The sequence below is a fragment of the Primulina tabacum genome, unplaced genomic scaffold (genome assembly GCF_025594145.1).
Source record: "Primulina tabacum isolate GXHZ01 unplaced genomic scaffold, ASM2559414v2 Contig762, whole genome shotgun sequence".
NCBI classification, from domain to species: Eukaryota; Viridiplantae; Streptophyta; class Magnoliopsida; order Lamiales; family Gesneriaceae; genus Primulina; species Primulina tabacum.
The window spans coordinates 1-57,497 of NW_027459894.1; the positions used below are offsets into that span (position 1 = coordinate 1).

At 36.5% G+C, this 57,497-nt stretch overlaps 1 protein-coding gene and 1 long non-coding RNA gene across 3 annotated transcripts; one reads left to right on the plus strand and one right to left on the minus strand.

The window, feature by feature from the left end:
- The first annotated feature begins 6,205 nt into the window (after positions 1-6,205).
- Positions 6,206-7,179, plus strand: LOC142534967 (uncharacterized). Of its 2 annotated transcripts, XR_012817299.1 has the most exons (4): positions 6,206-6,314; positions 6,629-6,739; positions 6,801-6,898; positions 6,930-7,179. It is a non-coding gene; the product is annotated as an uncharacterized LOC142534967 (long non-coding RNA). The 2 variants fall into 2 exon arrangements; XR_012817298.1 differs by lacking the exon at positions 6,206-6,314 and having other exon boundaries at positions 6,350-6,739.
- Positions 7,180-45,555: 38,376 nt separating this feature from the next.
- On the minus strand, positions 45,556-50,432 carry LOC142534968 (uncharacterized). Its single transcript, XM_075641619.1, has 7 exons — positions 50,186-50,432; positions 49,350-49,439; positions 49,176-49,251; positions 48,608-48,657; positions 48,251-48,535; positions 46,755-46,793; positions 45,556-46,639 (listed from the first exon to the last, which is right to left on the minus strand). Exons 2-7 carry the CDS (start codon positions 49,386-49,388, stop codon positions 46,463-46,465), a joined length of 666 nt encoding a protein of 221 aa, XP_075497734.1. The 5' UTR covers positions 49,389-49,439; positions 50,186-50,432; the 3' UTR covers positions 45,556-46,462.
- Positions 50,433-57,497: the final 7,065 nt, after the last annotated feature.

The following is a 57,497-nucleotide window of genomic DNA, read 5'->3' on the forward strand; positions in this document are numbered from 1 at the left end:
AAAAGCTCTGTTTGATCTTCAATATGTTGTATTTATAGGCTCAACACTGATATACGTTAGACACAAGAATATGACCGTTTGGAAAGTTTATGTACTGTTTCTGGAATTGCAACGGTCAAATTCGTCTTGTAGGACATTTTCCCGACTGGTCAACTCTGGTCAACTCAACTGGTCATTCAGTTCAACTGGTCAGCAGCTGGTTCAGTTCAGTTCAGTTGGTCAGCTGCTGATTCGGTTCAGTTCAGTTTGTCAGCTGGTTCAGTTCAACTGTGGTTCGGTTCAGTTTCAGCTGGTCTGGTTCAGTTCAACTGGTCTGGTTCAACTGGTCTTCAGTTGGTCAGCAGCTGGTTCAGTTCAGTTGGTTGGTCAGCTTCAGCAGTTGGTTCAGTTTCAGCTGGTGTGCTGAAATCAGCCTAGCTGATTTCAGTTTGTGCAGAACCAGTAACTTCATCGTCATTTATCAGCATCTTAAGCTTCGATTCAGACTTTGACTTCTAAAGATGATTTGTAGATCATCATCTTATCTTTTCAACGCATACTGAATCGCTTTATTTCAATAATCTAGCTGAGAGATATGACCAAAATACCGCAGCTGCTCAAACCCAACTGATTGCTGTTTTCGTGTGATCAGTTCGGTAATTGAGCGATCAGTTAGACCATGATAACATCCGATTTTGCCAAACTCACGTGAAATACGACTTGTTCCCAATTGAGTTTTCTAATCAGTCCCTTTAGCGGATTGTCATTTGGAACATCCAGTTGAGAGATATCATCAAAACACCGAAGCTCTCCAGAAATTCAGTTTGTGCAGAATTCAGTTTCGGTTTGCTTCTTGTGTTTGCAACTTCACATTTGAGTAAATATGTTAGAAAGACAATAAAAAGTTTTATTAACATCAAAATCAAGATTGCGAACATGAAATGTTCAACACTTTGTCTCCCTTTACTTTATCTTCCTCGAATATAACATCCCTACTGATGACAAGCTTGTGAACAGTAGGATCCCACAAGCGAAATCCCTTTACTCCATCAGCATAACCCAAGAAGATACATTCTGGATTTCGAATCCAACTTCGATCTTTCTTGCTCATTGTATAGAACGTACACTGGACTTCCAAATGTATGCAAATGAGATAATTTGTCGGCCTCCCGGTCCACATCTCCATCGGAGTCTTCAGATCAGTCGCCACTGAAGGAGAACGATTGATAATATAACAAGCGGTTTTGACTGCCTCCGCCCAAAATGACTTGTCTAGACCCGCAGCCCTCAACATAGCTCTTGTTCTGTCCAACAAGGTTCTATTCATCCGCTCCGCCACTCTTTGTTGAGGTGTGTAAGCCGTCGTGAATTGTCTCTTGATGCCCTCATGTTGACAAAATGCATCAAATTCATCACTGGTATATTCTCCTCCATTGTCAGTCCTCAAACACTTGATTTTCTTTTCAGAATCAAGTTCAACCCGCGCTTTGAAATCTTTGAAGATCTGGAAAACATTTGATTCTTCTGATTGGATGCACCCAACATCTCTTAGAGAAATCATCAATGAACGAGACAAAATATATCGCTCCTCCTAGGGATACAACCGGTGCTTGCCAAACATCCGAATGAATCAGCTCCAATATGCTTTTGCTCCTAGCAGTAGAAGTGTCAAACTTAATCTGTGTTGTTTACTAGTAACACAGTGTTCACAAAGGTAGTGACACTTTTGTAAGTCCCGGCAGCAGCTTCCGTTCTGAGAGAATTTCAACCCTCGTTCTGACATATGCCCGAGCTTTCTATGCCATAACACTGTTAATTTCTCCTGAACCAATTGATGCAACATCTAGTTCTGCCTCTTTGTGGTTCCCCCAATAGTACATACAGATTTGCAGCAACTTTTTCCGCTTTCATAACCACAAGCGCGTCTTTTACAATTTTCATGATCCCGTTCTCGATACGAGTTTTGGACCCGATGTCATCCAATTGCCCCAAGGACAAAAGATTTTTCGTCAGTCCTTTCACATGTCGTACCTCCTGAATGGTGCGAATGGTGCCATCAAACATTTTAATTTTGATAGTACCGACCCCAACGATTTTCAAGGCATGATCATTTCCCATGAATACAGATCCTCCTGAGACTATTTCATAATGATCAAACCATTCTCTCCGAGACGTCATGTGCCACGTCGCTCCTGAATCCATAATCCATGTGTCACAAAATTTGCGCATGGCTTCTGCAACTGTTGCTGCTTCGCTGAATAATATTCACCACTGCCTGAAGTACTGGCCACATTTCCTTGAGAACTTTTCTCGATACTCGTACACTTTCTCTTGAAGTGCCCTTTACCGCCACATTTAAAGCAGTAAATATTTTTCTTCTTACTTCTCGACTTTGATCTACCTCGCCTTTGGCTCCACTGTAGTCACGGTCCATGAATCTTCCTCTTATCATCGGTAAAGCCTCTGCTTGCTTCGAGGTTACCAACATATCTTCCTTATTCTTGCGCCGGCTTTCTTCTCCGAGTACCGCAGTTAAGACATCGTCGAATCTTAAAAGTCCATAAGATATTGTTGGTAATGTTGATGATAAGTTGATCGTACGAATCTGGTAGACTTTGAAGTAGAAGCCCGCACGTTCATTTTCCCCTATTTTATGCCCCATGGAAGTGAGTTGGGCAAATAGAGTATTTAGTGTATTGATATGGTCGGTCATCGATGAGGATTCCGCCATCCGAAGAGTATAAAGCCTTCTCTTTAGGAAAATCAATTGTGTAGGGACTTGACCTCGTACATCTTTGTCAGAGTATCCTAGATAACTTTTGCTGTTTTTATCTCGGAGATACTTGACAAAACTTCGTTAGCTATAGCCAAGTGTAAATTGGCAACATCATTATCATTCATCTCGTTCCACTTTCCATCATCTGTAATCTCCACCGGTCTATCTCCAATAGCCGCCAAGCAATTCTCATTTTTTAAAACTGCTTGTATCTTATTTTCCAAGCATAAATTACTTCCGTTGAACTTTGCTATCTCGTACCTTCCCGCCATTATGTCTATAACCAATTTTAGTAGACCGGACAAATAATCCCGTCTTAAATAAAAAATCTCAAAAATCTTTTCTGATGTGGAAGATCAGTCTAGGCTGCAACCACAGAGCATACTCAGCATTTAAGAAATTTTAAACAAGGCTCTGATACCACTTGTTGGTCCACGTGCGGAATTTGAGATAATAAAACCCGAAAATAAAGAAATAAAATGGACACCGAGATTTACGTGGAAAACCCCTAAAAATTATTAGGGTAAAAACCACGGGCAAGATGAAAAAATTTCACTATAATATTTTGTGGTGTACAACTCACTCACTGTGTTTCCAAAGAGAACACACTTTCTTAATACAGGAGAACAAAACACCTCACAAATATTATAAAACTAAGCTCTTAAATGTTATAAGATGAGAGAAAACTCGAAGGGATGATTTAGAATGAAGGGGAGAGCTCTATTTATAGAGCTCATTGACCGTGTGAAGACGCGTATAAAACGCGTCTTCCATCTTCCACGAAATTTCCTCCAAAATAGCAACCCACGTTTTTTTTTTTTCTTCAAAGAAGGGAGCAAAGCATGTGGTCCCTACAATAATTATTGCCGACAATATATATATATTTGGCATTGACATTCATGATGCCGTGTATGTAAATTGAAGCAAACTAATCATCATCATTGGAGATCGAAACTTCGTAATGATGCGAGAATACGAAATTATGCATAAACACGACGATTTCAAAATCGTTGCAAAAATCGATGCCAAATAAATTAGCAACGGTTTCGGCCGTCGCTAAGCCTATAGATTTTTTTGTCGATTAAAGAATAAACTTGAGTAGTTAAATTTGAGTAAGATTGAATTAATTTTATGTTTTGGTGATTTTATCTTATCCAAATACATTAATTTATCATCATTGTATCATATAACATTCATCATCTCATCCAAGAGTCAAACGACAAAAACTAATAATCACATCCACACATTGGTATAAGTATAAATTAATTTTTTTTGGTGTACAATAATTTTAATGTAAAAATATAGAGATTATATTAAAATTAAATTTCCAGAGTTGAATTTTTTAAAATATTTTTTCATAATTAAGTAAAATAATTATTTACGTATGATATTTTTATTCTACAATTATGGCATTTTATAAGTGTTTTTAAAATTAGGGATGATATGGTCATTTCGTTATTATACCATTATTTGATTACTTTACACTTATCACTAATAATAAGCGACCGGACATACACATTCCATGCTTAAGTAGGAATATTTTTCAAACATACATATTTCGTTTTGAAAGTTTCGATTTATTTACGATATTCAACAAATTTAGTAAGATGATTTTAAAAAAAATAGTAATAAAATTTAAGCATACAAGAGCAAGTCCGATGTAAATCATCGTGAACAAATTTAAAAATAGAAAGGAAAAAAAAAACAATTATATTATTATTATTATTATTATTATTATTATATTATTTTTTACCATTTGTGCAACTTGGTTAACATATATATATATATATATATATATAGAAAATGACGTTTAGGTTATTTTATGGTCTAAAATGATAAATAAATTTTCCATAATAATATCCATATCTCCTACAACCAACCACATGCAAATTTGCATTTGATGTCATAATTAATAAGAGTGATTTCTAATATATATAGGCATAATTTATATTTTCTTTGGTGAATTATTTTTTTTAAAAAATACTTATTTAATATAAGCGAGTATGCTTAAATTTCATTAAGTAAAAAAAAGAAACCATCTTTGTAAATCTTATATCGTAATTAATTTTGTAGAACTTTCGAAACTTTCGAAACAAAATAGACATAATAATATCCATGTATTATGTTACAAGTAAGTATCTTGTGAGACAGTCTCACAAATCTTTATCTGTGAGACGGATCAATCCTACAAATTTCATAATAAAAAATATTAGTTTTTTATAGATGACCAAAATAAAACATGTCTCAAAAAATACAACTTATGAGATCGTCTCACACAAATTTTTGGCTTACTCCGCACAAGCAACCCGCGGATAAACTTTGATGGAGCAAAAGTTGACAAGTCTCGGAAGGCAAAAGAAAACACGTACTTTGTATTTCTTACGTACGAATCCAGTAAATAATGTTTGTCACGCGCATTAAGAGACCCCACTTTGTCTCAAGAACTATTAAAATAATAAATTTTGAGACCCCGCTAAAAATTAAAAAGCGGCTACTTTTCCCTATAAAATAAACGCGGGGACACCCGAAATCTTGTTTCACTTCTCCGTTGTCTTCCATTGATTTGAGGTTTAAACCACCTAAGATTTGGAATCCGGGGGACTTTGTTTTTTGGAAATTTTGTGGGAGGATTTCGATTTTTTTTTTTTCAAGATTATTATGACGATGCAAATCAAGAAATTGGGGTCTTTGCCTTCGCGTACGGGAAGGCATTTGCAGCGGTACAGTCAGGGATTTCGCCATGTTGTCGGGTGAGTGATTTGAGGTTCTTTCTCATTTTGTTTTGGATGAATTTGTTGTTGGATTGATGTGTGAAGTTTCCTCTTTTGTCTGTTGTTCGGTTTTCGTTGATGTTTTCCTCGAGAAATTTCGCAAGTGGCTTTACAATGATTTAGATATGTGTTGAAGTTGTAATATGGGATTGTTGTTTTTAGGAGAAATGAAATGATTGATGGGATTTTAAGGTTTTGAAGATGATATTTTTGAATGATTTTATGCTCAATATTTGAGACCGACCTTCAAATTGTGCAGATGTATCCCATACAGAATAAGAAAAACCAACGACTCACCCCAAATCCATGAGACATCCATTGATGATTTGGAGGTTCTTTTGATAAGCTCTCAAAAAAGTCCAAGAATGATGTTTCCGAAGGTTTTTTCTTTCTTCCTACTTTGAGATTTGATGATATCAAACAGTTTCATATTCTTGTTGTTCTGGTTTGACATTGAATTTTGGCAATAATATAATCCGTGTGGTTGGGAACTCGACGAGGATATCGAGTGGCAGCCTCGCGGGAGACACTCGAAGAAGCCGGTTGTGATTGGATCACTCGAGGTTAGTATTTTGGTATTGTTGGGAGAAACTACGTGATGTTCTATGTGCTTGTGCTGTTTTTTCACTTCCTAAATTTGTTGGTTGTCATTTTCTTGCAGGATAAATTAGGCGAAGGATTTTCAAAGCAATAGCCAAGATACATTCAACATGGGATCAATGTTTCCTTGTTTGTAACTGAGGAATTAGATGTTTGGCCGGAAAAAGACTGTCCGCCAACGAGTTTGGGTATGTTCAAAACGAAACGAACCCCCTCATAATTTTCCATATTCTTGCCATTATGTGGACCCATTAGGTGCAGTGCATCAGGTTGCATGATGAACTTTTGTAAAACAGTGGGAATATATTGAAACGAAATGAAACAATATACATAGGTTACTAGGATCGACCAATGAGCCAAAACTCTATCGATAATTTCTATTACAAGGCGAAACTATTTGGGATTAATATATATCATAATCATTCTAATATAAATCTGATCTCAGAATATATATATTCAACCTTGGATTACTTCTGAAGAGTGCGGTTGAATTCTCTTGCAGATGATGGTCAATGAAGCTAGAGATGTGTGTGCACATTCGTGGATGAAAGATGCTCTGGAGGCATTTGTTTGTCAGTTCTCTCCTCAGCAGAGAGTTGACGAAAATCCCGGAGTATCTTGCAGATTAGAGCGATGCCTAACCAACAAACTATGATTGAGAATGAGCGCGAAAGTGGGGATGAACTTGTCGATCGTTGTTTGATTAGCTGAACTCAAAACCCAATTTTTCGAGGACTTCGCTAGGATTTCTGTTCTCGTAAAGAGTGATCGAGTAGTGTGGAGTTCATGGGATAGGATAGAAGGGGGTGGGGTGGGATGAATGGCTAGATTGCAGAGAAGATAAGATGTACAAATTGCTCACTTTCATTCTTTGATTCATTCATTATTTCGATCCAATTATGTTGTTCGAAAAGATTGAGTTGAGCTCTCGTTTGTATCTCAACAACTAGAGGAACTTTGTATACTTATAATGTTTAACTTATTCACTTTTTTTCTTTGCTATTAACATTCTTGATCTTTACGCTTCTCAATCTCAAAATGGCATAGAATTCCTCTCATTACTTTTTTTATCAAGTTCTTTTAATTAAATTGTAAAGAAAGTTTTCATTTTTCATGTATGTGTGTACACACACATTGATACATTAAATATTTTAAAATTGGTAAAATTGCAATTTTGGTGATTTTTATGACGACAAATTTCATTTTCAATCATATATCTTTCAACTTTTTGCAATTTCAGTATTTTTTCCATTTGAGTGTGTGCTGTAACACTACATACTCAGCGATATGTTGGTGTCATGTCAGCGTTATATTAGCGTCACAAGGAATTCTTAACTTGATCGTTCGTTCTAAATTTAGATAACCAAACTATTATGAATTCTTAACTGATCGTTCGTTCTAATCTCTTAAGTAAATATAGGGCCAAAACTACTAGAAATTAAAGAATAAACTCATGACATTATTTATATTTTCAATAAATTGATAAATTTACAAATATTATCATCAACAAAGAATGTCACTGAAATCTGAAAGAAGATGAGTTGAACTAGTGAATATTTGAATGAAAAGCTATTAAAAAGCTTGACTAGAACTATCAAAAGTCTGCGGTGAGTTTGCCCAATTTGTGCGAGAGATATCTGTGTTCTTTGTTCTGCCGACCTTATTATTTTCTTATGATTTTGAGCGGTTCTTCCTATTCTCCTACTACTCTATGATTTTGCCCATTATCTCTCCATTGATCTCTCATGTTTATACGTACTTTGACTTTATTCTAATCGATTCAAATTACTAAGTGAGCTCTCCATCAACCAAGAAAACTTTTCCGTAATCGCCAGCGGGTGTAATTATCGAATACTCACTATTATCCACTGGTATGAAATGAAGCTCCTTAGTCTATAACCCAAGAATCAACATGGCTTTCGATGGATAGTAATAGAGCATCGTGTACTCCTCAGTAACCTAATTTGCATTATTCTTTGTTGATTTGCAGTTCGTTTTTTAGGTGACCAGTTTCACCACAGCTCCAGCACTTCAAATTCTTCTCAAAAGTGTTTTCATCTTTTTCATTTCTTGACTTCGACCTACCGCGCCATCTGTTTGAACTCTTTTCGCCACTCCTGCCCCTTCCTCTATTCTAGAGATTTAGAGCAGATCTCGACGATGTTCCTTCACTTGAATTCATCATGCGAACTTCTTCAGCAAGAATTTGATCTCTGACATTCATTGAATTGTAGCTTTCTTTTTCCAACAGAGTTTTCTAACCACTGCCTGCATTGGTTCCCAAACATTTGGTAAAGACGCCAAAAGAACAAGTGCAACAAATCTCATTCATCAAAATTAATTTCAATCAATGTTAGTTGAGAAACAATCGTGTTGAACTCATTGATGTATTTAGCCACCGAAACACCTTCACCCATTTTCAAGTTGAATAACTTTTTCATGAGATGTACTTTGTTGTTTGCTGATGGCTTCTCGTACATGTCCGATAAATGGGCATCATCTCTTATGTGGTTTTTACCTCCACCACGTTATATGCCCACATTGTTCGTTAGATTCAGTCGTATCACACCTAACACTGTCAATCAAAGAGCTCTCAGTCATCATCCTCCATCTTTTCTGGTTTTCTTTTCTGTTAGAGGTTGATGCAGGCTTCTTACTGTACAGATAATCTATAATCTGTAAACCGCCAGAACGAAAAATCTATTCCATCGAAATTGTTGATTCTCGGTCCCCGATCCATCATCTCCGGCATCGCTTCTCTAGCCTTTAGCAAAAATCTAAAAAAATCTTTCTGATGTGTAAGATCAGACAAGCTGCAACCACAACATACTCAGAATTCTAAGACATTTTACAACAAGGCTCTGATATCAGTTGTTGGAAAATTACACCGAAGCGATAATGATCGTGATGATAAAAAATATGCAGAATAAAATAATCAGCAAGAACACAAGGATTTACGTGGTTCACCCAATATAAGCTACGTCCACGGAGTTACTGCAAATCTTTATTATAGGGATAAAATATTACAAGTGTATACAACACTCAATCTCTCACAATCTCAACCTTGAGTATAACCGAGAAAATATTTTCTCTAACTCACACAAGAATAACTGTAACGCCCCGAAAATTTTAAGGTCCACGCAAACCATGTGCATGCGATTATTAAATTCTCTTGTATTTTAATTAAATAATTTAATTGCATTAATTAATTATGTGGTGCATTTTTACATGTTTAAAATATATTTTCTACATGGTTGCATTAAAATGGTATTTTAAGGAATGTTGAAGTGACGATCGAGGAATGGGGACCGAGGGCTGTAAATGTAAAATGTTTTTGTTAAATAATTATTTTTAATTATTTAAAATAAAGTTGATGGTTTTTCATATTTTTGAAAATAGGGGGTTTAGAGGTGATTTTATACGCCGGGACGTAAATTTTATCGGTGTTGGCTTTGCAACTAAAATGCGAACTTTTTGGCAACCCGGCTATTTAATTCATAAACTTTTTACCAAAACTTTACTAATATATTTTATTTAATTCTAATTAAAAGACTAATGGGCTTAATTGTGGCTTGATAGGCCTAAAGCCTAGTTAGTAACTTAATTAGAGTTTATTTGAGATTAAAACACCTAAAACCCTAAACCTTGCACACAAAACAATCGGCCACTTTTATTTTCTGAAAAATATTCTCTCCCAACTCCACCTATCTCACGGCACACACCAAAACAAGCAAAAGGGAAGTTTTGAAATTGAAGGAAAATTCACCCAAGGTTTCTCGTCGCCGTTCTTCGCTTCGTCAACGGATATTCGTGCGTTAAAAACGCAAAGGCACGCCATATTCTCCTTTTACTCATCATTCACACCATAGTATTTTATTTAATTGAATTTGCATGAAAAACAAGTGCATCATGAAACAATTTTCGTTTTTGTGGCATATGTCAATTTTAAAGCTTGTATTTTCATCCAAAATCATGTTTAATATGATATAAAGGGGCTGCCATGATTAGGATAGGGTTGAGGGTTTATTTTACATGTTTTAGAGAGTCCCAATTTACCCCAATAGGCTGCAAACGTGAATAAGGACAAGCTGGATGCCATCGGGTAGCATGGGGTTTGAGGGTTATGGACTTGGATGCTTGGCTTGGCTTTGGTTGGGACCAGGGCTAGGCTAGGGTCTGTTATGGGTCAAGGGAAGAGTCCTAGCCATGCTAGGACTCGAGACAAGAGGCTGGGAAGGAGTCCTAGCAAGCTAGGACTCCAACCCGTAAGTGGCAAGGGAAGCAGCGCAGGTTTTGCTGCTGGTGCAGGGAAGAGGGGGGCTCGACCAGAGGGTCTGGGCTAGGCTAGGTTAGGTCCTTAGGGTCCTAGGAGGGTGCTTGAGGGGATGGTTCAGGGGTTGGCTCGAGGGTTAGAGGCATAGCATCAGAAAACGTGAGAGAGGCATGCACCTTGAGGGCAGCTTGTGTGCGCGCAGGTTGCTGTCCTTGATTTAGAAATTTCGTGTGCAGGGTCCAGGGGCTAGGTTGGTCTGGGCTTGGTCTGGGCGTGGTCCAGGGAAGGTTAGGGTCGTGAGGGGGCAAGTGGTTGAGGGCTGGGAGAAGTCCTAGGCTAGTTAGGAGTCATATGGGTCATGGGAGTCTCACACACAAATCGTGCAGAAATATGGGGCGAGTTTCAGAAGGGTTTTGGGTGGGCAAGGCTGGTTTTTCGGGCTGGGCTTACACAGTAGGGCCCCTAGGTGGGTTGGCTAGGTTTTGGCTCAAGGCGGCTCGGGCGTGGCTCGAGTAAATTAGGAGATGGCTCGGTGTGTTCGTCGAAGGGTAAAAAACGAGACTAATTAAGCCAAAATTGATTCCATGGGTCCACGGGGGTGGCTCATGACTTGGAAGGGTAGAATAAATCATAAAAGGTTATGTTTAACATTTAAGATCAAAATATTGAGTTTTGGATTTATTCGGAATTTAATCGCCGCACGAAACGCTAATTAACGGGTTAATTGAAACGCCTAGTTTTAAGCTTAATAAAATTATGAAAAATTAGGGTTTAAGCTTAAATAATTATTAGAAGCCTAAGTTTTAATTTGGAATTTTATATTAAGGTTTGGTTTAATTCGAGATTAAAATGCATTAATACGTCACATTTAAAGATTTATTTAAAAGTCCTCGTTTTAAGCTAAATAAAAATATGAGAAAATTCATGTAGGCTTAAATAATTATTTGGGACATGTTAGAACCAATGGAATTAAGAAAATGTCAAAACCGAGGAATTTTACGTCTAGGGGTAAAACGGTCATTATACACCTAGAAATTAGTAAACGTCATGGCAGTGCCCTATTTGCTGTTTTATGTGCTAATATGATTAATTTCTATAGTTATGGATGTTTATGGAAATTGTTTTATGCTAAAATGATATTTTAAATGTTTATGGAATTTTATATATTAAAATGATCTTTTAAATATTTAGGGAACTTTATATGTTTATGACTTAATATGTCAAAATGTTATTGTAAATGTTTTGAGGTTAATATGTCATTTTAAATGTTTATGAAAAGTTCATGATTAAATTATGATTTTTAAATGTCTAAGGGATTTTTATGATTGAGGGAAGACATTTAAAATACATGTTGCATGCTTGGTTTCAAAAATGAAAAACGTAATGATATTCATGATTTTTCTAAAGTGATGTGAATGAAAAATGTTGAAGGATGTGAAATAATTGTGACTAGTTCGTTAATGTTGGCGACGTCGTGAGGGTTATGGTCCCAGTGGGAGCCCGACGATCGTGTTTCCATCATTGCGAATATGTGGTAACGGATATGTGGTAACGGGTATGTGGTAACGGTTTTGTGGTAACGGAAGAATGAGAATATCGTGAGGGGAAAAGGCCCCAGAGGGAGCCCATTTATGGGAAAAGGCCCCAGAGGGAGTCCCCGACGAGCGTATTTCTATTCGAATCATGATAGGCCAGGGCCCAGTTGACCGGTGAGAGTGTTGCTGGTGTCCCCCGCCGCCCAGTACTGTGGTTTTTGTAGATGGATCCATCGACCCTCATGAGCATGATCAGGAAAGTCACAATTAACGATCTGAATTCAACAAAAGGAAAAGGAAAAGGAAAAGGAAAAGGAAAAATGTTTATGATCATGAAAAATGTTTTATGTCATGTCATGTTGAGGAAAAAAGGGAAAAGGTTAAGGTTTATGATTGCATGTCATGAAAAAGTATTTTATGAAAATGTTTATGTTTAAAGTTTTATGCATCATGAAAATATTTATGAAAATGTTTATGTTTATGCATCTTCATGAAAACGATATTTTAAGTACAAATATTTTTCACCGTTATATGTTGACTGTATTACGTATTACTCGTTATCAAGAATATGACGTGTTGAGTCTTTAGACTCACTAGGTGTGTATGATGCAGGTGATTATGATAATATGTTAATGGAGGTCTTGATGGTTGATTTGACTGGACTGAATGCGCACACAACCCGAGGACCAGCGCTTCTACTTTTTCCGCATTATGACTTTTGACTCATGCTTTATGATTAAAGATTTTTAAGATTATTTATTTATGCTTTTGAGAGATTTTTGAGAGGTTTAGTATGGGCTTTACTTTTCAAATTATTGCTTTTTAGGTTTAGTAAAATGTTTGACGATTTTATGCTTTAAAATATTTTCCTTTGGATTTTTAAATAGCAGTTGGATGGTTATTTTTAAAATGATGTCAAAATATTTTATGGTTCGACCGATGCTAAGTGAGGAAAAAAAAAATTTTTCTAGTACTTTTAAAGCAATAAAAAAGAGCAGGACGTCTCAGTTGGTATCAGAGCAAAGGTCCTGTAAAGGGTTGTGCCACCATCAGCGCCGGGAAGATCAGTCGTCAAGCCTCAAACTTGTAAGTTTACATGCTTTATATGATTTTATGATGTTATATGCATAAGTACATGAATTATATGTTCACGTCACATGTTTAATAGCTTCATGATAATGTATGACTTACATGCTTTAGAATTTTTATACGTGATACGATATGAAATAAGAAAAAATTATTTTATTTTAACGCATGTTGGCTTCGTGGTGGAATTGGACTATGTTGATTTTGGGTTTTAGTATTGACGTTCTATTTTTGGGCCATAAGTTAATCGTGAATATTTTGAATGCTTTGGGACACATAGATTTTCTAAGTAAATATTTATGATTCGTGGTTATTAGTTGAATTAATTTTTGGGAATTAGACATAAGGAATAATTATTCGAGGATTACAACGACTTTGGGAATAAGAAAATAGATAAATTGGGATTTTAAGTTGATGAAAAGTAAGATTGGTTATAGAAATTTATTTTTTGGGTAAATAAGTTTAAGTTTATTGAAATTATGTCATGGGAAAACTGTAGAAGAAAATTAAGAATACCGAGAATTTATGGGTTAACTGTAGGATTTTTGAAATTAAGGACCAATTAAGATAATTTTTGAGGAAATTAAGAATTGATTTTGTAATTATTACGGAATTTGGGGACTAGTTTTAGCAATAAGCGAGAATTGAATGGGTTAAATGATAAGAATTTTGAGGATTTAGACTTTTAAGAATATTTTGAACCTTGGGATATCTTGGATATAGTGTTATAAGGAATTTTAATCAGGGGTTTTTAAGGATGAATCGATATTAGGCTAGAAAAATCTAAGCGTTAGCGGATGCGTTTGGGATTTTAAGATTGAAATTTGATAAGTTGATTAATATTTTGGGTATAAAATAAGGAAAATAATATACGATAAGCATGATTATCCATCTTTTAATATTGGGAATTGTAAGCAAAATTGAAATTCGAGGTTATAATAGTAATAGCATTAAGTGATTATGGGTCTTTTTAAGTTGCGATTTGAAAATAAGGATTTAGAAGGAAAATTTAATTGGGATCAAGAAGACGTAAGGACATTCTAGAACTTAAGTTTGATCAGAGTAGCGCAGCGGAAGCGTGGATTTTTTTTTTTTTGGATATTAGAATTAAGCATAAACTTTGGGTTATCTAGGATAAGCGAATTTCGAGGACGAAATTCAATTTAAGGGGGGAAGATTGTAACGCCCCGAAAATTTTAAGGTCCACGCAAACCATGTGCATGCGATTATTAAATTCTCTTGTATTTTAATTAAATAATTTAATTGCATTAATTAATTATGTGGTGCATTTTTACATGTTTAAAATATATTTTTCTACATGGTTGCATTAAAATGGTATTTTAAGGAATGTTCAAGTGACGATCGAGGAATGGGGACCGAGGGCTGTAAATGTAAAATGTTTTTGTTAAATAATTATTTTTAATTATTTAAAATAAAGTTGATGGTTTTTCATATTTTTGAAAATAGGGGGTTTAGAGGTGATTTTATACGCCGGGACGTAAATTTTATCGGTGTTGGCTTTGCAACTAAAATGCGAACTTTTTGGCAACCCGGCTATTTAATTCATAAACTTTTTACCAAAACTTTACTAATATATTTTATTTAATTCTAATTAAAAGACTAATGGGCTTAATTGTGGCTTGATAGGCCTAAAGCCTAGTTAGTAACTTAATTAGAGTTTATTTGAGATTAAAACACCTAAAACCCTAAACCTTGCACACAAAACAATCGGCCACTTTTATTTTCTGAAAAATATTCTCTCCCAACTCCACCTATCTCACGGCACACACCAAAACAAGCAAAAGGGAAGTTTTGAAATTGAAGGAAAATTCACCCAAGGTTTCTCGTCGCCGTTCTTCGCTTCGTCAACGGATATTCGTGCGTTAAAAACGCAAAGGCACGCCATATTCTCCTTTTACTCATCATTCACACCATAGTATTTATTTAATTGAATTTTCATGAAAAACAAGTGCATCATGAAACAATTTTCGTTTTTGTGGCATATGTCAATTTTAAAGCTTGTATTTTCATCCAAAATCATGTTTAATATGATATAAAGGGGCTGCCATGATTAGGATAGGGTTGAGGGTTGATTTTACATGTTTTAGAGAGTCCCAATTTACCCCAATAGGCTGCAAACGTGAATAAGGACAAGCTGGATGCCATCGGGTAGCATGGGGTTTGAGGGTTATGGACTTGGATGCTTGGCTTGGCTTTGGTTGGGACCAGGGCTAGGCTAGGGTCTGTTATGGGTCAAGGGAAGAGTCCTAGCCATGCTAGGACTCGAGACAAGAGGCTGGGAAGGAGTCCTAGCAAGCTAGGACTCCAACCCGTAAGTGGCAAGGGAAGCAGCGCAGGTTTTGCTGCTGGTGCAGGGAAGAGGGGGGCTCGACCAGAGGGTCTGGGCTAGGCTAGGTTAGGTCCTTAGGGTCCTAGGAGGGTGCTTGAGGGGATGGTTCAGGGGTTGGCTCGAGGGTTAGAGGCATAGCATCAGAAAACGTGAGAGAGGCATGCACCTTGAGGGCAGCTTGTGTGCGCGCAGGTTGCTGTCCTTGATTTAGAAATTTCGTGTGCAGGGTCCAGGGGCTAGGTTGGTCTGGGCTTGGTCTGGGCGTGGTCCAGGGAAGGTTAGGGTCGTGAGGGGGCAAGTGGTTGAGGGCTGGGAGAAGTCCTAGGCTAGTTAGGAGTCATATGGGTCATGGGAGTCTCACACACAAATCGTGCAGAAATATGGGGCGAGTTTCAGAAGGGTTTTGGGTGGGCCAAGGCTGGTTTTTCGGGCTGGGCTTACACAGTAGGGCCCCTAGGTGGGTTGGCTAGGTTTTGGCTCAAGGCGGCTCGGGCGTGGCTCGAGTAAATTAGGAGATGGCTCGGTGTGTTCGTCGAAGGGTAAAAAACGAGACTAATTAAGCCAAAATTGATTCCATGGGTCCACGGGGGTGGCTCATGACTTGGAAGGGTAGAATAAATCATAAAAAGGTTATGTTTAAAATTTAAGATCAAAATATTGAGTTTTGGATTTATTCGGAATTTAATCGCCGCACGAAACGCTAATTAACGGGTTAATTGAAACGCCTAGTTTTAAGCTTAATAAAATTATGAAAAATTAGGGTTTAAGCTTAAATAATTATTAGAAGCCTAAGTTTTAATTTGGGAATTTTATATTAAGGTTTGGTTTAATTCGAGATTAAAATGCATTAATACGTCACATTTAAAGATTTATTTAAAAGTCCTCGTTTTAAGCTAAATAAAAATATGAGAAAATTCATGTAGGCTTAAATAATTATTTGGGACATGTTAGAACCAATGGAATTAAGAAAATGTCAAAACCGAGGAATTTTACGTCTAGGGGTAAAACGGTCATTATACACCTAGAAATTAGTAAACGTCATGGCAGTGCCCTATTTGCTGTTTTATGTGCTAATATGATTAATTTCTATAGTTATGGATGTTTATGGAAATTGTTTTATGCTAAAATGATATTTTAAATGTTTATGGAATTTTATATATTAAAATGATCTTTTAAATATTTAGGGAACTTTATATGTTTATGACTTAATATGTCAAAATGTTATTGTAAATGTTTTGAGGTTAATATGTCATTTTAAATGTTTATGAAAAGTTCATGATTAAATTATGATTTTTAAATGTCTAAGGGATTTTTATGATTGAGGGAAGACATTTAAAATACATGTTGCATGCTTGGTTTCAAAAATGAAAAACGTAATGATATTCATGATTTTTTCTAAAGTGATGTGAATGAAAAATGTTGAAGGATGTGAAATAATTGTGACTAGTTCGTTAATGTTGGCGACGTCGTGAGGGTTATGGTCCCAGTGGGAGCCCGACGATCGTGTTTCCATCATTGCGAATATGTGGTAACGGATATGTGGTAACGGGTATGTGGTAACGGTTTTGTGGTAACGGAAGAATGAGAATATCGTGAGGGGAAAAGGCCCCAGAGGGAGCCCATTTATGGGAAAAGGCCCCAGAGGGAGTCCCGACGAGCGTATTTCTATTCGAATCATGATAGGCCAGGGCCCAGTTGACCGGTGAGAGTGTTGCTGGTGTCCCCCGCCGCCCAGTACTGTGGTTTTATGTAGATGGATCCATCGACCCTCATGAGCATGATCAGGAAAGTCACAATTAACGATCTGAATTCAACAAAAGGAAAAGGAAAAGGAAAAGGAAAAATGTTTATGATCATGAAAAATGTTTTATGTCATGTCATGTTGAGGAAAAAGGGAAAAGGTTAAGGTTTATGATTGCATGTCATGAAAAAGTATTTTATGAAAATGTTTATGTTTAAAGTTTTATGCATCATGAAAATATTTATGAAAATGTTTATGTTTATGCATCTTCATGGAAACGATATTTTAAGTACAAATATTTTTCACCGTTATATGTTGACTGTATTACGTATTACTCGTTATCAAGAATATGACGTGTTGAGTCTTTAGACTCACTAGGTGTGTATGATGCAGGTGATTATGATAATATGTTAATGGAGGTCTTGATGGTTGATTTGACTGGACTGAATGCGCACACAACCCGAGGACCAGCGCTTCTACTTTTTCCGCATTATGACTTTTGACTCATGCTTTATGATTAAAGATTTTTAAGATTATTTATTTATGCTTTTGAGAGATTTTTGAGAGGTTTAGTATGGGCTTTACTTTTCAAATTATTGCTTTTTAGGTTTAGTAAAATGTTTGACGATTTTATGCTTTAAAATATTTTCCTTTGGATTTTTAAATAGCAGTTGGATGGTTATTTTTAAAATGATGTCAAAATATTTTATGGTTCGACCGATGCTAAGTGAGGAAAAAAAAAAATTTTTTCTAGTACTTTTAAAGCAATAAAAAAGAGCAGGACGTCTCAGTTGGTATCAGAGCAAAGGTCCTGTAAAGGGTTGTGCCACCATCAGCGCCGGGAAGATCAGTCGTCAAGCCTCAAACTTGTAAGTTTACATGCTTTATATGATTTTATGATGTTATATGCATAAGTACATGAATTATATGTTCACGTCACATGTTTAATAGCTTCATGATAATGTATGACTTACATGCTTTAGAATTTTTATACGTGATACGATATGAAATAAGAAAAAATTATTTTATTTTAACGCATGTTGGCTTCGTGGTGGAATTGGACTATGTTGATTTTGGGTTTTAGTATTGACGTTCTATTTTTGGGCCATAAGTTAATCGTGAATATTTTGAATGCTTTGGGACACATAGATTTTCTAAGTAAATATTTATGATTCGTGGTTATTAGTTGAATTAATTTTTGGGAATTAGACATAAGGAATAATTATTCGAGGATTACAACGACTTTGGGAATAAGAAAATAGATAAATTGGGATTTTAAGTTGATGAAAAGTAAGATTGGTTATAGAAATTTATTTTTTGGGTAAATAAGTTTAAGTTTATTGAAATTATGTCATGGGAAAACTGTAGAAGAAAATTAAGAATACCGAGAATTTATGGGTTAACTGTAGGATTTTTGAAATTAAGGACCAATTAAGATAATTTTTGGGAAATTAAGAATTGATTTTGTAATTATTACGGAATTTGGGGACTAGTTTTAGCAATAAGCGAGAATTGAATGGGTTAAATGATAAGAATTTTGAGGATTTAGACTTTTAAGAATATTTTGAACCTTGGGATATCTTGGATATAGTGTTATAAGGAATTTTAATCAGGGGTTTTTAAGGATGAATCGATATTAGGCTAGAAAAATCTAAGCGTTAGCGGATGCGTTTGGGATTTTAAGATTGAAATTTGATAAGTTGATTAATATTTTGGGTATAAAATAAGGAAAATAATATACGATAAGCATGATTATCCATCTTTTAATATTGGGAATTGTAAGCAAAATTGAAATTCGAGGTTATAATAGTAATAGCATTAAGTGATTATGGGTCTTTTTAAGTTGCGATTTGAAAATAAGGATTTAGAAGGAAAATTTAATTGGGATCAAGAAGACGTAAGGACATTCTAGAACTTAAGTTTGATCAGAGTAGCGCAGCGGAAGCGTGGATTTTTTTTTTTTTGGATATTAGAATTAAGCATAAACTTTGGGTTATCTAGGATAAGCGAATTTCGAGGACGAAATTCAATTTAAGGGGGGAAGATTGTAACGCCCCGAAAATTTTAAGGTCCACGCAAACCATGTGCATGCGATTATTAAATTCTCTTGTATTTTAATTAAATAATTTAATTGCATTAATTAATTATGTGGTGCATTTTTACATGTTTAAAATATATTTTTCTACATGGTTGCATTAAAATGGTATTTTAAGGAATGTTCAAGTGACGATCGAGGAATGGGGACCGAGGGCTGTAAATGTAAAATGTTTTTGTTAAATAATTATTTTTAATTATTTAAAATAAAGTTGATGGTTTTTCATATTTTTGAAAATAGGGGGTTTAGAGGTGATTTTATACGCCGGGACGTAAATTTTATCGGTGTTGGCTTTGCAACTAAAATGCGAACTTTTTGGCAACCCGGCTATTTAATTCATAAACTTTTTACCAAAACTTTACTAATATATTTTATTTAATTCTAATTAAAAGACTAATGGGCTTAATTGTGGCTTGATAGGCCTAAAGCCTAGTTAGTAACTTAATTAGAGTTTATTTGAGATTAAAACACCTAAAACCCTAAACCTTGCACACAAAACAATCGGCCACTTTTATTTTCTGAAAAATATTCTCTCCCAACTCCACCTATCTCACGGCACACACCAAAACAAGCAAAAGGGATGTTTTGAAATTGAAGGAAAATTCACCCAAGGTTTCTCGTCGTCGTTCTTCGCTTCGTCAACGGATATTCGTGCGTTAAAAACGCAAAGGCACGCCATATTCTCCTTTTACTCATCATTCACACCATAGTATTTTATTTAATTGAATTTTCATGAAAAACAAGTGCATCATGAAACAATTTTCGTTTTTGTGGCATATGTCAATTTTAAAGCTTGTATTTTCATCCAAAATCATGTTTAATATGATATAAAGGGGCTGCCATGATTAGGATAGGGTTGAGGGTTGATTTTACATGTTTTAGAGAGTCCCAATTTACCCCAATAGGCTGCAAACGTGAATAAGGACAAGCTGGATGCCATCGGGTAGCATGGGGTTTGAGGGTTATGGACTTGGATGCTTGGCTTGGCTTTGGTTGGGACCAGGGCTAGGCTAGGGTCTGTTATGGGTCAAGGGAAGAGTCCTAGCCATGCTAGGACTCGAGACAAGAGGCTGGGAAGGAGTCCTAGCAAGCTAGGACTCCAACCCGTAAGTGGCAAGGGAAGCAGCGCAGGTTTTGCTGCTGGTGCAGGGAAGAGGGGGGCTCGACCAGAGGGTCTGGGCTAGGCTAGGTTAGGTCCTTAGGGTCCTAGGAGGGTGCTTGAGGGGATGGTTCAGGGGTTGGCTCGAGGGTTAGAGGCATAGCATCAGAAAACGTGAGAGAGGCATGCACCTTGAGGGCAGCTTGTGTGCGCGCAGGTTGCTGTCCTTGATTTAGAAATTTCGTGTGCAGGGTCCAGGGGCTAGGTTGGTCTGGGCTTGGTCTGGGCGTGGTCCAGGGAAGGTTAGGGTCGTGAGGGGGCAAGTGGTTGAGGGCTGGGAGAAGTCCTAGGCTAGTTAGGAGTCATATGGGTCATGGGAGTCTCACACACAAATCGTGCAGAAATATGGGGCGAGTTTCAGAAGGGTTTTGGGTGGGCCAAGGCTGGTTTTTCGGGCTGGGCTTACACAGTAGGGCCCCTAGGTGGGTTGGCTAGGTTTTGGCTCAAGGCGGCTCGGGCGTGGCTCGAGTAAATTAGGAGATGGCTCGGTGTGTTCGTCGAAGGGTAAAAAACGAGACTAATTAAGCCAAAATTGATTCCATGGGTCCACGGGGGTGACTCATGACTTGGAAGGGTAGAATAAATCATAAAAAGGTTATGTTTAAAATTTAAGATCAAAATATTGAGTTTTGGATTTATTCGGAATTTAATCGCCGCACGAAACGCTAATTAACGGGTTAATTGAAACGCCTAGTTTTTAGCTTAATAAAATTATGAAAAATTAGGGTTTAAGCTTAAATAATTATTAGAAGCCTAAGTTTTAATTTGGGAATTTTATATTAAGGTTTGGTTTAATTCGAGATTAAAATGCATTAATACGTCACATTTAAAGATTTATTTAAAAGTCCTCGTTTTAAGCTAAATAAAAATATGAGAAAATTCATGTAGGCTTAAATAATTATTTGGGACATGTTAGAACCAATGGAATTAAGAAAATGTCAAAACCGAGGAATTTTACGTCTAGGGGTAAAACGGTCATTATACACCTAGAAATTAGTAAACGTCATGGCAGTGCCCTATTTGCTGTTTTATGTGCTAATATGATTAATTTCTATAGTTATGGATGTTTATGGAAATTGTTTTATGCTAAAATGATATTTTAAATGTTTATGGAATTTTATATATTAAAATGATCTTTTAAATATTTAGGGAACTTTATATGTTTATGACTTAATATGTCAAAATGTTATTGTAAATGTTTTGAGGTTAATATGTCATTTTAAATGTTTATGAAAAGTTCATGATTAAATTATGATTTTTAAATGTCTAAGGGATTTTTATGATTGAGAGAAGACATTTAAAATACATGTTGCATGCTTGGTTTCAAAAATGAAAAACGTAATGATATTCATGATTTTTTCTAAAGTGATGTGAATGAAAAATGTTGAAGGATGTGAAATAATTGTGACTAGTTCGTTAATGTTGGCGACGTCGTGAGGGTTATGGTCCCAGTGGGAGCCCGACGATCGTGTTTCCATCATTGCGAATATGTGGTAACGGATATGTGGTAACGGGTATGTGGTAACGGTTTTGTGGTAACGGAAGAATGAGAATATCGTGAGGGGAAAAGGCCCCAGAGGGAGCCCATTTATGGGAAAAGGCCCCAGAGGGAGCCCCGACGAGCGTATTTCTATTCGAATCATGATAGGCCAGGGCCCAGTTGACCGGTGAGAGTGTTGCTGGTGTCCCCCGCCGCCCAGTACTGTGGTTTTATGTAGATGGATCCATCGACCCTCATGAGCATGATCAGGAAAGTCACAATTAACGATCTGAATTCAACAAAAGGAAAAGGAAAAGGAAAAGGAAAAATGTTTATGATCATGAAAAATGTTTTATGTCATGTCATGTTGAGGAAAAAGGGAAAAGGTTAAGGTTTATGATTGCATGTCATGAAAAAGTATTTTATGAAAATGTTTATGTTTAAAGTTTTATGCATCATGAAAATATTTATGAAAATGTTTATGTTTATGCATCTTCATGAAAACGATATTTTAAGTACAAATATTTTTCACTGTTATATGTTGACTGTATTACGTATTACTCGTTATCAAGAATATGACGTGTTGAGTCTTTAGACTCACTAGGTGTGTATGATGCAGGTGATTATGATAATATGTTAATGGAGGTCTTGATGGTTGATTTGACTGGACTGAATGCGCACACAACCCGAGGACCAGCGCTTCTACTTTTTCCGCATTATGACTTTTGACTCATGCTTTATGATTAAAGATTTTTAAGATTATTTATTTATGCTTTTGAGAGATTTTTGAGAGGTTTAGTATGGGCTTTACTTTTCAAATTATTGCTTTTTAGGTTTAGTAAAATGTTTGACGATTTTATGCTTTAAAATATTTTCCTTTGGATTTTTAAATAGCAGTTGGATGGTTATTTTTAAAATGATGTCAAAATATTTTATGGTTCGACCGATGCTAAGTGAGGAAAAAAAAAAATTTTTTCTAGTACTTTTAAAGCAATAAAAAAGAGCAGGACGTCTCATGGAACCTCAGATTCGATAGTACAATCAAAGAGTTTGGTTTTGCTAAGAATCCTGAGGAATCCTGTGTGTATAAGAAGGTCAGTGGGAGTGCTGTGACATTCCTGGTGTTGTATGTTGATGACATTCTACTCATTGGGAATGATGTAGGAATGTTGCAATCAACGAAGATATGGTTAGCGAGTAAGTTCTCGATGCAGAACTTGGGTGAAGCATTTTTTGTATTGGGAATACAGATCTATAGAGATAGATCAAAAAGATTGCTTGGTCTCACCCAGTCCACATACATTGATACCATCGTGAAGCGGTTCTCGATGGATGAGTCCAAGAGTGGACATCTACCAATGTGTCATGGCGTGTCCCTATCCAAGTCTATGTCTCCCAAGACTGATGCAGAGATAGCGGCGATGACCAGCATTCCTTGTGCATCTGCGATTGGTAGCATCATGTATGGGATGATATCTACACGTCCTGACGTGGCTTTTGCACTAAGTGTAGTGAGTAGATATCAATCCAACCCTGGTCTTCCACACTGAAAAGCTTTGAAAGACATCCTCAAGTATTTGAGAAGGACCAATAAATTGATCTTGGTCTATGGGGGTGGAGAACTGAAATTGGAAGGATATACCGACTCTAGCTTCCAAAGCGATATCGATGACTCGAAGTCAACCTCTGGATTCATATTCATGCTCAATGGTGCTGCTGTCTCTTGGAAGAGTTCCAAGCAAGACAGTACAGCGGATTCCACCACTGAGGCAGAATATATTGCTGCATCAGCTGCAGCAAAGGAGGCAGTTTGGATAAGGAATTTCGTCCAAGAGTTGGGCGTCATTCCTAATGGAGTTGCTCCTGTCCCGGTGTTTTGTGACAACACGGGAGCCATTGCTCAAGCAAAGGAGCCGAGGTCTCATCAGAAGTCCAAACACGTATTGAGAAAGTACCACATCCTCAGAGAGATCGTGGAGAGAGGAGATATCACGATTGACAAAGTCGGCTCCGCAGATAATGTTGCTGATCCATTAACTAAGCCTTTACCTGGACCATTGTTCGAGAAGCATCGCGAATCGATGGGTTTGAAGCATATGGTTAGTTGGCTCTAGTGCAAGTGGGAGATTGTTAGAGTAGGTGCCCGTCGAGCCAAGTGTTGGCCGAGGGTTCATGATTAAACTCTATGTATAAACAGTCTTTATTTTAATAATATTTGAATTTATCATTTTGGCACTTCTTTATCTGTATACCCATGCTAGTTGCATAGATAAAGCCCTTGAATATACAAATAGTAGAAAGAATATGAGATGCTCATATGATGAGTATCATGAAACTCATATTTGTAATATTGTATATTCTAAACAGTTCCTAGTCGATTCAACCGCCACTAAGAAGGATATAGGCCGCTCGAGTTCGAGACTAGTATCTGCGATGTAAGTACCATGTTTCATTGGTAGGGGACATTGTGATGTCCGAGCATGCAGATAGGTGCTCCTTGTAGAGTGCACTGAACAACCCTCCATAAAAGGACTTTCCAAGTGGTTCTCACTTATCGAGTGGAAAAGTCCTAGTTTATGGTTGTACACCATTAGTCCTTATGACCCGGGACAACATTGAGACTCTCTGTGCTAGAATTACACTTTGACTTGTTTACCGACTCTCATGGGGTCATCAGGTGGCAAGGTTGGGTGTTCTGTCGAAACATATAAGAGTCGATGCATTGTAGTCGGGGATTCACCGCTTACCTACGGGTATGGATATCCTATGTGTTTTTCATGTATATGTAGTTTGAAATCTCTGATCAGAGTATGGTGGTAATTATGAAAAGGGTTTCATAGATTACACCATCGATACAACTACGACATGACACATAGTATCAATTCATTGACAACTCTCGATAAACCAATGGTTGTCGAATCGGTCGGGATATATGAGTTGAAGGGACCGTACTGTACGCTAACCATAATAGAATGGTTCGTGCAGGCACTATCATTTGATACCTAGGGAATCATGTAAGCGATGCTACTAGGCGTTTAACATGATTGGTTGGGTACTATCAGACTTGAGTTCTGACGTTCTTGTTATCAAGGAGTTGATAAGTAAGAATGGAGCAATTAGGGTATGCTCGTATAAGGACATGTTTAGTCCGAATCACATGGAGATGTGAACCCACGGCTAGTTGTATTAATGAACCATTGAGGGCCACACAAGTGCTAGCTTTCTAGATCCCGTTGAGAAGTAAAATAGTTCAATGTGTTGAACGGCTTTTAAAGGAGTTTATAAGCGTAAGGAAAAATAGAAGTATGACTTCTATAAGGAGAATGTAACTTTTAATTTGAGGAAGTGTTCCTAAATAAAAGGTTGGCCAAATAAATAATGTATTTGAAAATTGTGATTTTCATAAAGATTATTATGGACTAAATTAAATTAATTCAAGTGTTGAATTAATTAAACACTAGTGGGCCTAGTAGAGTCCAAATAATTAAATTAATTCAAGTGTTGAATTAATTAAATCATATTGGGTCTTGTACAGCCCAATAGTAAAATAAATATTGATTTGAGTAATATCAAGTAAGGTTTAATTGGGCTCAAATATGTTTGAGACAATTAAATTAAAGTCCATGGGCCTTATAATTGTTACAAGCCCAAATAGGAAAGCATGCATGGGAGGTGAAGGGTTGGGGAGACAACTTTTTCCACATCCAAGGCATGGCATCATGCCTTTGGGACATACAATCACTTTTTCAAGCACCAAGAAAAGTCTCCCTTCTCTCCTCCCACCCCCTATGGCCGAAATTTGAGTCTCAACATTCTCCCAATTTTTGTTCTTCAATTGTTGGAGAAAACACTTACTTCTCAAAGAAAAATCCTCCTATTTTTCTAGTGCAAAATATGAGGGGATCTTCCTAGTTGGTGGTGGGCTTGATTTTTGAACAAGGAGTGTTCAAAGGAAGCTTGTAGAAGTTCATCCTTTCAAGAGCCAAGTTGTTTACAACTTGGTTGGAGCAATCATCAATCCATTGTGATTGATAGGTAGATTTCTATAAACACCCTATGTATGACATGTGTTTGTTTTTGTATTTGAACACTTACTTCTCAAAGAAAAATCCTCATATTTTTCTAGTGCAAAATATGAGGGGATCTTCCTAGTTGGTGGTGGGCTTGATTTTTGAACAAGGAGTGTTCAAAGGAAGCTTGTAGAAGTTCATCCTTTCAAGAGCCAAGTTGTTTACAACTTGGTTGGAGCAATCATCAATCCATTGTGATTGTAGGTACATTTCTATAAACACCCTATGTATGACATGTGTTTGTTTTTGTATTTGCTACACAAAATGTGGGGTGGCCGAAATTTCTTGAGTAAAAATTCGATTTTTAAACTTCCGTTGCGCTTCCGGTCACCGTAACCGATCTCCTTTCAATAATATCATTTTATTTTGAAACCAATCATGCAACATATTTTTTAAATGTCCAATTTAAAACTTAATAATTTATGAACATTTAAAAATCATGATTTAACATATAAAATCCATAAACATCCAAAATCATTGAACATAATCATATTTGCATATAAACTAGCATTTAGGACACTGCCATGATGTTTACTAATTTTTCGGTGTAAAAAGACCGTTTTACCCCTGGACGTGACATCTTACGTTTTTGACTTTTTCTTCATTTCTTTGACTCTAACATATCCCAAATAATTATTTAAGCTTAAATTAAAATTTTCATAATTTTATTTAGCTTACAAACTAGGCTTTTTAATTAATTCGTAATTAGACGTTTTGAAGGCGTTTTAATTCCGAAAAATCCCAAACTTTAATATAAAATTCCTAAATTCTAAATTTAGTATTTTTATATTATTTTAGCCCCCATGAACCACGACTCGACCCCGTGAGCCGTTTTTCAACTTATTTAAGTTTGGAAACCCTAATATGACACATAAACTTCGACCCCGAGCCATCTTTCGATTTTCTCGAGTCACCCCCGAGCCATGTTGATCCAAACCCTGACCAACACAATAGAGCACCCTACTGGACCCTTGGATCCCATAGAAACCTTCCCAAACAAGAAAACAAAGCTTCAACTCCCAACCCAAAAACTTGCCGAGAACTTCTTATGAACATGGACTCTTGTTCTAGCTTCCAAGACCCTACCAACGAACCCAACCACTGAACCAACCTGTTGTGTACTGACTTAAGACCCTAAGGACACTCAAGCCCAGCCCTTGAACCCAGGCCGAGCCCCACATCCCCTGCGCAACAGCTGAACCCTGCGCGCAAGCCCCATGAATCTCGGGTAGGAGTCCTTGTTAGCAAGGACTCCTCCCAGCCTACAAGCTCGAGTCCTAGCATGGCTAGGACTCTACCCTGGACTCACTCAAGGACGTGGCTAGCCCCTGGTCCAAACCAAACCAAGCACAGCCCCTAAAACATATGAACCGAACCCCCATGACAGCAACACGATACTGCTTGTGTTATGTTCCTGTTGCAGCGTGTTTGTGTGGTTTTAGGACACCCTAAGTTCATGTAAAACAATATCATAACACTTCTTAATCGTGGCAGCACCTTTATGCACATAAACAACACAATTTGGATCAAAAATCCTACTTGAAATTTCATGTTATATGCAAAAACGAAACATGAACAAAAGTGTCACTTGTTTTCAATCTTTTTTTAATGCATAAAATATAACATGGTGTGATGATGTTTTGAAGGAAAGAATAGGCGTGCCTTTGCGTTTTTAACGCACGATTAATCGTTGACGATGACGAAGAACGGGGCAAGACCTTGGCTTGAATTCTCCTTAAGCTTTTTGTCTCGATTTTCTTCTTCAATATAGATGATAGTGTGTGCCGTGTGATGGGGTGTGGAATTCAGAAAGTAGGCGTGAAGAAGTGTGGGGTTTGGGGAGGGCTTTAAGTATAATATATACTAATTATACACTAATAAGGCTTTAGGTCTATCAAGCCAACAATTTAGGCCCATTAGTCTTAATTAGGATTTAATTAAATATTAAAATAATTTTGGTAAAAATAAGTTTGTGAATTTGATAGTCGGATTGCCAAAAAGTATATATTTTTTTTTGAAAAACCAACACCGATAAAATTTACGTCTCGGCATATAAAATCACCTCAAAACCACTTATTTTCAAAAATAAATTTTCAAAAATAAGAAAAACCCACAATCATATTTTAAATAATTAAAAACAATTATTTAATAAAAACATTTTACGTTTTTCAGCCATCGGTCTCCGTTCTTCGATCGCAACTCGAATAGCCTTTAAAAATACATTTTAATGCAACCATGTAGAAAAATATATTTTAAACATGTAAATATGCACAACACAATTAATTTATGCAATTAAAACAAGTAATTAAAATACAAGAAAATTTAATAATTGCATGCATGTGAGTCGCGTGGACCCTTAAATTTTCGGGGTTTTGCATAAGGTCACTTGTCAATTGAACTAATCATATTCCTGCCACAAGTGATAAAGAGACATCAGCTATTTGAACTCCAGATTCGCTAGTGCAGGACTGATAATTTTTTAGAAGGCTGATATATCCAATCATGTTGTATGAGGCCCCTGAGTCGATTATCCATGGTTGCAAAGATTTATTTTTGACATATAGGATATGATACCTTGGTGTGCAAGGAAAACAGTGTGTGACTCATCAGGTGCCTGGGGTGGTTGTTCGGAACTCGACGCTTGAATTAGTATTTTCTTCAATGCTTCTATCTGCTCTATGGTGAAAAGACTACCCTTGGTACTGGTCTCTATGATAACTGCAGCATTTGCACGAGTTTCTTTCACAAACCGAGTGTGGGATGGTTCCAGTCTATTGGTTTACTGTGTAATTTCCAGCCATGACATGACCAAGTTTCTTGAAATTGTCCCACCAAGGCCGCTTTGCCAAACCTATTGGGTTGAGATGAATTGTGAGTGAATAAAATTGAGCCTTCCAATGCAGGCTTAGTTTCTGCCAGCATCAATTTCTTCCTACTTCCATCTTTTGTGACTTCCGCAAAAGCCTCTTTGATATTAAGGAAGGGCTTGATTCCCATGACTCTCACTCTGACTTCATCTAGGCCCCTATTTAGGCCAAGAAGAAATAGAGCAGTCCTTTTCTGCTAAACAATAGTCTTATACAAGGCGGAATCATCGGTATACTTCAAAGAATACACTTCACATAAGTCTAGTTGTAGCCAGAAGCGTGTGAAGGTGTTAAAAAACTGAGTGACACTCATGTCCCTTTATTTGAGGTCATACAATCTCGTCTCAACCTCAAACAGTTTAGAGGTATTTCTGTGCTTGAGTATGTTTCAAATGCGGCTTCCCATATGTCCTTGGTTATTTTTTGAAGTGGAAAATTTTCTCTAACTTCAGCACTCATGGAATTTATGAGCCAAGACATAACAAGATGATCATCAGTCTACTAGGATATGTGTAGAACCCGTAAATTAAACTACGTACGAGCCATGCATAATTCTAGTATTTTGAATTTAATTGACTTCATTGCATGATTATTTAAATGATTTCCTTTGTAGTTAATTATTTTAGCCAGCAGTTTAATTTTATTCTTTCAGTTATTTCAGTGGGGCCGGACTGGAGTTGGAGTTTTGAGATAGAATTTAAGATTCGAGAATCATTTCCAGGATTTATTTTAGCTAGCAAGTAAGTTAATTTAAGTTAATAAAGAAGTTTAAGGAATTATTTAAGTTACTTGAGGTGAGTAGAAAATAAATTAATTTAAGTTCCATAATTAAGGGCTTAGTTCACTAAATTATTTAAGGGATAGGTAAGGCTCTTAAGGTATTAAAATTTATCAACTAAACAACATTTCTCCTTCATTTTTATTGTGTAATTTCGGCCACCCTTAGTTGATTAAGCATTGATATGCCAACTCAACACCTTTGACCCTTTCTTTGTATTTAATTAGTAGGATAATTCTTCTATTTTTGGGAGCACCATTTAATTAATGATCAACCTTATCCTCACATAGTCTAGATGGTAATATGATCGGCCACCTCACCTCAACAAGCACCAACAAATCATTTGATATCAAACTAGAATTCAAAATTCAAAAGGTGAAGACTTGGTCTTGAGTTATCTCCTATATCTTGCACCCACTTCCCTCACTCTCCTAACCATCATTCTCCCTCCCCCCATGACCGAAATTCAGAGCTTATAGAGTAGAAAAATCGTGACCCTCATAGCTAGAAACAAGAGAGAAAAAAATCGAGCAAGAAGCAAGATAAGAAAACGCTCCACCTCCTCCGCGCCGAGTCGTCGTATTCTTTCGTTTTTCATTCAAACGAAAACCAAGGCATGCCTAGATTCTTTCAAACCTCAATCAAGTCCTATTATCATTATTTTTACATTACATGATCATCATTTCCATGCAAAAACCGAAACACACCAAGAATTTTTCAGAAAAATATAACATGCAGATTTTCGGTTTCCATGACAAGCTTCACGGGTTCTCTTGTTTTGACGTTTCAGGTGGATGGCTCGACTCCAGGATCACTAGGCTACATCTAGACACATACTAGGGTGTGTCAAGACCATGATGGTCCATTCAAACCAGCCCCATGCATGAAAAAAACCGAAATTGACAGCAGCTTCTCATTCATAGCCATTTGTGTTTTTCGAAAATTCTGTTTTGAGGTCAAGGGAAAGGATCTGATCTTGGCTGCCCTAAGGGCCTATAGCCATGGTTATATCACTTCCCTAGCATGTCTAAGACGTGACTAAGTCGCTTTTTTGGTGGCTTGGTCCATGGTGAATCGGTTTTTAATAAAACAACAAGAACAGCCCCTCCCCTCTCGGCCCTTCGGTTTTTGACAGCATGTGTGTGTTCGAGTTTTGTGGAATGGTATGGATCTCGGTTGGTCTATGGCCCTTAGCCACGGTTCTTACCATGCCCCTAGATGTCTAGATCGTGCCATGGTCAATCAATGGCCACTGGAACGAGTCAAGACAGCAAGCGAAGCACAACACCACACACGCACGCATGAGGGCCCTCGGTAAGAGCTTTTGGTTGGTTGCTGGAATGGTGAGGATTGTGGCTGGCCTAGGGCCCTTAGCCATGGTTCAAATCATTCCTTGGGATGTTGGTAAGAGTCTCTGGTCGGTGGTTCACGCCCCAATGGCCGGTAGTCTCGAAAACAACACAAGATACGCGATGGTACAGCTGCTGGAAATTTACAGCAAGTTGCTGTGTCGGTTCGGAGGCTCGTTCGAGTTCTCGGTCGGCTTTTAGCCTATGGCCTTGGACTGGACAGTGCCTCATCGAGTTAGGAAGGTCGTGTTTTTGACCGTTCGTGATTCGGATCATTTTTGAGGTCGTACGAGAATTTACGGTGTGATGTGCCAAATTGACTCTCGAAAGAGCGTTTCTTGTTTTGGCCTCCATTTCACCTAGATTTCGACCCTCATCATTTTAGGAGCATTAGTTCATAATTTTAAGCGTATTTTAATCATGACTATACGTCGGTTCAGTGTCGGTTCGGGTTGGTTCGTAGTCATGATTAAATACGAAGTCGTTAGACGTAATTGTCGCATTTTCAAACTTAATTGCATAGTTTGGTCAAGTATAAGCTATTGCATATTTTTCATGGCATATTTAGGTTGCAGCGAGCCTGGAAGCGATCCAATCCAGTTGGTAAAATATACAGGATATTTTCATTATGCCATTTAATTATATTATGTGTATGAAAATAAAAAATACTTATTTTTGAGATTTATGCGATATTGCTTGTGGTCAATTCACTATTATGGGAGCATTATTATATACGGTCGCCAGTGACCGATCAGTTCAGTTTGGTACCACCCGGTCGCCAGTGACCGGTCAGCTCAGTTCAGTTTGATACTCCCCGGTAGCCAGTTACCGATCAGTTCAGTTCAGTGCAGGGGCCACAGGCGTAGACCATAATCTCAACAGAAAATTTTTACCAGTTATTTCAGTACAGGGCTCCAAGGAGCAAACATTCTATTTACTATGACTTTCAGTTCAGTTATGCACGTATTATAATTGCTCAGTACAAGTTATTTTAAGTATGCCTTATGACATGATATTTTATCCATGCAAAATTACATTTTCTCGTTACCTACGATATTTGCATGCTGAGTCTTTAGGCTCACTAGACTTGATTGTTGTAGGTACTGATGAGGCCAGGGCCGAGGGCAGGGACCAGTGAGCCAGCTTGGGTCGGCAGTAGTGGCACCCGAGGACCTCAGTTTCAGCACATGTCATTTTATGCTCAAACATTTTTACCAGTTGTTGGACATTCTTTGAATTGTTATTTTTGGCAAACTTTATTTTCTTCCGCTGCTATATTTTTTTTTAACATTGAACTTGATTCATCAGTTGATTTTATGGATGAGGCACTCCATTTATTTTAAAATAAAAATTTTTAATTTTCCGCAAATTTTCAAAGTAAGAATTTTCGGGCCTTTACAATATGTGTTTGGGATCTGTAGTCTACGGAGCCACAGTTTCACTGGTGAGATATCCATCCTTCCCTCAACTGCAAATATGCATGAATATAGATTGGGACCATTAAAGATAGTTTTGCATGGAGTTTATGGTTTGTAATAATATTAGAAGAGAAATCAGGGGTGGAAGAGATTGGGGAGTTGGCCTCGGTGGAAGTAACTTCCGAGGAAGATGTTTGTGACGCCATGCCATATTTGGTCATGAGGATGGCCAGCAAATAAGAATGAAGAAGCGCGGTTAAATGAGAATGAAGAAGTGCGGGTAGAGCACGGAGATCGGCTCTGATACCATGAAGCAATACTGAAAATTTTTCTTATTCCAATAAAAAAATTTACATTCAAATATATAGACTATTCCAATCCACTAAAGAAGGTAACAGAATTCCCTTAAGTAAGGAATCCTAAATAATTAGGAAAACAAAATAAATTAAGAAAAACATAATTAATGAAAACAAAATATAATTTTTTCTACAATTACAAAATAATTTAGATTTTAATAGAAGTTGTTTTGGTCATTGAAGAATTTGTTGATTTTTGAATATTGACTTAAATTTTTATTGGTGTTGATTTGTGTTGGATACTTTTGTGTTCATCACAAAGAAAATTTATTTGAGCCGTATTGTAACGCCCCGAAAATTTAAGAGTCCACGCAAACCACATGCATGCAATTATTTAATTCCCTTGTATTTTAATTAAATGTTTTCATTGCATGAATTAATTATATTGTGCATATTTGCATGTTTAAAATATATTTTTCTACATGGTTGCATTAAAATGGTATTTTTAAGGAACATTCAAGTGACGATCGAGGAACGGGGACCGAGGGCTGAAAAATAGAAAATGTTTTTATTAAATAATTATTTTTAATTATTTAAAATATGGTTGTTGCTTTTTAGTATTTTTGAAAATAAAGGGTTTTGAAATAATTTTATGCGCCGGGACGTAATTTTTATCGATGTTGGATTTTCAACAAAAATACGAACTTTTTGGCAACCCGGCTAATAAATTCACAAATTTATTTTAACAAAACTATTTTAATATTTTAATTAAATTCTAATTAAACATGAATGGGCCTAATTGGTGAGCTTATTGGGCCTAAGCTTAATTAAAGATTTAATTAACTATAAAATAAGTTAAACCCACCCAAACCCTTTTCAAACTCTCGCCCACCTCTTTTGCACCATTAAAATTCTCTCCCAAGCAAATACACCACACACACGACACACACACACAGCATATTGAAGGACTTTTCAAAGGGTTCAAGGAAAAGCTAGCCAACGTCTTCGTTTCGCTCCGTTCTTCGTCGTCAACGGTTTTTCGTGCGTATATAACGCAAAGGCACGCCATACATCTCCTTTTCTCATCCATCATATCATATTATTGATTGAATTATTGTGTGCATGAAGAACATGAAATATTTTTCAGAATTTTCGGTATATGGCATGTATAAATGAGAAAACATGATTTTTGAATCCAATAACTTGTATATTGTTTGGTTAAGGGGATGCCATGACATAAGGAAGGATCAAGAGTGGTTTACACCTGTTTTAGAGTCACACAAACACACCCTAAACACCACAAAAATCGGCAGAAACAAGAACAAGCAACCGCGAGTTGCTGTCAAGGGGGAGGGCTCGGGTTTCATGCACAAGGGGGAGGGCTGGCCTTGGCTTGGGTTCTGGGACTTGGTTGGCTTGTCCAGGGGCTAGCCAAGGGTACGGGTGAGTCAAGAGGAGAGTCCTAGCCATGCTAGGACTTGGTCTGGAAGGGGCAGGGAGGAGTCCTTGCACGCAAGGACTCCCACCCGAGAAGCTGCACAAATTTTGTGCAGACTTCGTGCGATCGGTAGAGGGTAGGGGCTCGGCCCAGGGCTCGGGGGATGGGTTAGGGCAAGTCCTCAGGGTCCTAGGTGAGTGCTGGAGAGGCTGGTTAGAGAGTCAAGCCATGGGTTAGGGTCTAGACACCAAAAACGTAGGAGTCATGCAAATTAAACTCTCGGCCAGGACATGGTGGGGCTTGGGGCAGCTTGTTTTCGGGTTTTGGGGTGAAGTCTTGGTGAACTTAGAGTCCAGTAGGGTACTTTGGCATGTTGGGCAAGTTTTGGTTCAACATGGCTCGGGAGTAACTCGTGAAAATTAAGAGATGGCTAAGGGTCGAAGTTTAGGTGTCAATTAGGGTTTTAAAAAGAAGAAAAGTTGGAAAACGGCTTACGGGGGGGTCGAGTCGTAGTCCATAGGGGATAAAATAATATAAAAAGACTAAATTTAGAATTTAGGAATTTTATATTAAAGTTTGGTATTTTTCGGGATTAAAACACTGTTAAAACAATTAATTAAAGATAAATGAAAAAGTCTAAGTTTTAAGCCAAATAAAATTATGGAAAAATTCATGTAGGCTTAAATAATTATTTGGGACATGTTAGAGTCATGAAATCAAGGAAAAATTTGAAAGCGTAAAATGTTTAGTCCATGGGTAAAACGGTCTTTTTACACCGGGAAATTAGTAAAGGTCATGGCAGTGCCCTAAATGCTGTTTTTATGATATTATGATTATTTTTAAATGTTTATGAAATGTTATGATTAAATTATGATTTTAAAATGTCTATTTGATTTTTATGATTTAAGGAAGACATTTAAAAGACATGTTGCATGCTTGGTTTCGAAAACAAAATGTTATGTTATGCATGATTTTTATAAAGTGATGTGAATGAAAAATGTTGAAGGAAGTGAAGTGATTGTGACTAATTCGTTGATAATGGCGACGTCGTGAGGGTTATGATCCCAATGGCAGCCCGACGATCGTGTTTTCATTATTGCGAATATGAGGTTATGAGGTTTGAGGAAGAATGGGAATATCGTGAGGGGAGAAGGCCCCAGAGGGAGCCCCGACGATCGTATTTCTATTCGATCATGTTAGGCCAAGGCTCAGTTGACCGGTGAGAGTGTCGCTGATGTCCCCGCCGCCCAGTACTCTGGTTTTATGTAGATGGATCCATCGTCATGTCATGTCATGTCAGGAAAGTCACAATTAACGATCTGAATTCAACAAAGGAAAAAGAAAAAAGAGGAAATGTTCATTATTATGTTTAAGGTTTTATGTCATGTTATGTTGAGGAAAAGGAAATTCATGTTTGCATGTTATGAAAATGTTTATGTTGAAGTTTTATGCATCATGAAAATGTTTACGAAAATGTTTATGATTATGCATCTTCATGAAAACGATATTTTAAGTACAAGTATTTTTCACCGTTATATGTTGACTGTATTACGTATTACTCGTTATAAAGATTATGGTGTGTTGAGTCTTTAGACTCACTAGGTGTGATGGATGCAGGTGGTATTGAGGGAGGACTTGATAAGTGATTTGACTGGACTGAAGGCGCACACAACCCGAGGACCAGCGCTTCTACTTTTTCCGCAATATGACTTTTGACTCATGCTTTACGATTAAAGATTTTTAAGTTTATTTATTTATGCATTTGAGAGATTTTTGAGAGGTTTAGTATGGGCTATTCTTTTCAAGTTATTTTTTTTAGGTTTGGTAAAATGTTTGACGATTTTATGCTTTAAAATATTTTCCTTTGGATTTTTAAATGGCAGTTGGATGTTTATTTTTGAAATGATGTCAAAAATATTTTATGGTTCGGCCGAATACTACGTGAGGTTTTAAAAAAAAAAATCTAGTACGTTTAAAGCAATAAAAAGGGCAGATGTTTCACGTATAATCGGGGAATTTTGGCCATTTTCTTGTCGTCGCTGTAGTTGGTTGAGGTTGATGTTATGCTCACATTGTTTATAAAATCTTGTTGACTATCTCGGTCATAGCAACAAGTCGGAACGAAATTTCTCAAAGTTAAAGCTCACCAAAATTTTTCTCCGATCAACAATGTCACAACAAATATTTATTGAATTGACTATGTTATCAATTGAGAAAGAAATTACTGAACAACTTGATAATACATACTTGATTAGTATTTTCAGCTCTAAAACTATCATACATGTTATTTTTAGTGATCATTTGAATATATTTGATCTTTTTATACATTTAAGTTTTTATATAGTTTTTAATGTATTGATTTAATTTGAAAAATTGTTATAGAACTAAAATAATATAAACACACATTATGATTGATGGCTTTTTTTTATAAAAGTTAGACTCAGATATAAAAATTGTTAAAATCGACCCTAAGTAGACTCACGTAAAATAAAAGTAGGCAAAAAAAGTCATTATATGTAGTTAGGGCAAAGCCTATGCTATGATCAAATTTACCAAATGCAACTGAAGTAGTTGATTTTTATAGAAGTTAAATATTTTTTTTAATATTGCTTCTTTATATATTGTTAAAATCAAGCGTTTACCATTAGATCAAAATCTATAACAGTTAGCCAAGCCGCAACTTTATTCCCTTATATAAGTGGCAATGCGGAGTGCACCTACATGGGTGCTAATACGTCAGACTGTTAGGCCCATGAGTCTGGGGAGGTGTGTGTCTATCTGCTGGTGCTGTTTAATATTCTTTAGAGATTAGTCTTACATTTTTCCTACAGTCGGTCATGTCCCCAGCAGAGATAGTATTATCCGTTAAGATCTGGTGTCACTTTTTTTCGGCCCACCTAGTCAACCAGATCAAGCGGCACAACTTCAGCAGCTTGACGTATGCGAACTTTTCAAGAGGTCATTCAACGCAATAATACTCTCATGCATGCACACTTAACCCAACATTCAACCCCTCCCCCCAAGAAGTATAGAAATATGTTTTTTGGAGACTTGAACTCATGACCTCGCTTTGATACCAATTGTTAGGATCAAATACTTACCACTAGGCAAAAAGTTATAGTTGTTAATCATGGCGCAAGTTTATTTCCTTATACTTGTGGCAGCGCAGAATGCACCTACTTGGATGCTAATGGGTCGGGCTGTTAGGCTCATGAGTCCGGAGAGGTGCGTGTCTATCTGGTGGTGCTGTCTTATATCTCTTAGAGATCAGTCTTACTCTTTTCCTACCGTCGGACCTGTCCTCATGGGAGACAGTATACCCGTTAAGATCTAGTGTCACTCTTTTCCAGCCACCTGGCCAACCAAATCAAGCGACGCAACGTCGCCAGCTTGACACATAGGAACTTCTCAGGAGGTCACTCATCACTCTCACTTATGCACGTTTAACCCGACATATATGATTATTAAAATTAAAATTTTAAATTTGAGTTGCCAAACATATTCTTGTACGCAAAAAAATGGAGGGGTGAATTGCAAAGAAACTAAAAAAAAAAATCTTCTTAACATTTTTCCTTGCATCACAAGCTTTATCAACTAATTAAAAAATATCTAACGAGCCTTTTTCTAATTTTTCAACTTCTTTGAAAAAAGAAATCAGATTAACGTTTGGGGTCATTGTCTATTTGAGAAAAAAATTTGAAGAATGTTTTGAAAGATTAAAAAATATATATTAGGTATTATTTTCAAAAAAACGTCTTTTTTTTGCATGCTAAAATATACAAGATTTTATTTAGATCGATGAATTTGGAACTAAGTATTTCAAATTCATAATAAAAACTCAGTTGATTTGTTGGGGTAAATTCACTTAATAATGAATTTCAAATCAAAACCAATTATTTTGTGAGTAATTTGAAATCCACCATAACGTGGAGTTATTTCAAAAAAATTCTTTCCAATATTCCCTCAAATCTAAACGAACGTAAGATTTATTGGTAAAATTTGTTAGATTGTATAATGATATTTGTATGACTGATGATTAAAGTAAGGTATTTTAAAATACCATTATTTCATTATTATCATTATATAATAATTGGTTAAGTGATGAAAGTTGAATAAAATAAAATAATTATGTTGAGAAGTGTTAGAAATTCATAAAAATACATTTTCAAGGAAAGAAATGAAAATGAGATGAAGTTAGTGTTGGAAATCGGTTTCTTGTATCCAAACCGCAGCGGAAGTTTTAAATTTTAATTTGACATTCAAATAACGTCTTTGAACACTCATATAGTTTGAGCAATAATAATCATTCATAGGGGGTTTATGAATATATTTTGAGTAAATAAATCACTTGGCCCCGACTATTCTGGGATTAGAGGAGATAACTTATAGTATTCCCTACGAATGATCTTCTTGAAAAACTTCATTCTTCAAACTCCAATCAAGTCAGCGATTGGAATATGTGTTTCTCCTCTAAATTGTACTAGAAAATTTAAAAGAAATTTATCTTTGAGGTCGAAGAACAAGTTGACAGCCCAAACCCTAATTAATTTTGGGTGGCCGGAAACTTGAGAGTTTTTGGATAGTAGTTTTCGAAAGTTTGCTAGTCTTGGATGTTAGGGTTTTTCGAAAATTATAGCCATTTTAAAACCATGAATCCTTAACCTAGTTTTCTTAATTTTAAGGTTATTACTGTTTGATTAAACAAAACATTAATGATCTTAGTTAATTAATTTGACTAGTTCAACTAGTTTATTTAATTAATATTTCAAAGTCAACTAAGAACATTAATTAATTAACATGTTGAACTTATACTTCTATAAGCCTATTATACATACTCCAATTACATTTAATTTAGTGGTTGCAAGAACCAATCGGTTATGATTAACGTACAGTACGGTCTCTTCATCTCATATATTCCGATCGAATCTGCAACCATTGGTTTATAGAGGTTGCATGTTAGATTCGATAGCTATGTGATACATTCATGAAACATACATAGTGTTATTGCATGCACAACTGGGGAACTCTTGTCCCTAATGTATATCTTACACTCTTGCCACAGATTTCATGTACTATTATTTCATTAGATCATATAGGATATTCGCACCCGTAGGTGAGCAGTAAATTTTCGACTACAATGCACTGGCTATACACATGTCGCAATTGCACCCAATATCGCCACCTTGTGAGCCTCGCGGAGTCGTTAAAGAGTCAAAGTACAATCCTTGTATGTAGAGCATCATTGTTGTCCCGGGTCGTCAGGACTAATGATGTACAATCATAACCACGAACTTTTTATCTCGATGAATGATAACCACTTGGAAAGTCAGATGGAGGGTTTGTTCGGTATAATCATCATATGATTACTCATCTGCATGATTGTACATCTCTATGCCCTTACCATGAAACGTGGTACACAACATCACAGATGCTAGTCTTAAGCTTAATCGGCTTTTATCCTTGTTTTTAGGCAGCTGAATAGACTAGAAACGAATTTAGAATATACAATGTTTACAAATGAGTTTCAAGATCTAAGTACGATTCATTTGTATTAAAGTATAATCATGGTCTTTATCTATGTTGAATTCATAGGTACACAGATAAAGTAAAAAGAACCATGAAATATAAATTATATTAAAATAAAGACTGTTTATTACAAATGAGTCCATAAATTCTTTAGCCAACAGTTTTCTTACATGACATCTATTCTAACGGTAAGGTCCAAAATGTGATAACGTAAACCAACTGCATGCAAATCTAAGAAAAATAGAAAATATCTAAGTAAATTATTTTAATCGTATTGATTAAATGTGGTAGGCATGCTTACATGTTAAAATATGAATTGCTATTAGAATGCATAAAACAGTGTTTTCAATGGTTATTCGAGACGCGACCGAGGAACGAAGACCAGGGACTGTAAAGGAAAAATATTTTTATTAAATGATTATTTTTAATTATTTAATATATGGTATATTAAATATGAAAATTTCGAAAATGTGTCTTTTGAGATGTTTTTACATGCCGAGTCATATTTTAAACTGGTAATCGATTTTGGACGAAAATAAGAACTTTTTGGATACTCAGTTAATATTTTCGAAAACTTTCCTGAACGAAATATTTTTCCTACATTCTAATAAGCTTAATGGGCCGATTATACTAAGATTATTAGTCCAAATTTTCTACCTTATTATTTATAACCAAACCTTGATGGTTTATGTACATCCTCGTGCATGGCGTGTAGATCTGGTCTAGGATGGGTCCTAAGGGGTTTGGTTCTAGGAAGGTTGGTTAGGGTCTGGTCTCGTTGGTTAGGGGCTAGAATCGAAGGAACTTGGGAATTGTTTAGGGCTAGGGTTTGGAAGAATTGTGTAGAAATTTTCAGAAGGCTTCTAGGAGTTTCCAATGGTTATAAATGGCTTGAATTGGGTTGAAAAGGAGTTGGTTAGGTGTTAGTAAGTTATGGTTAAAGTTTGGTTAAGTTTGGCTAAGTTTTGGGTTGATTCGGATTAAAATCGGAACTTCGGTTCAAGCTTTAAAACGAATTATGAAATTTAGTCGAGGGTCTACGGTTACGTCTAAGAAATGATTAAGAGAGTGTTTTAAGGTGTTACGGTAAGTTTTGAAGGATTCGGGTCGAAGTTTTAATTTCTAGGGGTAAAATGGGAAAGTTAGGATTTAAGGGGCAAAATTGACATTTTACACCTAAAAAATGTTAGGAATACTGGCAGTGTCCTGAATACTGTAATGAATTTTAAAATGTTTATTTTGAAAGTATATGGAATTTTATGATGGAAAATGTTAAATGCTAAAAGACGTGTTGCATGTTTGGTTTAAAAGAAAAATGATATTTATGCATGTATTTTTATAAAGTGATGGATTTGCTGAAAATGTTTTGAATGAAGTGACTTAACTGTGACGGTAAAGAAATGGAGATTCGTGAGAGAACAAGACTCAGTGGAACCCGTTTACGGGACTAAGTCATGTGGGAACCAATACCGAATTTCCATAGGCCAAGGCAAAGTAAATGGAAAAGTGGTTGCTGGTGTCCTTGCCAACTATGGGCCAAGGCACAGAACGAAAAAGTGGTTATTGTTTTCCCGTCACCTAGTACCATGGTTACAGCTGATATTGATCAATTGAGCGAAAGATGAAATGATGGTCACAATTAACGAATGGATTTCACCCAAAAGAAAATGTATATGTATATGTTTATGATGAAAAAAATAGTATATGATGAAAGAAAATGTTTAAATTTATGCATGTCATGAAAAAGCTATTTTTATTAGAAGTATGTTTCACTGTTGCATGTGGATGTATATGTATACTTGTTACTATAGTTAAGGCTTGTTGAGTCAATAGATTCACTAAGTGTTAATGATGCGGATGAGGATTTTACTGTTGAAACGAGAGATTTGGATGACTGAACTGGATGAATTGTGGCTCGGTTTTGGTTGATTCCGGTGAATCATGCATGTCCGCGTGCATGGGGCTTAGTACCATGGCTAGGTCAGTCCAGGAGGCTCTGATGGTGGGCTAGAAAGGTTTGGTTTGGGTCTGGTTCAGGGTAGGATCTATTTATTAGCTTGAACATGTAGTTAGGGTTTCGGTTGCTTTGTGCAGAAAATCCAGCAACTTGTAAGGAGGTTTTGAGGGTCCTAAACAGTCTGAGTTAGGTTTTTAAAGGTTGGTCAGGTGTGTTTAAGTCATGATTTAAGTTTGGGAAAGTTCGGTTGAGTTTCAAGTTGATTCGGATTCAAACCGGGACTCTGGTCTAAGTTTTAAAACGAATTATAGAATTTAATGCACGGACTCGAGTTTACGTCTAAGAAACGATTGTAAGTATATTTTGAGGTGTTTTAAATATTTATGATGGATTCGGGTCGAAATTTTAAGGTCCAAGGGCAAAATGGTCAAACTAGGGTTTCAGTGGCAAAATGATCCGAAATTTTAAGGTCCAGGGGTAAAATGGTCAAACTAGGGTTTCAGGGGCAAAATGATCATTTTGCACCCGAAATTGAGTTAGCAGTCCTGGCAGTGCCCTGACAACTTATAATGCATGTTTAAAATGTTTATTTTATTTGAATATGGGATTTTCATGAAAATGCTGAAAATATGTTGCATGCTTGTTTTCAAGAAAATATATTTATATGCATGATTTTTTTTTATGAGTGATGAATATGATGACATGTTTGAAGGAGATGACTTGGTTGTAACTATTACGAGCACGAACACGAAACATGTAAGGCCAAGGCTCAGTTGACGGGTGAAAGTGTCACTGATGTCCCCGTCGCCTGGTACTATGGTTATACGTAGAGGGATCCATCGACCAATAGCTAATACGAAAGTCACAACTGATGATCTGAATTCAATAAATAAAAATGTATACGTTTATGATGACATGATTTGAATATGAATATGTTTGTGTATATGTTCATGTTTTCGAAGATCCTGAAGGTTAATTTTATTACAATACTTTTCACTGTAGTTTGATATGTATATGTACTTCATTATAACGGTTCAATAGGTGTATTTGATGCAGGTGATCATGTTGATGAGGAGACTGGAGGTGTTGATGACTGAGCAGGCTGCGCCGAGGGTGAACGAGGGAACCCAAGGACCTTGTATTTTTCGCATATTATGATTTTTATGAGTATTATGGTTAAAACAGTATTTCATAACGTACATGATTTTATTTCATTGAGGATTAGTAGGTTTTTAGTAATTTGTTGATGTTTGATTTTAAACCGTAAATGTTTCCGTTAGTCACAATTTCTAGATTTGAACTGCAATCGATTTTATACAAGGGTTAGAATTATTTTAGTTCATGGTACGAATTGTATGTATATATGTGTATGTATTTTCGGCCAAGGCTTGTTTCAAAAAAATAAAAATTAAAAAATTTAATAGTATTTTAGTAGTAGACGTTTCATATATGTTTCAGCCGAGAGCTATAAAAAAGAAAACAAAATTCTAGTATATTTTAAATATAAATAAGTTAGAGACGTTTCACTAACAGTTAGTCGAATAGTTTTTCCGGAGAAAGAAACCACATATTGTACAACATTTGCAAGTTTCACTAAACAAAGTGACACATACACAAGATGTAACATCCGAAAAACCAAACATACGTAAACCACATCCATGCAAAATTGTTTAAATTGCTTAATTGATTTTAAATGATTACATGATATTTATTAAATGATTAAAAGTATGATTGAATGATTAAATGATTATATGACATGATTTCATGAAATTGAAGAATTTTACCCGAATATTCGATATTAGACTGGGGAAGGAGACCGAGGACGACCAAGACAAGAATATTTATTTTTCATTAAATATTTGCAGGGCTTCCTATTATGATTAAAAATGATTTAATTTTTCTAAAAATGATAGAGTCCGAATTATTTTACAAGTCGAGCTCGATTTTTCCTGACAATCCGGTTTTGGGCAAACAAGGAGTTTTTCTAAAAGATCAAAAATATTATTTTTGAAAATTAAATTTTATAAACTTTTATGTTTTAATTAAATAAGAGTTATTGAGCTCAATTTAACTAAAATGAGTAGGTCCAATTGCTCATATACTTGGAGGCTCAAAACCAAAGTCCATTAGCATGCAATTAAAAATTATAAATAAGTAAACTAAGGGTTTTTCACCCCATAATTCACCCCAACCAGCCGAATCACACACTTTCACACACTAGAAATTTTGGAAAATAAGGACAAGTGAAAAGCTAGGATTCTTCATCGTTCGTTCGTCCTTCTTCGCCAATGATTGAATATTCGAGCGTTTTAAACGCAAAGGCACGTTTTTTAAACTTTTTTAAACATCATACAAATCATAATATGCATGATTTAATTGTTTATGCATGAAAAATATAGGTGTTTGATAATTTTTACGGTAGAACGTTTATTTTCAAAAATATAATGATTTTAAGTTTGTTTTAAAAACGTTATGAATCCAAAGGACACGCTGCCAACGTAGGATGAAATATGAATGAAAAATGAATTATTTGAAGGAAATTTACATGCTGGAACCGAGGGATAACAAGGAGAGGACCGAGGGTTTTGTATTGGTTTGCACTCGAGTCAAGGGGCGGCTAGCTTGCATGGCTGGGCCAGGCTCGGCTAGGTGGCTGGGCTGGTTGTGGTTAGATCCTAGGAAGAGTCCTAGGAGGGCTAGGGCTCGAGCCTTGGGCTTGGGAAGAGTCCACGTGAAGAGGGACTCTCCCCCACGCATGGGTAAGTGCAGCAGCGACCAAGGGGGCTCGCTGCTAGGGCTGGGCGGCTTTTGGTAGGTCCAGTAGGGTGAAGGGAGGTTGGTCAGGGTTTGGGTCATGGGGCTGTGCATGGTGGCTCGACGTAGCTTGAGCAAAACGTGAGAAAAGCATAGGGGGCGTGCGGCTGCTGTTCTTGCTTCATGTGGCTCGCGACGCTGGTCAGGGGCTTGGTTGGGTCTGGGCGTGGTCCAGGGTCGGTAAGGGTCAGGTGGGCTCGGTGGTGGCTCGAGTAGAAGAGTCCTAGTTGGCTAGGAGTCCTAGGCGAGAAGGAAGGGTTCACGCGCAGCTTTGTGGCTCGGTTGCAGGGCTTGTGCGTGAGTTAGGGTCAGGTTCTAAGGGTCAGGGTTGGTCAAGATGGTACCTAGATGGGTTGGCTAGGGTCTGGCTCGAGGTGGCTCGACCGTGGCTCGGCTAATTTTGGAGATGGCTCGGTGTTTGCACATAAGGGTCATTATTTCGAATTTAATGAATAAATTGGAATCATGGGTCCACGGGGGTGGTTCATGGCTCACAAGGGTAGTTTAGGTAATAAAAAGTCTATTTTAAAAATTTGGGATGGAAATACTATGTTTTGAATTTATTCGGGATTTAAACGCTTCACGAATTGTTAATTAAAGAATTAAATGGAAAGCCTCGAATTAAGCTGAATAAAAATTTGAAAAATTAGATTTAAGCTTAAATAATTATTTGGGATAATTCCATGTCATTAAAAGTAAGAAAAATTAAATCGAGAATTTTTACGTTTAGAGGCAAAACGGTCATTTTACACTTAGGAATTTCGTAAAAGCTTGGCAGCGTCCCGAAAGATCATAACGCATTTTAAATGATATTTTATGATTTAAAATGATTATTTCTATGAAAATATGATATTTTATTATTTATGGTAAAATTGTGCAGTTTTTACTTGTTGAAATATTATTTTTGGAAAGTTATGATATTTTATGTTTTTAAAAGAGAAGGAAAAATTTTTTGACATATGTGAATTGACTGTAACAAATTATATATGAAATGTGGGGGATCCGTTTTAAGAAGGAATGGTGAACTTACAATTTTGTGGAGATGTCGTGAGGGAAAATGCCCAGAGAGAACCCATTTACGGGAGAAGACCTCAGAGGGAGCCCGTCTATGGGAGAAGACCCCCGAGAGAGCCCAACGATCGTATTTCCATGGTGAAGCCTAGAATTTGGGCCATCATTTTGAAATTTCCTGTTTGTTCATCCTTGTAACACTTAGCTCTGCCCTATTGAGAACTGATATGTAGATGCTTATTCGATGAAATATTATTATTCCCAGTAACAATGTGACTGGTGGTGGCTTTATAAAAGAGAGAAAAAGCATCTGATCTTTAGACGGAGCCAAACAGAATCATCGGTGACTTTTTCTTTGATCTTTACCCTTTATTCCCAGCAAGCTAATTCAGGATCTTGGCCAAGCAATATGTCCTTGATCTATTCGCAATTCTAGGAACTTTCAAATTATTCCTAATGATGACAACTTAGGAGGACTCCTAATGTCCTGCTATTTTATCTTTATAGCTGGCACCACATTGGCTTTTTTGGTTGCGTTTTCCCAAATGCTACTCGAAAGTTTAGAAATTTTTCTGAAAGCTAACAACAAATCGAAGCAATGAGCAAAGTTAAAAACAAAGCTATTAGGGCAACTCAAGTGGCATGCTTCAACTGTCATACCGTAAATAGTAAAAGAGGGCAGCTTACGTGTTATTGCTCACAATGCAACCGAATAATCCCCCAACAGCAATTGTTCCAACAATTTCTAGGATCTAATTCATGATATTGGCTCTAGTATCAACTACAAGACCAAGTGACAGTCAACATACCAAAGTAAATGATGGTTATGTGGGAACTCCGCCCTAATAAGATTAAAATCGCATCAAGCATAATTTTTTTTCTCACAAAGCCACAGTTGACAATCGTGGCAAATGGTGCCGACAGAAATCCAACACTTTGAAAAATCCCCTATAACACACATGCTTCAAGAACCAGAAAAAATAAAAGATATATGCGGTTTCAGAAAAGATTCCAATAATTAATATGAACATTGGAAATCCCATAAAAAAATCGGTTTTTTGATTGATTAATGTAGAAAGTAATGCATTAAGTTTCATCTTCTTCTTTGTTTTCTACGGCATTCAAAACATTCAGTACACGAGGGCTTACCACTACTTGTGAAGCTCGATTGGAATTTGCTCGGATCAACTTTCGACACTTCTACCAATATCTGGTGAAGCTTCTTGCTCTCTTGCGTCAGCTCCTCTATGAGTAGCTGATGTTTCAGCACCTGAGTGCACAAGAATGTGGGAGTTCAGAATATCACCACTAGAAGAGATATATATTCGAGAAAATATGTTGGACAAAATTAATTAAATTTATTTCTACAATAATGAAGTTGGTACCATCTGAAGCATGTTGTTTTCCAGCTGCAAAGACTCAACCTGCAGTGAAAATAACAGCCTTTTCTTTATATATGTTACAACATATGATAAAAGAAACAAAGTTCAAACATAATACTCAAGTGAAAAATAGAAAAGAAGTTTGTATCCAGCACAACAATAGGTGGAAGAACAAATATTTCTGATGCACCAATCATAGTCGTCAATTGAAATGTCACTGTAGTGACACCTATATGCCCAACTCTCATCATTTCTTTGTTGAAGCAAAGAATACACGTCGCATAGTGTTTAAGACCAAATATTTGTTTTTAGCAGTCCAATTATATTTTTATAATCGTCCCAATGGAAAATGAAAGGTTGGATATGAAAATAGAAGCCTAATATAATATGGATGTCTAATGAAATCGGGCCCCATGTGCAAACCCATTAGCCCATAACTGATTACTTATCAATTGATTATTTTAATTTTCTGATTGATTAATTAATGGAAAAGTAAATAGGAGAAGCTGATAGGGTTGGCCCAATAACTTAAGAGTTTCTATGTAGATAAGAGAGACAAGGATGGTGCTCAGCCAAATAAAAGAAGGAAAGAAACATAAAGAAAGATTTTTACACACTTTAATCAGCAAAGAACACATTATTTCAGCAATCTGAAGGGCAACTTACATTATCCACGACTTTTTTCCAATTTCAATCGGTACAATCTACTCACATTTTCCCAGCATGATTTTCAAAGTTCCGTATAAAATTAGCATTCCTAGTTTGTTCATTCGTTTATTCTAGTAAAAAAATGTTTTCTCTAGGAAAGATCCCTACTTTTTCAGTCCTAACACTCAGCATTTATATCTTTTCTGTCAATGAGAAATCTAGCGGATGATTTAGAAAAGTCAGAGCTCAAAAGCTACAGGTTTCCTTAGCTTTTTACAACCGTTGAGTTAAAGTCGGAACAAATCGACAACCATTTGTATACTACGCACATGTGGCACCTCTGTATTTCCAATATTGCAAAGATCATTGAGCACATCAATTTATTATTTTATTCGTTCAATCATAAAATAATAACTAGAAAAGAGTCAAAAGCAGAATTTATTGTACGACAAGAGAAATCATGTTGACTTTCATGAATTACTAATTTTAATTTATTGGTAAGATATTTGTATCTTGATAAGTTATTCTCAGAGTGGACCTAGTAATGCAGTCGGTGATATATAAAATTTGAAAATTTTCTATTTAAATTGGGTGACAGCCACTGCTTGGTCGGCTGGTCTGTAGATCTAACAGTGATGAACTAAAAACTAGATCTAAACTCTGCTTCATCTAGTTAATCTTAAATTAAATACAACTGTTGTTGGTAAATCAAATGCATGACACACCAAATTACTTATACATGGATGACTTCATATGAAATGAAAAATTACCCATAGATCTTCTGAAAAAAGTTTAAGAACGACGCAAAGCAAATACAATAACAAAAAAAAAAAAAAATTCATTCTACATACTTGTTTGTGTTGGTCCATATCCTCTTGCAAAATCGGGTTTTTCAAGAAGTTGTTTATGGTCATTTCTGTCCGGCTTCCTGTCTTTACTACATCGTTTTTTGGTACTAAAGTTCCTTCCAAAGGAATGCTTGTTTTTCCATCCTGGACATTGTCTTGAAACGAACTGCTTGAAACTGAATCCTTTATCATTCTTGTGCTAGTTTGAAAAGATGCCGGGAGAAGTCCTTGATTGATTGGTAAAGTGAAAACGATTCCAAGTTTTTCCATTACATGTGTGACTGCTTGCTGATAAATTAGGATGTAAAGATAGATTTGGACAATGATGGAAAAAAAACAGTAAATAATGTGAATACATACAAAAAGGTGTGACTGTATCTGATGCACCACACGGGGCTTCATAGCAAGACCTGCATTTCGTGAAAGGTTTTTATTATATAAGTAATCAGCAATAGCCACGAGCTATGATCAATTATCTGGCAGCCTGTTCGTTAAGAGGATTGGAAAAGAAAGAATTTCAACCGGCGCGATAAACACACACTGTTTGTTTGGCTAATACGGAATCATTTGATTTCAAATCCTTTTAGCTAACAAGTTTGTAAATTTTTGCAATGATAGTGATTTTTTTTCAAATTTCTGATTTCTTCAGAGATTTAAATCCATATCTTCAAATTTGTTTCTTAAATCAAATTACAATTCAACGTAGAATAGAGGTAACTAGATAATTAAAGAATTCTGTTCCGCATTGACTCATTTTTTAAACCTAAGTCAACTTTAAATAACTCTTCTAGATTTATAGACATTGTCGGTGATAAAAGTACTACGGCAAGAGAATCTCAGTATAGAGCAAGACAAGCTTGAATAGCAAATATCAAGTAATAGTAGTTAACTGGCAAAAAGGGAAAGTATATCAAAGAATTGAATCTACCAACTCCAAAGCCATGGCCAAAACCTATTCCACAACCGATTCCCGCTTGAATGTTCTTTGCACCCACTTTCTTCAACTAAACGTAAGAAAAATAAGCAAACCAAACTTCGGAGGGTTAGAGCTTTGACAAAAAGCAATAAAAGAATCCAAAAGAAATATATCAGAGAGACGTACAGAACTATTGACGTTTCTTTGCACACCAGAAAAAAGCATCTGTTGCACCCCTTGCAGCAACCATAACTTGGTTCAGCACTGGTACTGAACCTGATGAAACGACCAAAAGTTTGATGGTTAATATAGCATCAGTTTGCTCTTGAAAAGGATAGACTTATTGAAGCAATATCTGATCGGTAAATCTTTGGAGCCGACTGATGATTCCTTACGATAAGAAACGGATAAAATGGCACCTGTTTGAATTCCTTATCTTTCTTCTAAAAATGACCCTCAACATGTAGCAATATTGTAGAAGACATCGGCACACAATTTTTAATGGAATTTTAACTATATTTTTTGTGATTTGTGTAGATCTTGCAATTTACTCATTGAGGAGAAAGTAAATCGATTTCCAGGTAAACTTTTGGTATCCAAAAGTATAGCAGCTCAATGACATTGATCTATTATCAAAATGTAAAGATATAATCCAAATGTATACATGAGGTTTCAAGTGGCGTTTTATAAGAGTAGTTTAATAGTAAATTTAGAAATATATTAGAACAAGAAGAGATGTAAACGATTGTTACCAATAATTTAAACGTATAGCATCCGAATAAAAAAGAGCACTTTTATACACATGAGCTGACAACCAAACACAATTCACGCCAATCTCTCAATATGATAAACACAAAATCCAAAATCCGATCAATTTAAATGCAGAGCTCCCAAAATTTCAAACAATTATACTCATGGCAGACGAATTCAAATATTTCAAAACAAAACGTCCAATTCGCACCAAAAGATCCCGATGTTGCTAGAAAGCAAGAGCCTTAATATACAGAGAATAGAAAACCCACCTAAATTTAAAGGGCGGCCGATGCCAATACCAATGCCACAGCCAATGCCAAACCCAGTGAAAACTTGACCCACTTTCAACGTAAAGGGAATTTCAAAGCTCATATCTCTCTTCTCTTTCGTATATATTACACCTCTTCCACTATTGCTCTCCATTTATCCCCCGATCTTGAGGGTTCTTGAATTATTTTATTATTTCTTTGGAGGGTTTTTCAATGAAGTGATAGCAGGGGAAATTCAGGGAAAAGGCAGCGGATTGTGACTTATTTAAAAAAAATGATCGTTTACATAAATGTCCTTTTGTTTAAATATAAATACACCATTAACTTAATTAAATTCTTAACATTAAATTCATCCCTCTCATTCAGTCGACTCTAAACTAGGTTTTTCTTGTCGACCTCCTTCATTTCTTTTTCGACGACGATTCTCAATATAAATCGTCTTTTTTTTCCATCAATTCTCGATGCAAATCTTTCTAATCTAAGCGAACTCAATCGAACAAATGGCTGACAAAAATCTGATAATATTAACTTTTATTTCGATTTATTGCTTTGTTTCTAAAAAGAAAAAGTCGACCCACAAGCAGTAGACCAAAATTTTGATCTACCCAACATTTTACTACACCAAGATTTGATCTTGGTCGACCCAAAATGTTCGGCTTGGTCGACCCAAACAAATCTTGGTCGACCCAATGTTCGGCTGGTCGACCCAAAATGTTGGGTCGACCAATTTTTCTGGGTGGGCTCTTATTTTTTCTCACAGTAGATTTTGGGTCGACTAAATTGGTTTTGGGTCGACAGATCCGATTTGGGGAAAAAGGGGTAGATGACTCGTAAATTTTAATTGGGGGAAGATGTGTGTCGACCGAGAAGAAAAAGAAGAGGATAATTAATTAATTTAAAGAGTTTAATTACAGTTAACGTAATAATCAAAGTCGACTCCTTGTTTCTTAAAAAGAAAGTCAGAGTCCTTGTTTTTAAATACTTTCTTTCCCACTCCTACTTTTTAATTGGCTGACCTCCTCACAATTTAGAAAATAGACCTCCTTACAATCCCATTTAGAAAAATAATTCTTGTTTGTCAAATTCCCAATTTACCCATTTTTTAAATTAATTTAAAATCATTATTTAAGTAATAGAAAATACTTAAAAACTTAAACAGAAGATTTCTCTTCCCTTTCTTTCAACAGCTCACGTTCCATCCGACAGCTCACATTCCAGTTTTCTCGGTTTTGGGCAGATTGATTTTTCGATTGCGTGTGAATTCCTCAGTCTAAACCATATATTTGAATTGTAGACCCTAGGTCAAAATCTCATTTTTGTTGCATAATCGTGATCTTTTTGTATTAGAAATATGTTTAAAATTTATTATTCTAATATATTCATCATTTATCCTAAAAAAATATCATCACTTGAAAAAGAAAAAAAAATAGTTAAGCTATTGTTTGTCGTTTTTGCAATGAATGTTTGCGTAAAATAATTTTAAAACGTCTATTGGGCTAATGAGTTAAAGTTTGAATTGTTTGAGAATTAAAAATTCTAGGTTTAATGATTTCTTTTCTTACTTCTTTAGATAGTTGAGAATTTAAAATGCTAAATTTACGGATTTGTTTTTCTACCTCACCATCATAATGCTTCAAAAATGTTTGGAGTTAAATGCATCCATTAGTGATGATAGATAGAAGCTTGAACTTCGAAACACTTGATAGGTAATAGATGGTTATTCGGTTTTTCATTTTATTTTGAAACATCCACTACTTTTAAACCTTCAAATCCTACCAAAAAAATTATTTTTTAAAAATAAAATTCAAATTTCATATTTTAAATGACTTAACATTCCAACATCCCAAAATAATTTAACATCTAAACATTTAAAGTGCATAAAATCCCTTACTCGTCAATTAACAACGATCATACGTCAACCATTAACATGATCCACACTAACTTCAAAATAAAATATAAAAATATCTAAATAAATCAATAACAAAATCTTTAAAGCTTTGACTATCAAGCTAATACGGAAAATAATGTCCCTCGCGAGTGTGCTGCCAGACTTGATCCAATCAAACGTCAGGGCCTCCCGCAATCTCATGCTCACCTGCAACATTCAAATTTAGTGAGTCTTCTGACTCAACACGTTTTAAACATGATAACAAATAATACACATACAAGCACATGCATTAAAACCATACTTTTATTCAAAATAAGCTAGTATAAATTTGTAAGCATAATTTAATCATAAATCGTCAAATTCATAAAGCTTTCCGTAATTTATCGTTTTGAGTTAAGTTTGATCCTTGAAAATGACTAGTTGTATCATGTGGGTGATTAATCAGTCTTAGCTCATCATTGCGCATGGGCACGGGCAAATACGCACCGATGTAAATGAAAATACAATCGTTGGGCTCCCTCTAGGGCTTTTTCCCGTAAACGGACTCTCTCTGGGCCTTCTCCCTCACGATATTCTCAACAATCATATATCATATCTTTTTGTCACAATATATTCACATCCTTCAAATATTTTCTTTTCTTTTTAATCATAAAATATCTCGTCTTTTCCAAATGCGTAAAATAACATTTTAACAGTAAAATTTCATAAATTTATCATAAATTATAAAATCTTATATTTTCATTGTAAATGTTTTAAAATATCATTTAGCATGCGTTATGATTCTTCGGGACACTGCCAAATTTTTTTGTACTACCCAGGTGTAAATTAATTGTTTTGCCCCTGGAATAAAGATACTCGATTTTGAATTTTTCTCAATTTTATTGACTCGAGCATATCTCAAATTATTATTTAAGCTTATATTTGCCTTCTAATATTTTTATTTAACCTAAAATCGAGACTTTCGAATTATTTTCTTAATTACTAAATCGTAAAGCATTTTAATCCCAAACTAATTCAAATTAAATATTTTAAATCCCAAACATTAACATGAACTTTTCATATCTAAATTACCCTCGTGAACCATGAACCGACCCCTGTAGACCCATGGTTCGAGCCGCTTTCTTCACCAAGCCATGTTCGAAACCTAAGTTCTCTAGGACTCCCGGCCTCATTCAAGCCACGAGCCACCACCGAGCCACCCTTGACCACACCTGACCCTAGACCTCCTGGACCCCACAAGGACCACCATGGACCAACGCACCAGCCTCAACCCACGCGAGAAGTCCCTGCGCAACAACACCTAGCCGCAGCCCTCTTTCATCGAGCCACCATGGACCAAGCTGCACTAGCCCGAGCCTGACCCAGGCCATCATCCCTAGACCTTACTGGACTAGCCTAGACCACTAGTACCCGAGCCGCGCACCCCCTTGAATAATCCAGCCGCGACATGCACGGGTGAGAGTCCTTGTGTGAGTGGACTCTCCCTTCGCTTCAGCCGCCGAGTCCAACCATGCTATGACTCTTCCTAGCATCGAGTCACTTCCAGTATAGGCCCCTGACCTAGCTCCTACCGAGCCCTGGCGAGTTCCTTAAAGCCGTGGCCTCCCTCCAACGAGAAGCCCCAGAAAACCCTAGGTTGGTGCTTGCCTTGCCAAGTTCGATTCCAGCCCACATATCGTCCCTTAACGACTTTTTTCACTTCTCTTAAACACCTCCTATTGGCAGCGTGTCCTTAGGAATCATAAAGTTTTTCAAACAACCGTAAAATCATCAAAACTTTGAAAAAATTGTTCTGTCGTTAAACGGTCCATGCTTCAATATTTTTCATGCAAAAATAATTAAAACAAGCATAATATGATCTGAATGTTGCGTCAAAGAATTTTATAAGCGTGCATTTGCGTTTTAGAACGCTCGAATATACGATCGTTGGCGTGGGGTGCGAAGAAGGACGAACGGACGACGAGGACTTCTTGTTTTTCCTTCTCAAAATCTCGAAAATATTTTGTGTGTTTTGTGTTAATTTTCGGCTGATGTGAGGCTTAGGAAGACCCTATGTTTCTATTTTATAGATTTAAAATTTACATGTTAATGGGCTTGGGTTTTGGGCATTTGAGTTTAGGAGCAATTAGGCCTACTAATCTTAGGTAAATTAGGCCCAATAACACCTATTTAATTTAAAAATAAAAGTTTAAAAAAATTAGTTTTCAAAAATAATACTTTTGGTCCTTTAAAAATCCCTCGTTTGCCCAAAACTGATTTCTCGAATAAAATCGTGCTCGTCTCGTAAAATAACTTGGACTTTACTATTTTTAGAAAATTTTAATCATATTAATAAGCCTTGAAATATTTATTGAAAAAATATTTTGTCTTGGTCGTCCCGATCTCCTTTCCCCAGCCTATTATCGAATATTCGGATAAAATCTTCAATTCTCATGAAATCATGCAATCTAATCAATTGCATCATATAATATACATCAAGTAAGAATTTAAAATCAATTAAATAAAATAATTAAGTAATTTAAATCATTTCCATGTATGTGATTTACGTGAGTTGGTTTTTTGAACGTTACAAATCACTCCCCTCCTTTAAATAAAATTTCGTCATCGAAATTAAGACTTACCGAATAGTTCGGGGTAGCGACTACTCATCTTTGACTCAGTCTCCCAAGTGGCTTCTTCCTTTGAGTGATTTAGCCTCTGGACTTTGACTATTTTTATTATCTTGTTTGCAAACCTTCTCTCTTGACTGTCCAAGATTTGAGTAGACCTCTCCTCATATGACAGATTTGGTGTAAGTTGCAGTAGCTCAAAGTTCGGTACTTGTGAATGGTTTGGCATGTACTTGCGGAGCATCAATATGTGGAAAGACATTGTGGACTCTGCAAGATTAGATGGCAACGCCACTCAATATGCTAATGCTCCCACTCTTTCGAGTATCTCAAATGATCCAATGAATCTTGGATTAAGTTTGTCTTTCTTGCCAAATCTCATAACACCCTTCATAGATGCTATCTTTATAAACACGTGATCACCTATTGCAAACTCCACATCTCGTCTTCTTTTGTCGCGGTAGCTCTTGTGTCGACTCTAATTAGTTCTCATTCTATCTCGGATCTTGGCGACCATTTTGGCGGCGTGCTGAACTATCTCGGGTCCCATCATAGCTCTCTCTCCTACCTCATCCCAATGGATAGGCGATCTATAGTTCCTTCCGTAGAGTGCCTCGTATGGATCCATTCCAATAGATGACTAATAGTTTTTATTGTAAGTGAACTCCACTAGAGGTAGTTTCAGTTCCAACTCCCTTGGAAATCGTTCACGTAGGCTCGGAGTAGATCCTCTAAAATTGTATGACTCTCTCTGACTGGCCGTCTGTCTAAGGATGAAATGCGGTACTGAATAGTAGTTTGGTTCCCAAAGCCGCATGTAAACTCTTCCAGAATGATGAATTGAATCGTGTGTCTATGTCCGACACTATAGAGACAGTAATTTCATGCAGTCTGACTATCTCTCGAATATATAGTTCCGCATACTGTGTCATGGAAAAAGTCGTCTTCACTGGTAAGAAATGTGTTGACTTATTAAGGTGGTCCACTAGTACCCAAATGGCATGTCCTTTCACCGTCTTTGGCATTCTTATCACGAAATCCATAGTAATGTTCTTCCACTTCCACTTCCACTGGGAATGGGAAGGGGTCGAATCATTCCCCTGGTCTTTGATGCTCTGTCTAACTAATATCTCGTTTCATTCATGGCCACCAATATAAAAGTTGAAAGTCCTTGTATATCTTGGTAATTCCAGGATGAACAGAATAAGGGGGTACTGTGAGCTTCAGTCATAATTTCAACTCTAAGTGAATCACCACTAGGAACCCATAATCGACCTCAATACTTAACAATGTCATCCTCGACTGAATATAACTTGTTGCCCTTCGATTCATCTCGTTGTCTCCATTTCCGTAATTGCTCATCATTAGATTGTCTGGCTCGAATTCTATCTCGCAGAGTGGAATATACTGTCACGTAGCGAGATTAGGGGCCTTTCCCCTAGCATAAACTTCAAGATCAAACCGCTGAATTTCCACTTGTAGAGGCTTCTACACTGATAATTGGGTCAAGACTGACCATTTCCTTCTCAAAGCGTCCGCCACTACATTAGCTTTGCCAGGATGATAGCTAATGTCGCAGGCGTTACAAGTTCTAGCCATCTTCTTTGTATCATGTTAAGCTCCTTTTGGGTGAAGAAATACTTGAGGCTTGTGTGGTTTGTTAAGATCTTACATTTCTCGCCATATAAGTAGTGCCTCCAATTTTCAACGCAAATATGACTATCACAAGCTCAAGATCATGCATCGGATAATTTTTTTCATGTATTTTCAGCTGCCTAGACGGGTACGCTATGACTCACTCATGCTGCATAAGAATTATGCTCAATCCTAGCTTCGAAGTATCGGTGTACAACACATATTCCCCTTGTTCTGTCGGCATTGCTAGAAATGGTGCGGTAGTGAGTGCTTGCTTTAACTGATCAAAGCTATTTTGAAACTCCGGTACCCAAAAAAATTTCGCATTTTTCTTCATCAATGATGTCAAGGGTACTGCAATGGACGAAAAACCCTTGATGAACTTACGATAGTAGCCAGCCAGACCCAAGAAACTGCGGATTTCCGTCACACTTTTAGGCACTAGCCACTGCTTGACTGATTTGACCTTAGATGGGTCGACCTCTACTTTCTTTTTTCACATGATGTGGCCTAATAATGCCACCCTCTCTAGCCAAAACTCGCACATGCTGAACTTTACATATAATTTCCAATCTCGTAACACTTGTAAGGTCGTCTTCAAGTGCTTCTCATGATCCTCTCGGCTCTTGGAATAGATCAAAATGTCATCGATGAAAACAATATAAATTGATCGAGGTACGAATGAAATACGCGATTCATGAGATCCATGAAGATCACCGGAGCATTAGTCAATCCAAAAGGCATCACTAAAAACTCTTAATGCCCATTACGCATTTTGAAAGTCGTCTTGTGTACATCCGTCTCTTTTACTCTCCACTGGTGATATCCAGACCGTAAATCTATCTTTAAAAATAACAAAGCTCCTTGCAATTGGTCAAACAAATCTTCGATTCGGGGTAATGGATACTTATTCTTCAATGTCACTCTATTCTCTCTAATTGATGCACAGTCTCATCTTCCCATCTTTTTTCTCACAAATAGTACTGGCGCATCCCATGGATAAGAAAGGCGAATAAATCCCTGTGTAGCAGCTCTTGAATTTGATCTTTTATTTCTTTCATTTCAGCAGGTGCTAGGTGATACGGTGCCTAGAGACTCGGAACAGTACCAAGCATCCTTCAATAGCAAATTTACCCTCGCTCGGGTGGGATACCAGAAAAATCATTAGGGAGCACGTCCA

Coding starts and splice junctions, on each gene's coding strand:
- LOC142534968 (XM_075641619.1), bottom strand. CDS start 49,388: ATGCTTTTTTCTGGTGTGCAAAGAAACGTCAATAGTTCT. Junction 49,252..49,349: donor AAAGAAACGTCAATAGTTCT/GTACGTCTCTCT, acceptor TCTTACGTTTAG/TTGAAGAAAGTGGGTGCAAA. Junction 48,658..49,175: donor TGGCCATGGCTTTGGAGTTG/GTAGATTCAATT, acceptor CACGAAATGCAG/GTCTTGCTATGAAGCCCCGT.